The following is a 72,089-nucleotide window of genomic DNA, read 5'->3' as shown; positions in this document are numbered from 1 at the left end:
CTAGAAAAGTCCAATGGCGATCGATTTAAGTTCAATGGAAATCGTTGCAAGATTTATTTCGACGGAGCTCCAATTCAAGCAATTGAATCCGTGGACTACTTCTATGAAAATTAATTTATTTAGTTTTCATATTTTTATTTTATAGTTTTTCTTATTTTATGTTCATAATTTTTTATTTTTCTTTTTAATTTATTTATTTTTAATTTTATTTACTTTAATTTTTATTTTTTTATTTTGTGTACAAATAAGTTTTGTCAACATTAAAATTTTAATCTAGTCATGTTTTGAAAATAATTTCATTAAGTGTTAAGTGTTATTGAGAAATTAAAAAAATGCAAAAATCTCAGTTGAGATTTTCCATGTTTCAGGATTTGGAAATCTCAGTTGAGATTCCGAAAATCTCAGTTGAGATTTTCTGTCTTTTCCAATTTGAAATAACTGTAAGGGATTACAGCCATCTAATTTCAAAAATTCTGTCAGTTGAATCGAAGAGGTATCACTTTGGCATCTTTTCTTTTTAACAGACACAACCTTTCACTTATATATCTTATATATTCCTGTAGGATCAGACTTATTCAATTTTCATTTCATCTTTCTGAATTTCTTTCTCAAATTCTCAATCCTACAGACACCATTTTCTTCTCTCTCACAAACATGACCAAGTCCTTGAAAAATGTTCGAAAACACACTTCTGCTCAAAGCGGGAAAATTGATATCTCTTATCGTTATGGCACATGGTTTCCAATCTATAATCATGACGATGGGAAACGCTTTCTACAGTTTAGATATGCTCAATTCTTTGGCATGATGTATATGGACGAGTTTCTGAACGAGGAACTCGGGATAAGCGAAGATATAGATCGCTATCTGACTAATTTGGGATGGACCAAATTTGCTTCTATGAAATTTCCTATAATTGGGAATTGGGTTCTAGAGTTTTTATCCACCGTTCGATTCGTCAATAAGAGACGTGTTCGTCTCAGTTTTTGTTGTGAGGGGCAGGTATTCACTTTTGGATATCCAGAACTTCATAATTGGTTTGATTTTCCACCCCGAGACACAACTCAGCACCATCCTGGACGGGATATGACTTCTACAGATATATGGAGGATGTTAACATGATTTTGGCGATTCAATCCACGTCTTGCCTTCAACAAATCCATAAATTCTAACTCCATGCTGTATCTACACAAATTCCTCTATCATAGTCTTTTTGGTCGAGTCAGTAGCAATGTTGTGAAAGATACTGATCTCTATGTGTTAGGCGACGTTTTCCAAGGCAACTCAGTGAACTCCTCGAAGATTCTAATGGAGGGGTTAGTTGCCGCTTCCCGTTCAAAGAACCGGAAGATTGGGTTCGCCAATATCATTTGTGGAATCATTTTGGGAGCCAAGGGAACCATTTCTGTCCCTTGGACTGATACGGAACCTTTCCCTATTCTTGACTACGAGTTTTTGGAGAACAAGGGGCTTGTCAAACGAGTTTTTCGTTCTGGTCCAACATTCCTTTCTGCACTAGAGAGGCAAGTCTTCCTTCAAACGAAGATTAACAGGGCCAATGCACGTCGTTTTTCCAATTCTTAGGGATATAATTTGAGTTTCTGTTGATTATTGTATATATGAGTGTTTATTTATGATTTGAGTTTTTATGAGTAAGATGATTTTATGTAAATATATATATTAGGGTATTGTTTATATTTTCTTTATAATTAATGAAAGTGCGTTAATTCTTTCTTTTATTTCTTTTGTTTAAGGAACAACCCTTGGTTTTCCTTCGATTTAATGTTTCAGTTTTGTTTATCTCAGTTTTAGGGATTAATATTCACATTAATGTCACTTACTTATAAGAGGAATTGGTTTAGTCGTGTTAAAATTGTCACAAACAGTCCCATTTTTACCCAGATATTCCAGAATCTCAATTGAGATTCTGAAATCTCAGTTGAGACAGCAACAGGGCAACTTTCAGGAAAAATTCGACCCCCTTGCATACTTGCTGTCGCGACTTACAGTGACGGGATTTGGGCTGATTTTTGCATCTCTTCCTATTCCTACTCTATTTTACATACCTATTCCCTATCCTAATCAATACCTACTACTTACACCTATTTATATCACCTTTATTTACACCAATCACTCATCTTTTACTCTTCCCAACACAAAGATTCACTCACCTTCCCCATAAATCTTTACCCTATTCATCTTCTTCTTCCCTCAATCACCACCATTATCTTTTGCTCTTCCTTTCATTCTTTCATATTTTCTTCATCTCTTTCACCAAATTTCACAAACAAAAAAAAATGCCTAGACAAAAGACCGTTGCTAACAAAACTAAAGCCACTGAAGTCAATAGATTACGGGTTCAATATGGAGCACCGTTCGATATTGCAACGGAAGCCGAAGGATGCAAATTTCGACGTTTTTCTAATAGCCAAATAGAGTTCGTCGACATGCCTTTCCTTGACACCGACACGGTAAACATATTTTCTTTTACCGAACTTATTGATGAATATCTATCCGTTCTTGGTTGGAAAAGGTTTTCTAGTATGCGTTTTCCTAGTATTAAATCGCATATTATTGAATTTTTGGTTACTCTAACCTATGACAAGAAGAAAGGAGTTCTCTCTTTTCGGAATAATGGAGTTCGTTTTGACGTTGGGTATGCGACTATAAACCGATGGTTTGGACTTCCTACTCGGAATTTTTATTCCAAACCAAAGCCTTTTAATGCACACACGGTTTGGCACTCTTTAACCGGTTTAGATGTTTTTAATCCAAAGAATACATCTAGTAAGCTACTTAAGGATGATTGTATCTTTTTCTTTCATAAGTTTTTATCATTTTCCTTATTTGGTCGGGTTGAAAGTTCAAAGGTGCAAGTTCGTGATTTGTTTGTGTTGGATAGTATTTTTAAGGGTTTGACCATTGATAGTATTGAGATGATATTTACTAATTTAGTTCGAGCTTCCAAGTCTCGCAATAAGCAAGTGCCCATGGGTAATTTAATTACCGGCATTGTTTTGGGTGCTCGGGGTGAATTAGTGGATTATCAAAATATGCCTCATGTTGGTTTACCTTCCTTGGATCTCACGGCACTTCAAAGGGCCAATTTATTGAAGAAAATGGGACCGCCCGCCTTTATCTCTTATAAAGCTCGTACAAGACGTGTTTTTGCTACCATGGGTAGTGAAGCTTCGAGTTCTCAAGGTTTGGGTGCCCAAGATGATGATGAGGAAGATGAAGAGGAATTTGATGAAGAGGAGGAGGAGGAGGAGCATGTTGATGTTCATACCAACGAGCAAGCAAATGTAGAACCGAATGTTGAAGAACAAGTTGGATGGCAACGTGTTTTGCAACAAATGAACGAGCATAACCGTCACATGAATTTGCGGTTAGATGAAGTCGTTGCCAACAATACCGAAATGAGTTCGAGGATAAACACGGTGGATGCCAATATCACTACGTTGAGACGTGAGCACAAATCTACTCGTCGCCGGTTGCTATCTTTCTTCCGACGCCAAGGAGTTGAGACTACGCCTTCACCACCGAGTTCACTTTGATAGGTTTTATCCTTTCTATCTTTCACTCATTTTCGTTATTATGTTTTATTTGGTTTGGTACAATATTTCTAATTATGTTTGGTACAATTATTTTTCTTATTCTGTTTGAATGTTATCGTACTATATTTTTCATTCTAATTTCGCATGGTTTATTTCGTACTATTTTTCGTGTTTTATCGCTTTTTGCACCAATGAGGACATGGTCCAAATTAAGTGTGGGAGGAGATATTTCATATTCGTTTTAATTTTAAGTACGAATGAATGCAACGAATGAGAATGAATGCTATTTATTTAAAGTATAGATGCATATTGTTATTCAATTTTAAGTAAAATATAATATGCAACATTTTGCAAAAACAAGTGCAACATTTTTTTATAAAGCGCAACATTTTTCAAAAATAATAGCAATTTTTCATAAACGTAAAATTTTTCTTAACTATATATTTCATATGTTTCAAACACTTTAACTTTCAAACTAATGTTAAGCATATTTTAAGGTTATCATTATTGGTAGAAATAATATTTCTATACGGGCCATATTTTACAAATATTTTTACAAATCTCCGATACGATTTTATCAAAACGTCTCGAGTAAATGTATATAAGTAAAGATTTCTTTAGTTTCAAATCTCAACCTTATATCATGAATTCATGATAAATATAAATCTTATTTTCAATTTTTAAATAGGTTTATAGGCATAAAGCAAACTAACAACTTTAGCTTTTTAGCTCGATATTATTTTTCGTCTTACATTAAAAATCAATTGAAGTTTTTAAGGAAACTTTAGCCATAATACATGTTGAATTTCAAATCAATATAGGATGAATGTGCTATTTTTCTTTTCCCAATTTATAATTTTCATTTTTATAATTCGTGTTAATTAAATCAAGTAGTCGTATTCTTAACTTTTGGCCACGATTGAGACCAACCTTATCACAATCGAGGTATGAAAGGGAAGAACATTAAGTACCGTTTACTTTTGGCCACGATTGCGACCACCCTTATCACGGTCGAGGTATGAAAGGAACGTCAGAAATTAAAGCAAAATTAAACGTGTTTAAAGTTTTAAGTAACGATTGCGTCCACCCATGGCATGGTCGGTACCTCTTAAATGAACACAAAAGCAAATTAATTCATATAAAGTCACAGACGAGACCACCCTTATCACGGGCATGACTAAGCAAATATATTAAACCTAAGTCCTTAATACAGCTATATTTGTAATAGTTTAGGTTTGGGAAAGGAAATTTTGTGCTTTTAATTGCCTTGAGACGAAAGATTCGGAAACATGCGTGCTTACACCGTCCCAAATACTTCAATATAAAAATTGAGATACAAGACGAATAATATATCTCTTTTTCACTAGCTAGTTTGATACTTTGCGTATAAATTTACCATGAAAAGTTTATCTTTCGGTTTAACTAATTTAAAGAGGAAATTATGGATATATGTTCTATTTATAAAAAGATTGATTAAAGAATAAATTCAATGAAATTTTGCTCGGGACTAGCAAAAGCTTAAGTGTGGGAGTTTGTTAAGCCCAAAATATACCTAAAATATCATATATAAATACGTTAAATTTGCATTGAAATCGTGCTAAATATATTCATTTTCAATACTTTTACGTCTTTATTTACTTCTTTGATGCAAGGTACTTAATTATTTGGTTAAATCCAAATAGGAGCTAAAATGGAGCTAAAATGGAGGAAAAACCTAAAAAACGTACCAAGAATACGTATCAGTCAGAAGAACGCTCAAGGAGGATAAGAAGCAGTCGAAAGACGGGGAGACAAGTCTCTGTCGCGACTGAGATTTTCATAATCTCAGTCGCGACATACGAAAGCCGAACTCCGGAAAAATGAAGTCTTCAACTTGCCCCTGCACCCCTTGTCGCGACTGAGATTTTCAGAATCTCATATTGAGACAGCGAAGAATTCTGCACATATTTCACATGTTTTAATCCGAGAAACGCGTCTGTTCGTTTGGATAAAAGCGACCCTTCACCAACGGACACGAACCATCATTTACAACCCTTCAACAACTATAAATAAGTGATCCATTTCAGAAATTAATGTTGTTGGCTAAGTTAGAAAAGTTAGAAAAATCAGAGAGTTATTATGTTGAGTTTCTGATTCAGAAAAGAGTCAGAAAGTTAGATTTCATTTCTGTAAACAAACTTGATGTACACAAGTTGTTATTAGATTAGTTATAAACACAGTATTAGTTTAGTTTCAAAGGTTGATCAAAGAAAAGTTTTCATTCTAGTAGCGGACTAACCAAGTCTCTATTCCGAAGATTCAGCGAGAAGAATTAACGACTGAAGTGCAAAAGGGTCTGACAAACCTACGGAGTTTGAGGGAAAGATTGACAACCCAGATCTCAAAGTTTTCGTCACAATGCTTTCCATGTTTCTACTTCTCTGTTAACTTGTGAAGATTCACATTTCATTAATGATATATTTATTTTATTCAATACATTCTTTCTGTTGTTATTTTGATATTGTTCTGACAAAATGATTTTCAAAATGATAAATTGGTGTTTTTATTAAAACGTTTTATTCCATCTTATTCATATAAGAACTTTGTTGAACACTTGAAAGAATTAGTTTTTACGGATGATATGATCGCTGATCGCGGCTTATCGGATATAAAATACTAATTTGATTAAGGTAGAAATCTGCTCCGAACCAGAGAGATTTCTACGGTTCAAAGCCATTTAATTGAATAAATTCCTATATTATTACATGTCCATAATCTTACCAAAGTTAAAGTTGTTTTCTTTGCTTTATGAAAATAAGTTTTATACCTTCTATTTATTCCAATTACGGAAGTATCTGTCTTATAATCAAAATCTCAAGACGGAATTGTTCTCTAAATTCAATATAATATTCTTATCTAATCCTAATTTACCCGAACCAATTCAATCAATTAAACGATTTTCTTTTGTTAAACCTAAACACGTGAATAAAACTGAATTAAATAAGGTTTTAGTTAAAAAGCGTTCCATGTGGGTTCGATGTCTTTTATTACTACAAGCGTATACCGTGCACTTGCGGAAATCGCTCAACAATTTCCATATTGGTCTTCATCATAGTTACAGTACATCTCAATATAGCTGATACACTCTTACTCCAACTGTCAATATACAGTTACAACAACTAACTGTATCCCATCTTTACTCTTCTTCGTTCAATATAAAAACACATCCCTGTGTAAAATGTAAATCATCTTGTTAGATCAATTCTGTAAAGTTCTTGAGCAACTACTTGAATTCATTTCCATTATTCTCTGTAATTCTCTATAACTTCAGTATTCATCAAATACAATTCCCTTCTATTGCTTATATGGTATCAGAGCTTAGGCTATAACAATGACGAGAAGTGTTGAGCGATTTCTGCAAGTGCACGGTATATGCTTGTAGTAATAAAAGATATCGATCCCACATGGAACGTTTTTTAACAAAAACTTATTTTGAATTGGTTAAATATACTTTTAAGATTTATAATAAGGAAAATCGTTAAATCAGATTTCGTTTTGAAATTGCTAGAATGAGAATTAGATTAGAGTATGAAGATGTTAGAAAATACTTCTGATTTAAGAATGAATTTGCAAGACAGTAACGTTTAGTACTTTTTAGAAAAGTAAACAAATATATTCGTTTGCATTAAGCAAAGAAAACAACTTTAAACTTTGTATAAATTATAACAATGAAATAAATGACGGAACCTCTAATTTTTAGGCTTTGAACTGTAGTCAATCCTCCTACGGTCGGGTTAGATCGCTACCTTAACCAAATTAAAACTCTTTCGAGATAGAAATTTGTCTAAGTTGTTCAACAAAGTTTCCTTGTAAAGATTTTGAATTAAACTACATTTTAATGAAAACACCAGCAGTCCACTTCGGATTCTTTACCAAAGTGCTGCATAAAATCTATCGAATAGAACGGACTTTATTAGATGAAATATAAATTGATACAAGTTTACAGAGAATAGGGAGCATGGAAACATTCTGTGACTTGCAAGTGAACGGGTTGTCAATCCTTTCCTTGGGTTTCGTTAGACTTTGTCAGACTCAGGGCGAATCCTCTACTCAATCTTCTCGTTGAATCTTCGTAATAGAGACTGGTCTATCTACTACCAAAATGTAAACTAAATTTGAACAATGTCTAAACGCTAATGTGTTTGTTATTATTGAATAAACAATGTGTGTATATCATATTGCTTTGAACAGAAATGAAAACTAAATTCTGAATCACTTGACTCGGAATTTCTGCATAAATTCTATACTAATCTCTTTCTTCTATATATCTTCAACTCTCCATCAACTCTTTATTTATAGATGTTGAAGAGTCTTGATTGAAGTGTCGTGTCCATTGTGAAGGATCGTATCCGTTGTGAAAGGACGTCTTTATCCACCCGAACGAACGCGTTTCGTCGAAAACGAAAGTGTGCAATTGGCTTATACAGATTTTCTGCTCTTACCGAGAATATTTAATTCTCGACCGAGAATGGGGGAGCATCATTTTGGTATTCGAACGAAGGGAAGGAATTTCTGAAGAACGCGTGTCACGACCGAGAATTGTGGATTCTCGGTCACGGCTTCCATAAAATTCTCTACCGAGAATTTGTTTCCTCAACCGAGAATTTGACTTTTCTTCTGTTTCTGACCTCGTCTTTGTCCTCGCCTTGGTGTAATTTGATCTTCGTTGTTTTTAACTCCTTTTGTAGGGTTTTTATTCTATTTTTGAGCTCTTTTCTTTCCTATTTGGATTTTACCAAATATTTAGGTACCTTGTAAGAAAGAAACATATTCGGGAGTAAAAGCATTCTAAACAGATATAAATAGCACAAATTCGTAGCAATATTGATGTAATTATTGATGATATTTTAGGTATATTTTGGGCTTAACAAATCTCCACACTTAATCTTTTGCTAGTCCCGAACAAAATTTCACTGAATTTATTCTTTGATTAATCTCTTTATAAAAATAAAACATACATCTTGGTATTACCTTTTAAATTAGTTAAGCCGAAAAGACTAACTTCGCATGGCAAATTCATACACAAAATATCAAACTAACATAGTATAATAGGCGATATATCATTCGTCTTGTATTTTTAATTTTGAATTGAAGTATTCGGGACGATATAAGCACGCATGTTATTGAGTCTTTCGTCTCAAGGCATTTCAAAGCACAAAATTTCCTTTCCCAAACTTAAACTAATATATGAGATATATTAAATTTAAATAAGTACTTAGGTTAATTTGTTTGCTTAGTTACGCCCGAGATAAGGGTGGTCTCGATCGTAACTTTATACGTATTTTATTGCTTAGTGTTCGCTTAAGAGGTACCGACCATGCCATGGGTGGACGCAATCGTTACTTTAAACTTAAACACGCTTATATTATTATTTTTTTTTTTGCTTTTAAACGTTCCTTTCATACCTCGATTGTGATAAGGGTGGTCGCAACCGTGGCCAAAAGTAAACAGTACTTAATTTTCTTCCCTTTCATACCTCGATTGTGATAAGGTTGGTCTCAATCGTGGCCAAAAGTTAAGAATTCAACTAATTGATTAATTAATATGAAATTGTAAATTGAAATTGTAAATTGGGAAAAAGAAAGATAGCACATTCATCCTATATTGACTTAAAATTCAACATGTATTATAGCTAAAGTTTCCTTAAAAACTTCAATTGGTGTTAATGTAAGATGAAATCAAACCGAGCTAAAAAAATGTTAGTTCAATTTAATGCCTATAAACCTAATTGAAAATTTAAAATGAGATTTATTGTATCATGAATTGCATGATATAAAATAGAGATTGAAATAAAGAAGTTTTTACTTAAATACATTTACTCGAGACGTTTTTACTTAAAATCGTATCGGAGATTTGTGAAAAATTTGAAAATATTACCCATATAGAAATATTATTTCTAACGATAATGATAACCTAAAAATAAAAATCATATTAACTTGTGATTAATTTATAAACATATGAAAATGTAAAAAAATAGCGTGAAGATAAAATGTGTTGCAATATATATGTTGCATTAGCATAAAAATTATTCGTTGCATTTGTTATTTGTGCTAAAAAACGAAAATGATATATGTATATCTCCTCCCACACTTAAATTGGACCATGTCCTCATTGGTGCATAAATGGACATAACATAAAAGAAGCACGAAATAAAGCATACGAAAATAAAGATAGAAATTTAGCAAATGAAACATTCAACATAAAATTAAAAATTGTACCAAACATATGAAAAAGAAATATTGTACCAAACTTTAACAAGATTAAACTAAAAATAAAGAAAACAACCTATGCATGAGGCGGGGAATCCGGAGGTGTAGGTGAAGTCTCCACATTTCGGCGTCGGAAAAATGAAAGCATCCGAGACCGAGTAGACCTATGCTCACGCCTCAAAAGATTGAGGTTGTCATTCATCACCATGTTATTTTCTACCAAATCATCAATTCGTAAATTCATTTGACGATTGTTGGAATTGATTTGGTTCAAAATCCGCCTAAGGTCAACCGGATCATCATCTTGAGGTGCTTGGGGTTGTGGTTGAGCATGTGGCGCATCCTCCTCTCCTTCCGCCTCGCCTCCGCCTTCGGTACCTACAAATTGAGAACCTGAACCTCCTCCACCCATAGTGCCACGAAGATGGGCAATACGGGAAGCATATGAAATAAAGACGGGAGGACACGAAGTAAGCAATAAGTGAGCCCGCTCAAGAGCCGAGATGTCCAAGAGTGGAATATACCCACGGTAGGTGGACATGTCATAATCGGCCAATTCACCCCGTGCTCCTAACACAATAGCGGTGATAAAATTACAAAGAGGGATTTGAATGGTAGTAGCCCTCGAAGCACGGAATAAATTATCAAACAGAATACCAATGCTATCAACCCGCAGGCCCTTAAACAAACTATCCAAAATAAACAAATCCCGAACCTGAATCTTCGAACTCTCAACACGACCAAACAAAGAGAAACTTAAAAATTTATGAAAGAAGAACACACAATTGTCCTTAATCAACTTGCTTGAGGTGTTTTTCGAATTGAAATAGTCTTGATCCGAAAGAGTTTGACAAATAGCATCATTATCAAAATCCTTAGGCTTATCATAAAAATCAGAAGTAGGGAAACCAAACATGTTTCCCATTGCTTCATAATCAATGGTGTAAGTCACACCATTATTCCTAAAAGAAATAGAGGTTTTCTTCTTGTTCATAGTTAAGGTGACCAAAAACTCCACCACATACTCATTTATACGGGGAAAACGCATAGAAACGAATTCTTGCCACCCCAAAGCCTCAATAAAAGCATCAATTCTAGTGGAGAAATTCAATGCTCTTACCGAATCGAAGTCTAGGAAGATCATGTCCATAAATTGGCGATCGGCTTGTGAAAAGTGAGTGAAACGAGCAGCTTCCTCCTCCGAAGCAATATCGAAATAAGCCCCGCATCGAACCCGTAGGCGATTAGCTTCCATAATAGTGGGCTTGTGACCAACACGCTTAGTTCTAGGCATGTTAATGGTGTTTAGGGTTTTGAAAAGAAGAAAAGAAAAGATAAATTGAGAGAAAGAGCAAAGCTTGAAGATAAGTTGGGAGTTGGAATGGGAGGTGATTGAAGTGAAAAGAGTATAGAAATGGTAATGAATAAATTGGGAAGAGTAAAAGTTGTTTTATGGGGAAGAGTTTGGAGTAGGGGATTGGGTAAAAAGAGAGGTGATGTGAGGTTTGTGTAAGAGGTAGGTTTATATAGGGTGGAATAGGTAGATGTAGAAGTAGAATAGGAATAGGCCAAAAATTGTGTCAAAAATCCGGAACTGGTGGCTCTACAGGTCGCGTGTCGCGACCGAGTATTCGGATCCGCGGCCGCGGCATGGCTAATTCAGAGAATTTTTCTCTGAAATCCTGCGCGTTCCCTTGCTGAAGTTACCGAGAATTTATAATTCTCGGTCGCGGATCAGCCCTGGTGACTTGTTTTTGGGTATTTCGTTTATTTATTATGACCTGAATTGAATAAAAATGATACTTGCACTTAAGAACTTAAATGAAGTTATTAAATGTAAGGAAAACCAAAGGTTTGTCCTTTATTAATGGAAAATTAATTATTTGCTTAATAAATATAAATTCATGTAAGTTAAGAATATCAAAGGTTTTTAACAAGAATTAAATGAAACATTAATGCTTCATTTAAGAAAGTAAGTTAAATGAATCTATATATATTAATGAATCTAAACTTAGTCATGGATTTAATAAAGTCTCATTTGATAGATTGATGAACATATTATTAAAATGAAATGATGATAGTTTAACTAATATCAAAATAAGAATATGAAGCAAAATAGAAATATTTATTCAATCAAATATTTACAAATATATACAAGAATCACAAAATGAAAAATAAATCAAAACTACTCTATATACTCGTCCCTATCAAGAGGGATTCTTCTAGCCCTATAACGATCTATTTGCAACTGCACGAAAGCTTGACGTTCTGGTGCAGAGAGAAAATGAGGGCCTGCTCGAAATACACGTCTCACAAGTCCTTCGTACTCGAGAAACTCATAATCGAGAGTCGGAAAACTCTCATCCTCGCTCCAAGTAATATCGATAGTACCCTTGGTACCGAGAATTATCCCACAAATAATATTCCCGAATCCAATCTTTTTATCCGTGGATCGAGATGCAGCAACAAGACCTTCCATCAGAATTTTGGAAGAATCTACTGTATTGCCTTGGAACACATCCCCAAGGACATACAAATCAGTGTCACGGACCACACTACTGAATGTGCGACCAAACAGACTGTGACACAAAAATTTGTGCAAATACAGCATGGAACTGGAGTGAAAAGACTGATTATAGGCGAGTTTAGAATTGAATCGCCAGAATCCAGTGAGCATTCTCCAAATATCAGTGGATGTCATGTCTTTTCCAGGATGACATTTGATTGTATCCCTCGAGGGAAAACCAAACCAAGCATGCAACTCGGGATAGCCGAAAGTGAAGATTTCGCCGTCTCGACGAAAACTGAGACATACCCGTCGTTTATTAATGAAACGAACGGTACAAAAGAATTCGAGTATCCAGTCGCCTATTATAGGAAATCGCATTTTGGCGAATTTTGTCCACCCTAAGCGTTCCAAATAGCGGCTCATGTCATCGCTAATTCCAAGCTGAGCGTTAAGAAAGTCATCCATATACAACATGCCAGTGAAGAATTTGTAACGGAGCCTCCAGTAACGCCTACCTTCATCGTGGTTGAAGATAGGAAATGGCGCCCCATATCGTTTGGATAAGTCTGGGCATTTGTTGCTTGAAGCAGCATTGTTCTTTGAAGGTTTCTATTTAGTAGGCATGGTGTAGAACTAAAGAAACAAGGTTTCTGTAACTTAGGGAAAATGGTGTTTGAAGAAAATCAAAAATTTGATCTGACAAAGATGAAAAGATTTGGAACAGAACCAAGTTCCTCAAGGACTTATTTATAAGATTTTAGGATGAAATGAGGTGTTGTTTTGATGTGAAAAGGCATAAAATTATACCTTTCTGAATTGAAGAAACTTAATTTTTCCTTTATGAAAGGGTTTGTCTGTAGGTTGAAGATGATTCAGGCCTGACATTCCAGAAATAACGCGTGTCGCGACCGAGAATTCCAAATTCTCGGTCGCGACACGCTGATTTCCTTACGGAAATCAGGCGTCGAAACCTATAACCCGATTCACAGTAGAGAATTTAATATTCTCGGTAAGTTCAGAAAAACCTAACCTATTTGGACAATTGTGAAAAAGAGGATTCTTGGCTAAGAATTCCAAATTCTCGGCAGAGAATTGCCTGAAACTTCAATTTCGGTCTAAATTGCCTAAAATCAAATCTAAAATTATGAAATAAACATATTTTATGCATCTAAATCATAATATAAAATCATCTAATCATAAAAATGGCATGTGTAAAAATAAAATAAAATAAATAAATAAAAATGAACAAAAATCTAAAAGAAATAAAACAAAATAAACTGTGTTAGAAAAGCTAAACGATTTAAACGTCAGATAATAATGTTACGAACTTAATTCCTATTTTTGAAATATTTTCGTAATAAATTTTGCATCGATTACCATTAACTTTGAAACGAACTCCGTTAGGTCCTTCAAGTTCTAAAGAACCATAATCGAATGTTTTGACGACTAAATACGGTCCTATCCATCTGGACTTAAGTTTTCCTGGAAATAAACGAAGTCGTAAATTAAATAACAGCACATTATCCCCAACATTAAAGTGTTTGACTTTAATCTTGGCATCGTGCCATTTTTTCACTTTTTCTTTATAAATCTTTGCATTTTTCATAAGATAGATGGCGTAACTCATCTAATTCATTTAAATCAAGCAAACGTTTCTTACCTGCTTGTCGTAAATCAAAGTTAAGTTTCCTAATAGCCCAATAGGCTTTATGTTCTAATTCGACTGGCAAATGACATGCCTTCCCATACACTAAGTGGTATGGAGTCATTCCTATTGGTGTTTTAAATGCAGTACGGTATGCCTATAACGCATTATTGAGTTTACAAGACCAATCTTTTCTTGAAGATGAAACTGTTTTCTCTAGAATCCATTTGAGTTCTCTATTAGATATCTCCGCCTGACCATTTGACTGAGGATGGTATGGCATAGACACGCGGTGGCGTACTCCATATTTTTTCATAAGCGTATCAAAACTTCGGTTTATAAAATGGGTACCACCATCACTAACGATGACTCTTGGACAACCAAATCTACAAAATACATCGTCAAGAAAATTAACAACTACTTTAGAATCGTTTGTCAGGGTTGCAATTGATTCAACCCACTTTGAAACATAATCTACGGCGACTAATATGTAAGTTTTACCAAAAGAAGGGGGAAAAGGTCCCATGAAATCTATTCCCCACATGTCGAAGACTTCAACTTCTAACATGGTTGTAAGGGGCATATCATCTTTTCTTCCTAAATTTCCTGTTCTTTGGCACTTATCACAACGAGTAATAAATGAACGGACGTCTTTAAACATCGTAGGCCAAAAGAAACCACATTCAAATATTCTAGCTACCGTCTTACTAACTCCATTATGTCCTCCATAAGAGCTAGAATGGCATTCTGACATTATGGATTCATATTCATTTTCTCCAACGCATCTCCTAATTATCCCGTCACCACAAGTTTTGAACAAAAATGGATCTTCCCAAAAATACTGTTTAATGTCAAAGAAAAATTTCTTCTTTTGTTGGAAAGATAATCCTTCCGGAGCAATATTGGCTGCAAGATAATTAGCAATATCTGCATACCATGGCGACGTGACACTTTTTATTTGATAGAGATGTTCATCAGGGAAATCATCTCGTATACCGATAGTTTCACCTATAGGACCGTTTTCATCTTCAAGTCTCGATAGATGATCGACAACAAGGTTTTGTACTCCCTTTTTGTCTTTAATTTCTATATCAAATTCTTGTAACAATAAAACCCATCTAATGAGACGTGGTTTTGCATCTTTTTTAGCAAATAAATACCTTAAAGCTGCATGGTCGGTATAGATAATAACTTTCGAACCTAACAAGTATGACCTAAACTTATCGCATGCAAAGACTACAGCTAACATTTCTTTCTCTGTTGTGGTGTAGTTCAATTGTGCACCAGACAGTGTGTGACTTGCATAATAAATGACATGAAGTTTCTTATCCTTCCTTTGACCTAAAACACATCCGACAGCTAAATCACTTGCATCACACATAATTTCAAAGGGTAAATCCCAATCGAGTTTAGCAATAATAGGTGTACTGACTAAAGCTGTTTTCAATGTTTCGAAAGCTTTAACGCAATCTTCATTAAAATCAAAAGTTGAATCTTTCATGAGTAAATTAGTGAGTGGTTTGGAAATTATAGAAAAATTCTTAATAAATCTTCTGTAAAAACCGGCATGTCCTAAAAATGACCTTACTCCCTTAACAGTAGTTGGAGGGGGTAATTTTTCTATTGCAAAAGTTTTTGCTCTATCCACTTCTAATCCTTTTTCATATATTTTGTGACCTAAAACAATTCCTTCGTCAACCATGAAATGACATTTTTCCCAGTTTAATACTAAATTTGTTTCTTCACACCTAGACAAAACTTTATCCAAGTTTTTTAGGCATGAATCGAAAGAATCTCCATAAACTGAAAAATCATCCATAAAAACTTCCATGATATCTTCAATGAAATCATTAAAAATTGCAGTCATACAACGTTGAAATGTTGCAGGTGCGTTACATAGACCAAAGGGCATTCTCCTATATGCAAATGTTTCGTAAGGACATGTGAATGTCGTTTTATCTTGGTCATCCGGGTAAATATATATTTGAAAGAATCCGGAGTAACCATCTAGAAAATAGTAGAAAGCATGACCAGCTATCCTTTCGATCATTTGATAAATGAAAGGAAGAGGAAAATGATCTTTCCTAGTTGCTTTATTAAGGTTCATATAATCTATACAAACTCTCCAACCAGTGGTGGTTCGTGTAGGTATTAATTCACCTTCTTCATTCCTTACAACTGTTATGCCTCCCTTTTTAGGTACACAATGGATTGGACTAACCCATTCACTATCCGAAATAGGATAAATGATTCCATTGTCTAGAAGTTTAGTAATCTCATTTTTTACTACTTCTTTCATATTCGGATTTAGGCGTCTTTGCCTATCCGCTTTAGGTGGCTTATCTTCTTCTAAGTGAATTCTATGCATTACAATGCTCGGGTTAATACCTTTTAAGTCTGAAATTTGCCAACCCATACTTCCTATCCTATTTCTAACAACTTCTTTCAATTTCTCTTCTTGAACCTGTGTTAACTTGTTAGAGATAATTATAGGTAGAGAATCGCCTTCGCCTAAGAAAGCGTACCTCAAATGACTTGGTAATTCTTTAAGTTCTAATTTAGGTGGAACTATAATCGAAGGCGGAACTGGTCCATCTTCACGAATCAAAGGTTCTGGGTCCTTATCTTCTAGTTCCTCACTCATTATAGGTTCTATTATTTCTTCTTTTTGAACAATGTCATTTACACATTCTTCAATTAAATCAAGTTTCATACAAGCGAAATCTTCCATAGGATATTTCATAGCTCGGTTCATATCGAACTCAATCTTATCATCTCCTATTCATAAAACTACTTTCCCTTCCGACACATCAACTAGAGCATGTCCCGTGTTCATGAACGGTCACCAAAGATTAGCAGACAATTAACGTCATAAGCAAAATCTAAAATAACAAAATCGGTAGGAAAAATAAATTTGTCAACTTTAACTAAAACATCCTCAATTATACCATATGGTCTTTTAGTGGTTTGATCCACTAATTGCAAAACCATATTGGTACGTTTGATATCTTCTTCTAAGCCTAACTTATTAAAAATAGATAATGGCATCAAGTTTATGCTTGCTCCTAAATCACAAAGACAACTTGGGAATTCAATATCTCCCAATTTACACGGAATGGTAAAACATCCGGGATCTTTGAGTTTGGTGGGCAAAGTACTTGACACAATTGAACTGCAATCTTCAGTTAGTGAAATGGATGAAATTCCTTCCCAACTGATTTTCTTCGAAATTAAATCTTTGAGGAATTTGCGTAATCGCATCCATAAACGTCAAATTAATATGCAAATTTTTAAGTTTGTCTAAAAATGTTAAAAGTTGTTTGTCATAGTCCTTATTGCGGACTTTGTGTGGAAAAGGTGGTTTGGGTACAAAAGTTTTTGTACTAGAGTCAATTGGTGCATCTTTTTGATTTAATGTATCTTCTTTGGGCTTTGGTAAATCAGTTCCAGGTAAAGTCGAATTTCTGGGCATTTTCGGACCTAAGTAATTTTTCCCTGAACGAAGAGTGATAGCCTTTACATGCTCTTTCAGATTTTCTTCCGTATGGCTTGGAAGACTTCCCTCTTTGCGGGATGGAATTGATTTAGCGAGTTGTCCAATTTGAACCTCCAAATTATGGATGCTAGATGGTTGGTTTTTAATAAGCTGATCGAATTTATTCTCGATCCGTTTAAAACCATCGTCGTGATTACTTATTTTTCCGCTCATAGCATCAATAAATTTGTCGATTTTAGAAGATAAAGTGCTAATCGTATCTCGTGATTGATTTTGATAATTAGCAGTACGATTTTGATTAGCATTAGCATTATTATTATTATCTCTCCAGTTAAAGTTAGGATGATTTCTCCATCCAGGATTATATGTGTTGGAATAAGGGTTATTGGTTTGGTTTTGCCCTTGGACAAAATTTACCTGTTCAATTTCGCTCATACCTTCATAATCCACATCCGTTTGGATTGGCTTACCATTAGGATCACACGGTGCCTTAAACCTATCAATTTTGTGCGATAAGGCAGAAAACTGGGCTTGCAACATCGCAACTGGATCAAGATTCACTATACCTTTAACCGATGACGTTGTTGAGGATGATGGTTTTGCTACTGGTATGTGTCCACGTTCCGCGGGCCACATACTGTTGTTGATTGCCATTTCCTCCAAAAGTTCTCTTGCTTGGGTAGATGTTTTCTTCATGAATAACCCTCCAGACATAGCATCTAATGAACCTCTAGTTGTAGGATTTAGTCCATTATAAAATGTTTGCATTAAAAGTTCAACGGGCAATTGGTGGTGTGGGCATAAACGTTGAAGTTCTTTAAAACGTTCCCAAGCCTCATAAAGAGTTTCATTATCATTTTGAGAAAAATATGTTAACTCTTTTATGACTCTTGCTGTTTTTGCTAAAGGAAATTTTTTTGATAAAAATGCTTGGGCTAATTGCTCCCAAGTCTCAAATGATGCGGCTGGCATAGAAGTTAACCACTCTTTGGCACGATCCTTCAAAGTAAAAGGAAAAATGCGAAGTTTGATTGCTTCTGCAGTCACGTCAGTAATTTTAAAAGAGCCACAAATTTCTAAGAAATATGTCAAATGGGTATTAGGATTTTCGTTAGGTAACCCGTAAAATGTTACGTTATTTTGCAACATATTAAGCAATGTTGGCTTAATTTCAAAATGGTGTGCATTAATTTGGGGTCTAACTATACTATTTGTTACGCCGGCCACTCTTGGCCTAGCGTAATCCATGAGTGTAGCCATAATTTCTGGCTCGGTAACTCTGGTTTTTATTGGGGTCTTGTTTTTGTTTTTGGTTTTGTTTTTGTTGTCTCTCTTGTTCTTTTTAAGAGTCCTTTCAATTTCTGGGTCAATAGGATCTGGTGACGTGCCTAAACTTCGAGAACTGCGCATGAACCTGCAATTTCGCACGAACCGAAACTACCTACAAAACAGAATTTGAAAAATAAATATGTTAGTAATTTGAAATAAATAAAATATAAAAGTTTGAATAAGTATAAATAAACCTAGATTCGAAATAAAATACGAAAAATCTAAATTTTTGTCAAAAATTTTGGCGTTCCCCGGCAACGGCGCCAAAAACTTGTTGAGCGATTTTCGCAAGTGCACGGTATACGCTTGTAGTAATAAAAGATATCGATCCCACAGGGAACGTTTTTTAACAAAAACTTATTTTGAATTGGTTAAATATACTTTTAAGATTTATAATAAGGAAAATCGTTAAATCGGATTTGGTTTTGAAATTGCTAGAATGAGAATTAGATTAGAGTATGAAGATGTTAGAAAATACTTCTGATTTAAGAATGAATTTGCAAGACAGGAACGTTTAGTACTTTTTAGAAAAGTAAACAAATATATTCGTTTGCATTAAGCAAAGAAAACAACTTTAAACTTTGTATAAATTATAACGATGAAATAAATGACGGAACCTCTAATTTTTAGGCTTTGAACTGTAGTCAATCCTCCTACGGTCAGGTTAGATTGCTACCTTAACCAAATTAAAACTCTTTCGAGATAGAAATTTGTCTAAGTTGTTCAACAAAGTTTCCTTGTAAAGATTTTGAATTAAACTACGTTTTAATGAAAACACCAGCAGTCCACTTCGGATTCTTTACCAAAGTGCTGCATAAAAATCTATCGAATAGAACGGACTTTATTAGATGAAATATAAATTGATACAAGTTTACAGAGAACAGGGAGCATGGAAACATTCTACGACTTGCAAGTGAACGGGTTGTCAATCCTTTCCTTGGGTTTCCTTAGAGTTTGTCAGACTCAGGGCGGATCCTCTACTCAATCTTCTCGTTGAATCTTCGTAATAGAGACTGGTCTATCTACTACCAAAATGTAAACTAAATTTGAACAATGTCTAAACGCTAATGTGTTTGTTATTATTGAATAAACAATGTGTGTACATCATATTGCTTTGAACAGAAATGAAAACTAAATTCTGAATCACTTGACTCGGAATTTCTGCATAAATTCTATACTAATCTCTTTCTTCTATATATCTTCAACTCTCCATCAACTCTTTATTTATAGATGTTGAAGAGTCTTGATTGAAGTGTCGTGTCCGTTGTGAAGGATCGTATCCGTTGTGAAAGGACGTCTTTATCCACCCGAACGAACGCGTTTCGTCGAAAACGAAAGTGTGCAATTGGCTTATACAGATTTTCTGCTCTTACCGAGAATATTTAATTCTCGGTCGAGAATGGGGGAGCATCATTTTGGTCTTCGAACGAAGCGAAGGAATTTCTGAAGAACGCGTGTCGCGACCGAGAATTGTGGATTCTCGGTCGCGGCTTCCATAAAATTCCCTACCGAGAATTTGTTTCCTCAACCGAGAATTTGACTTTTCTTCTGTTTCTGACCTCGTCTTTGTCCTCGCCTTGGTGTAATTTGATCTTCGTCGTTTTTAACTCCTTTTGTAGGCTTTTTATTCTGTTTTTGATCTCTTTTCGTTCCTATTTGGATTTTACTAAATATTTAGGTACCTTGTAAGAAAGAAACATATTCGAGAGTAAAAGCATTCTAAACAGATATAAACAGCACAAATTCGTAGCAATATTGATGTAATTATTGATGATATTTTAGGTATATTTTGGGCTTAACAAGAAGAACGAGAAGAAATCAAGATAATCATGTTGATAGTCCATTCTTTGATGACGAAGAAGAAGAAGATACTGGTCGTATGCAAAATCACGGGTTTTCACAATCTGCTTCTGAAAATCCTGGTTTAGTGCTAATCAACATTCAACTTACAGGTACTAATTACTTGTCATGGAGCAACGCAATGATTCGTGTTTTGACAGCCAAAGGAAAGCTTGGCTTTATCCTTGATGATGAAGAAGTTCCAGAAGTTGGTTCGGTTGAATATAAACGCTGGCAAAAAACCGATTGTTTGGTATCTTCTTGGATAGTCAATACCATATCCAAAGAAGTTTCCGAAGGATTTTTGTACATTGTTTCCGCAAGAGATTTATGGAAGGAGTTAGAAAGAAGGTTTGGTGATAGTAACGGCCCAATGCTGTACAAGTTGAAGAGGGAAATCAGTTTCTTTCAACAAGGTAATTTCTCTGTGATGATTTACTTTAACAAGTTAAAGAGATACTGGGATGAATTGTTGATGTTAAGGCCTATACCTAAATGTCAATGTAATGCTGCAAGAAACTGTGTGTGCAATGCCTTTAAAAGGATTGCAGATATGACTGAAGAAGACTGTTTGATACAGTTCTTGATGGGTTTGAATGATCAATATGATCATGTGAGGAGTCAAATCCTATTAATGGATCCTTTACCAAATATAAACAAAGCATACTCTATGATTCTCAGAATTGAGAAGCAAAATGAGATTTCTTGTGATCAGAATGTTGAACTGGCCAATTTTAGCAAAGTACAATCTTCAAAGAAAGATAAAGGTAAAGGAAAGAAGGACTCAGATGAGAAGTTTTGTGACCACTGCAATAATTCAGGACACACTAGGGATTCTTGTTTTAAACTTATTGGGTATCTAGAGTGGTGGAAAGACCCAAAAGTTAAAGGAAAGAAGGGGAACACTGGTAATGCATGAGCAAATGCAGTCCAAACTTTTGGAAATTATGATCAGAGTGGGTCAGATGACGATCTTAATGCAGGGGAGATGAAAAAGATGATGCAAGAGATGTATAGAATGATGAAAGGCAAAGCAGCTTCAAGTTCAAATATCCAGTATTGTCAAGATTCTCCACTGCAAGAATTCAATGCTTTTGCTTTTGCTATTTTTCATAAGGTAATCAACAATTTCAATCTACTGATATGAATTATTGGATTGTTGATAGTGGGGCTACCACTCATATGTGTTCAGAGAAAAAATGGTTTTCTACTCTAAACACATTACAAAATTCCCAATAACGGAACTGCAAAGTTAGTTGATTCAAAGGGTATTGTTAGTTTGCATTCTAAACTACAACTTGAAGATGTATTATACATACCAGGTTTTAAATATAACCTGTTGTCAGTTGGCCAATTGTTAAAGCAGGCCAAAGTAGAGATATTGTTTTCTGCAAATTGCTGTCATTTGCAAGATATCACTACACATGAATTGTTAGTTGTGGCATGGTTAATAGATGGACTATATTTGTTAGATGGAACTTCCTTCTCAAATCAAGTACTAGACATATTTCAAAAGTGTAATGTAGCAGAATTTACACATTCTAGTCATTCTGATCCTGATATTTGGCACTTGCGCTTGGGTCATGCATCTTTTGATGCTCTCAGTCACATAGGGCCTATTGATCTTAAACATAATTCAGCAAGATGTGAAACATGTCCTTCTGCCAAAATGCATAGGTTCTCTTTCAGTCACAGTGAAATAAAGACATATAGTGTTTTTCAGCTAATTCATACATATGTATGGGGCCCATATAAGACACCAACTTTGACTGGCGCTAGGTATTTCCTAACTCTAGTTGATGATCACAGTAGAGTCACCTGGATAGTGATGATGAAGTGCAAAACTGAGGTTTTTAAGGCATTAGAAGCGTTCATCAAGATGGCAGAAGTTCAGTTCCAGTCTCATGTTCAATGTATCAGAAGTGACAATGGAGGTGAATTCATCAACAAGGAATGTAATGAACTGTTCCAGAAGATGGGCATTCAACATCAGACAACATGTTCTTACACTCCACAGCAAAATGGAGTTGTAGAACGAAAACACAGGCATTTGCTGGAAATTGCAAGAGCTATTATGTTACATGCAGGCATACCAGTTCAATTTTGGGGAGAAGCCTTACTCATGTCTGCTTCTATAATCAATGTTCTTCCCAGCACAATTCTTAATTGGCAGGCACCCTTTACAAGATTATATGGTAAAGTTATTGATTACTCATTTTACCATGTATTTGGTTGCTTGTGTTTTTATAAGATTTTTCCTGTGGAAGACAAACTGAGCACCAGAGCGCATAAAGGAATTTTTTTTGGATTTACCCCTGGAAAGAAAGGATATAGGTTATATGATATTGAAAAGAATAGCATAATAACATCTAGAGATTTTTTATTTCAAGAAGATGTTTTTCCTTTTATAACCCATATCAATGCAGATCATAACATTGTAGTTAATGTAGAAAGTTCAGCTGATGCAGGCATCTTAGGTGATATAACTCCTGCAAACTTGCCAACGAAAGAAACCACCTCCCAGGACACTTTTGTCATACCATCTACTACAACCTTAATTCAGCCAATCTCTCCAAGAAAATCCACCAGAACAAGTCAACCACCTACCTGGTTAAAAGATTTTGCTTTTACCAGTTCTCTTTCCCAAATACTTCCAATTACAGTCTTTACTTCCTCTCATAAGGCATTCTTGACACAACTAGCCCAGTATAAAGAACCCAAAAATTATCAAGAGGCTGCAACTACACCTGACTGGGTTAGAGCTATGAATGAGGAATTGGATGCTCTTGAAAGAAACAATGCCTGGGAGATAGTGGATCTCCCTACTGGAAAAAGACCTTTTCCATCCAAGTGGGTTTTCAGAATCAAGTACAAACAGAATGGGCAGGTTGACAGATTTAAATCACGTTTGGTAGCTAAGGGGTTTAATCAAATTTATGGAGTGGATTTCAATGAGTCTTTCAGCCCTGTAGCAAGAGTTGTTACTGTTAGAGTTTTTCTTTATCTTGGAGCATGTAGAGGATGGCCAATTCATCAAATCGATGTAAATAATGCTTATTTACATGGATTAGTTGAAGAAGATTTGTATTTACAGCCACCACAGGGGTATACAAAGGCTCCAAAAGGTAAAGTGTGCAAACTTATCAAGTCACTTTATGGTCTAAAGCAGGCAGGTAGAGCTTGGCACAAGGAACTCACTAACACACTTTTGAACTATGGATTAAATAGATCAGTCAATGATCATTGTTTGTTTATAAAGCAAGAGAAAGATTATTTTCTGGCATTGCTCATATATGTAGATGATATTCTAATCACTAGTTCATTTATACATCATATTGAAGCAATCAAAACACATCTACATAAATTGTTTACAATTAAAGATCTTGGAGAAGTCAAGTATTTTCTGGGAATTGAGATAGCCAGGTCATCAGAAAGGATTATTGTTGTCTCAGGTGAAGTATATTACTGATATGCTTGCAGATACAGGCTTGTCAAGTGCATCGGCCGTTCCTAGTCCTTTACCTTCTGGTATTGTTCTTACTGATTCAGGAGACTTATTGGAATCACATGATGTTTACAGGAAATTAGTTGGTAAATTACTATATCTTGGATTCTCAAGGCCAGATATAGCATATCCAGTCCAACAGTTAAGTCAATTCATGAATGCTCCATGTGAGCATCACCTGAAAGCAACTTTGCATATCCTCAAATACTTAAAAGGAACTTTGAATTTATGGATTATCATATCCCACAGAGAATAACGGTGTCCTTACAGCCTTCTGCGATTCTGATTGGGGAGGATGCTAGAAAACCAGAAAATCTCTTACAGGATATTGTGTATTCATTGGTAAATCACTTATCTCATGGAAAACCAAGAAGTAGGCAATTGTTAGTAAATCTTCTGCAGAAGCTGAGTATAGAAGCACAACCTCTACTTGTTGTGAGTTAAAGTGGATCTCTTACCTGTTAGCAGATTTCAAATTTTAAGTTACTTATCCAATTACTTTATCATGTGATAGTCAATCTGCCATAGCAATTGCAAAAAACCCAGTCTTTCATGACAAGATTAAACACGTTGAGATTGACTGTCATTATGCCAGAAATTGTGTTGAAGAAGGATTTATTACTCTTACACATGTAAACACACATCATCAGCTAGCAGACATCTTTACTAAGCAGCTCAGCCACAATCACATGTTGCCTTCATTATCCAAGATGGGACTTGTTCTGTTATCCCAAGTATCATCTTGAGAGGGGGGTGTTAACATTACACTCATATTTCCATATTGTTCTTCATCATAGTTACAGTACATCTCAATATAGCTGATACACTCTTACTCCAGCTGTCAATATACAGTTACAACAACTAACTGTATCCCATCGTTACTCTTCTTCGTTCAATATAAAAACACATCCCTGTGTAAAATGTAAATCATCTTGTTAGATCAATTATGTAAAGTTCTTGAGCAACTACTTGAATTCATTTCCATTATTCTCTGTAATTCTCTGTAACTTCAGTATTCATCAAATACAATTCCCTTCTATTGCTTATAAGTTTTACTAAACAAGTTCACACAATCTGCTAGTCAAATCAGCTAGTCAAACCAGTTAACTAAAAAAGTAATTAACTAATAGCTAATATAATCAACTAACAACTAATTGCCAAACAGATCCTATGAACTATATTGTGCAAGCAATTCATGAGTTAACTGCAACCTTGGAGGCTGCTCATTTCCAATTTGAGAGCCGAAAGAGTAATAAGGAAGCCCATGGGCTAGCAAAGTGGGATTTACTCCCTCAAGTTTGAATGGAGGCCTTCCCTCTTGGTTTTTCTTTAACCTGTGTTGTTAACAATTCTATATCTGTTTAATGCAAGTGAATTTTATGATAAAAAAAAATTAATGAATGTTTACATAATATCTCAAAATAAAGGGAAAGAATCAAAATTAATAGTGTCAAATATTAAATTTTAACTAGCCCCAAAATCGAATAGTATTGAATAAAATAAAATGTAGACATGGGTTGATTTAATTTGGAATCAAATGGAAACTAGAAGAAATATAATAGGAAAGTGGAATAGTATATTTGTTTGGTTTAATCTAAAATTTAAAATTGAAATCTTTTTTTTTTTTTGAAAAAAAAATTGAAATCTCTTGAAAAAAATGAGATAGACACCATGGTTACTTTGTCTTTTTTTTTTTTTTTTTTTACTATTAAATGATGACTTTGTTTTTTTTATTGGATTAATTTTTTATCACATTATCCAATGGTAAAAAAACAAAGTAATAGTTACTTTGTTAAAAACAAAGTAACCATAGTTTTTATCTGAATTTATTATTAATATGGATAAAGATTATAATAATAAAATATAATTCATATGATATTTTTATATTTTTATTATTTTCATTTTGTTGTATATATTTAATTATAAAAATAAAATATCACTTTAGCACTGGCACTTCCATCATGTGCGAAAAGAACTTTTCGCTGGAATGTTGCTTGATCGGCCGAATTGAGAGAATAAGCATGAAATTCGTCTAAATAGTTATCGATGCGCATTAAATCAAATGTTGAATCTGATCCAAAAGCTCGATATACGTTGTTGGTCCCTGTGTACAATCTGATGCCAAAATCAGTATGAATATCATGTAAATATTATAAAAGAATCTAGAATATGTCCTAAAATGAGAGAAATGTGTTTTTTTTTTCCTTTTATAAAGGTCCCAAAAGGTGAGAGTACCTTGTTGTCTCTAAATGAGGTGGTGGTTGTAAGTCGGTGTGGAGAGTGAGAGACTTCAGGATCCAAATAATTATATTAAAAAATAATAATTGAGCCAGTTATGATTTATAAAAAAATTCATAGTTTAAATTTTTATCATTTTTATTTTTAAATTTAAAGTATAATAGAATATAATTATTGAAATTTGTTATCTTAATATTTTTTAAAATTTTATTTGGTGACCGATAATCATTGTATCATTTTTGTTGATAAATATTAAATTTCCAATATAAAACATGCCAGGTTTATACTATGTATGTGTAGTTAAGTTTATAATATTTTTTTATTATTATTGTTATATAAATTTTAAGTTAGATTAATGTTTTAGTTATATATAAATTTGTGAAAATTGAAATATCAAGATTTGGAGACCAACCTTAATTTTATTTTTTATTTTAATAATGTATCTTATTAATAATTTGTTTTCTTCCAGACTATATGTTTATAATTTTATTTTTAAATAATTTATTATATTTATGAATTATGTTTTTATGTTATATGTGATTATATTAATTTAAGATTTTTCTGTGTTTGAACAAATCTAATTAATGTTTTGTTTATATTTTTTAATTTCTTTCTTCTTTAATAATGTAAGGGCATTCTGCGCAAATTTTTTAAAAAAAAAACAAATGTCATATGAATTATATTGTCTTATTATAATCATTATCCATATTAATAATAATGAAGAGAATCATTATTTTAAGATAATATATTCAATTTTAATTTTAGATTAAACCCAATAAAATTACTATTCGGATTGCCTATTATTTTTCTTCTGATTTCCATGTCAATTCCAAATTAAATTAAGAGTTTCTACATTTGTTATATTCAAAATTCGGTTTTCAGCTAATTAACTTTTAATGTTTGATTTCATAAAAAGAAAAAAAAAACTTTTAATATTTGACACTATCAATTTTGATTCTTCCCTTTTATTTTGAGATATTATGTAAACATTAATGAATGAAATTTAATTTATCTTTTCTAAAATAAATTATTTTACAAAATACTTTCAATTTTGATTTTTTCCTTTTATTTTGAGATATTATGTAAACATTCATGAATGAAATTTAATTTCCAAAATAAATTATTTTAGGAAATACTATCAATTTTGATTCTTTCCTTTTATTATACATGGTAGAGAATAGAGTATAGATGTTAGGGTTTGATTAATTAGGAAACACTAAGGTCGGCTTATTTGGGAATATGAAATTTCTTATAACCAAAAAATAAAAATAAAGTGTGCTTTTTTTTTAATGTTAGATATTTTAAAAGTAATTTTATTATTTATATTATAAATGCTATAAATATAGCTTTAATATTAGCAAGTTCAACTAACTTTTTGTTATAATTATAATTTATATATTCATGATTTTTTTTATTTCGATTATATTTATGTGATGCTCATTCATTAGTATCGGATCTAAAATATGTATGCACATATGGAAAAAAAGGTTCAAAAAATAGTTTGTATATACATATTTTTATTTGATGTAGAACATGAATTTTTTTTTTTTAAACTTTTTATTTTCAAAGGATGTACATACTTTTTTACTTTATTGTCTTTGTTTTGTTACTAATGAATGATAACTTACGTATTGATAAAATAAAAATAATAAGATTTATGATTGTGTAAAGTGTTTTGATAATAAAAGTTGAAAATTTGCCAAATTTTCAACCATAGCAAGTGACCAAACTTTTTAATATTGGAATTATAATTTTACCATTTGCAAATTGCAACGTAATGGACCTGATGGGAAGGAATGTAGTGAAAAGGTATTAGAGGTAAAATTGGTATGAATCTGAAATTTCTGGGTAGGAACGTATTGAAAAGGTAGAATTAGGCTGGTAATTACTTATCAAAAAAAGAAAAAAACTTAATAGAGTTTGATTAGGAAATAGAGTACTAGTTCCTAATTGGATTAGCGATAATGACTGCTTATAAATAGAAGGCGAAGGTAGAATATCTCAACTCTCCCTCCTCCGATAAACAAAACTAAACACAGAGAAATTAAGCCCTATTTTCTCCCAATTAATTAAGAATGTGGAAAGTTGCAGCTCCTTCGGAGTATCTAGCGATCACTGGATCAAATATCAAAGACATCAAGCTAGCCAAGAAGGCTTTTGTTTGGCCATTACAAAAGTGCACTCGCTTCGATATTTCTCCGGTTAACTACACTTTCGAAGTTCAAGCTATGAGCGCCGAGAAACTCCCTTTTATTCTTCCTGCTGTCTTCACAATCGGTCCTCGCGTCGACGATCCGGATAGTCTAATTCTTTACGCCCGCTTGATTTCTCACCATGATAAGCAGTCCAACCATGTCATTGAGCTTGTCCAGGGCGTTATTGAAGGCGAAACCCGTGTCTTGGCTGCTGCTATGACTATGGAAGCTATCTTTAAGGGTACCAAAGAGTTCAAGCAAGAAGTCTTTGGAAAAGTTCAGTTGGAGCTCAATCAATTTGGATTGATCATCTACAATGCTAATGTTAAACAACTTGTTGATGTTCGAGGCCATGAATATTTCTCTTATTTGGGCCAGAAAACTCAGATGGAAGCTGCCAATCAAGCCAAGGTACATAATTTTCTCATTATCTGCTTGGCTGTTTGGAGTTTTCTTGTTCATTTAATCTAGTTCAATTTCTATGATCATCAATTCCGAATTCCGCCTTTTTAAGCAATGATTACGAGAGTTTGTATTTTAATTTGTTTTTAACCTCGAGTCGAGTGTAATGCACATTCGCATCAGAATCAGAACACAAGGTTTTGTATAATCTGACAATTGATGTTGATTATTTATACATGTTGAATTTAGATTGATGTTGCTGAAGCAAGGATGAAGGGTGAAATCGGATCCAAATTTCGGGAAGGACAAACAACACAAAACGCAGCGAAAATTGATGTAGAAACAAAGATTGCATCAACACAAAGGCACGGAGAGGGTAGGAAGGAGGAGATAAGAGTGAATACTGATGTGAAAATATTTCAGAATGAAAAAGAGGCAGATGTAGCAAAGGCCAATGCTGAACTGGCAACAAAAAAGGCTGGGTGGGCTCAGGATTCTCAACTAGCTGAGGTTGAGTCTGCCAAGGCTGTTGCTATAAGAGAAGCTGAGTTGCAATGTGAGGTTGAAAGGAAGAATGCTTTGGCTCAGACTGAGAAACTCAAGTCCGAACTGCTCAGTAAGGCCACTGTGGATTATGAGACCAAGGTACATACATACATATTTATTTTCCTTTGCAATTGCCAATTCTACCTTTGGCACTACTTATATATGAGTTTGAGAATGCATAATGCATATATAGGTGCAAGAGGCAAACTGGGGGCTTTACAAGAAACAAAGAGAAGCGGATGCTGAGAAAGCCCTAGCAGAAGCAGCCTTCTTCGCTCGTCAACAAGCTGCAGAAGGAGAGCTGTACGCAAAGAAGAAAGAAGCAGAAGCAGAGAAAGCCAGAGCAGAAGCAGCCTTCTTTGCTCGTCAACGAGCTGCAGAAGGGGAGCTGTATGCCAAGAAGAAAGAAGCAGAAGCAATTCAAGCCTTGGCTCAAGCACAAGGATATTACTTAAGCACTTTGCTAAAGCAATTCGATGGAAATTATGCTGCATTGAGAGATTACATAATGCTTGAGAAGAATATGTTCCAAGATATTGCCAAGATAAATGCTGAGGCACTGAATGGGTTGCAGCCCAAAATTAGCATATGGAACAATGGCGGCGGCATGGAGACTGCTAAAGGTGGTCTTGGAGGTATGAAGGATATTGCAGGTGTGTACAGCATGTTGCCTCCTTTGTTCAAAACTGTACATGAGCAGACTGGTATGGTGCCACCAGCTTGGCTTGGCACTTTGACTGATGCTTCTGCTGATTCTGATTAATTAGCCTTTTCTTCTTCTTTAATTTAATTTCGTTATCATTTATCCATAACTACATTTGTTTTCTTTAGTACAGCTGCAAATGAACTTTTTCAAATATTTTTGAGTTTGATTATCTGGTTTGTGAGTTTGGGACTGGAATAAAAGGAATTGGATTTTGATAGAATTTTCAAAGAATGTTTTGTTTCATAAATACAGTATATTGAAAGGAATGTTCTTCGGATTCTAGTTTTATAATTTATGTTGGTAGTTAACTTCTTTTAGATGTAATTGTGCAGAATGTCCTCCATTGTTCAGTTAATTAGCTAAAAGAAGAAAGTACGCTACGGTAACTGAATGCTTACTGGCATAATTATGCATGTTTGTGGAGCCTGCCTCAACCTCAGCTAGTAGTCACAAAGTTAATTACTTTCCTTGGTTGCAGGAATATAGATAATTATAGTATAAACATGATGGTTCTGTAGCACAGTTCGCTGATCTGGTCACTCTCAACGTTAGATTAGATTAAGACTTATTAACATTCTAAGGTTTAAATCTAATAAACTGAAATCTAACTGTGAGTGGTCAAAATTCATTTGGTGAAGGTTCAAGGTTCATGTGACTACTTGTAAGAGTTTTACTTGTCCAGGATATAAGTTCTCCTGATGATTTGAAATTCAACTTTCAAACCAAAATGTTGTTGAATTTTGAACACAAGCCATATAAATTTATCAAAGTTCACATTAGTTTATTTTCTTTCTTTTTGTTCACAAATGATTTTTTCCTTTATTTACATTCTACATTTTTCTTATAAATGCCAATGACCATATATTGGCATATGTTTTGAGTATCCAAATAATTGACACTCAATTACTAATTTGAGTGATATTCAACTGTGAGGTTTTCGGTGTATTAGAGTTAAGGGTTTTGTAGTGCGATTTTCTTCTTTCTTTTGTACCACTTTTGTTTTTCTAATGGAATAATTTCCAATCTCCTTCATACGTGGAATAGGTACACTGTCGAACCACGTAAATTTTTATGTCATTTATTTATTATTTTCTTTTATTTTCTTGTCAATTTATTTACCCAAATAAATATTTGGTTCTGCTGCACAGTTTTTCTCTAACAATGCACTTAGCGTACTACTATTTTTTTTTGGTTAAACACAAACCAAACTTGTTAAACACACACGTCAACAACAACATCTAGAACTGCTGGGAACGATACAACAGGTTTATTCTCCAATGAAAGCAAGAGACTTAGCATTTCTCGTAGCAAGGACAACCAAAACATTCAAAAAGCTGTGACAACAATTGTTTACTATAAAATACCGAAGCTTAAGAAGTAGAATAGCCTAAGCTACTATACTGAGCATGAAAACTGTTAAAATTCAACTTCACTCAAGTGTTATAGGAATGTTCAATTTTGACAAAATTGTTTAAATTAATTTAGATAACTTTAATAGCATATTTTTCCTCTAATTTATGTTTTATTGTTTCTTTAGTCCATGAAGTATCCACATCCCTGTTCACCGATATTTCAAAATCTACATTTTCAAAATGGAAGATATAATTCTCATTTGGTTTATGTGTTGTTTGCCGTTGGAAAATTAGGGTAAGAAAAAGCTAATGTAGTTCCCTAGTCACTGTGGTTCCCTAACTCCTCTAGTTCCCTAATTAGACATTTAAAATCTCATTTTTAATATAAAAAACAAATAATAAAAGAAAATGGAGTAAACAAACACCCTCATAGCCATTATTTTTGCCTCTCGGGTATAATTTTTCAAACTTTTTTGAGGTGTCGTGGATGAAAACAATACGACCCAAGATCCGAGCATACTCAAATCTGTTGGTCCCTTATAACGTGACAAGTTAGTTCCAATGGGGGATAGAAACTATTTAAAAATTTGTCCGTTGAGGCTGACTTCTTTTCTTATGAAAAGGTTTACACAGCGTCACTAAGTAGATTCAAGACACAAGCTTAGTCAACTTGTGACTAAGTCTGCTTCTTTACTTGAGTAAGGAAATAACACTTAGAGTCTATTGCTGAACTCAGCTTCTTAGTAAACTTAACTCAGCGTGAGTTCTTTACTTAGTCAGTTTTATAGCAAGCAATATATATTAAAGGAGTTTAAGGGTTAGAAAGATGTTACTCAACAGACTTATCCTGGTTCGGCCTCTCCGCCTACGTCCAGTCCCCGGAACTCATTCCGAGCTTTTTGAATTCTCTACTGAGCTCTTTAAAGGTAGAGCACGAAACCTTTTACAGATAGAAACTGAGTATAACAAGAGTACCTTCCTCTATACCTCTACAATAATATAGAAATTGGTGTAAGGTATTTGCTTTGCTTTTCTCACAGAAACTTCAAGTATGAATTTGGTCAGCGTTTCGACTAATTGAAAATCTGCATCGATTGAAGCAAATGGATGGCCTTTATATAGTGACACTTGAGGCACCTGGTCATTTCGAATTTCGAAATAACCGTTGGAGGAAAACGGCTTCCTGTCGTTGTCACTCTAGGCGTGCTCAGCGTCGTTGGCCAATAGGATTCTTGCATCTTCTGTCTTCGTCAGTCCTCGGCAGAATGTTTCGACATTTAAGGAAAAGTCCACGAGACAGCTTCCTGCGCCTTCTGAACTTTTCCCAAAGTAGAAATACTTTGTCTAAAAGTTGAACATTGTCTGTCGCTGTCCAGACTGCATTGTCGTCCAACTCAGCAGCTTCCTCTTGAAGCTTTTGCTCCGAAGGCTTCTCGATCCTTCTTTCGTTGAGTCGTCGTTTTACTTGATACGGCTACGTTTTGAACTCTTGGGCCGAATGGTCTTGATGTGTTGACTTGGGCTTGACTTCCACTTTATGGACCTTTGGGCTTTTTAATCTTAATGTCTTGTAAACAATTAAACTCAACATTGAACAAACACATTAGTTGAATAAATCAAAGCATTTAAATTTAATGTGTTAGAATATTTTTATCATTACTTAAATACTTTTGTCAAATCAAAATCATGTGGAAAGGTGTTTCAACAAAATCAAGTTTCAACCTGTGCACAACTCATATGGAGTGGATGTAATAGTCTTGAAAGATATTAGATTTAGGAGCTGGTTATAAGCAAGATGTATTCTCAATAGAAAATGGGTAAATTAGCTTTAGTGATCATTGACCTGACCATTTCAATAAGAGTTATATTCCTCCTTTTAGCAACATCGTTTTGTTGCGGAGTATATGGAACGGACAACGAGTGTTTTATTACCTTCTCAACAATATAAAGTTTTGAATTCTTCAGAAAGATATTCTAACTATGGTCAGTTCTTAAAGTTTTAATTTTTTTTGTCCAATTGATTTTCAACAAGTTTCATAAACTTTATGAAACATCTTTGGACTTCAGATTTATGAGACATCAAATAGACGTAATCATACCTAGTATATTCATCTAGGAAAGTGATGAAATAGTAGGCCATGTTTTTAGCCCCCGCGTCCATTGAACCACATACATCTAAATGAATTAATTTCAATGGGTATTCCACTCTATTCTTTCTCCAAACGGTTTTTTTATGCATTTTTCGCTTAAGACATGCAAGAGGGGCAATTCAATCTTATTCAAGCTATCCAGTAAATCTTCCTTAGCTAACCAACTCATTTGATCTTGCCCAATGTGATTTACCGTAGAACCAACAATTTAACATTTATCATTCACATAAGAAGAATAATAAGTATAATGGAAAAAATATTTGTTTTTATAATTGTTCAATTTAACATCCAAAATAATTAAACCATTCGAAACAAAACCAGATCCAAATAGATCGAAAATAATCTTCCTATTGTTGAGTAGCTCTCTCACTTTGCATTTTTGAATTATTAAATTTCTTTAAGAGCATCCCAACTCTTTGTTCATAAATATAATAATAACTTTAATAATAAAAAAACAAATAAAGAGAACTATTAGAAACATTATTGGTATTTTGATGCCTTAATAGTTTTTTTTTTAATAATTTCTTAAGTAAGTTAAGAATAAATTGTTTACTTTTAGAGAATGGATTAAAATCATTATTGTGAAAATTAGACTGGTTGATTTCATCAGTTTGACTCCGAACCGTTTAGATTTTCATTCTGATTGATGTCGGTTTTGTATATATAACCGAGTTGGTTGAATGGTTTAATTCGGTTAGTTTTTTATCCTTGTTTAATTAAAATAAATAAATATGTGGAAGAGAAGATTCACACTTATTCACCAATACCACCATATAAATTTTACCACAAAATTAGCTTTTCACAACATATGTTTATATGTTACATTAATATTTAAATATTAAAAATTAAAAATATCATTTATTATTTACTTTTTATATATTTTGATAAATAATTTTTTTTAAAGGGTTCAATAAATATTATTAAAAATTAATTTATTTTTGCAATAAAAATAAAGTTTACTTAGTATTTAAATGGTTTAATGTAAATTAAAAGTCTAGTAAATTTCATAATGTAAATTAAAATATTGAAAAAAAATAAATTTTGTAATATTTTAATTTACAAAAAATTTTAAAAGTCTAGTAAATTTTATAATGTAAATTAAAATATATAGATATATATTATTTATGACATCATCCGGTTTGATTAATACGAATCAATCGGCTGAACTCATTGGATTAAACCCAAAAGAGGGTAGTTTAAGAGAATTATTTTCAATCTAATAATAGTTGAAAAATAATTCCTTTAGTGGTGGGATCTGTCCTAATAGTACAAAAGAAACAAAACAATTTTTTTTTTTTATCTTTTGTACCATTACAGAAGTCCCACCGTGATAGTGGTATCATTATGACGGTGTTCCTACTGTAATATGGTTGTTTTTAACTAACAAAATCATTACCGGGTTAATATTTTTTTAATGGCTGCTTTTTTTGTTTAACCCGAACCCGAACCCATAGTCCAATTTTCAATCCGCTCAACTTCAAAGTTCACATTGATTAAATTAGCTCTTTCTGGAAATTTTGATTGTGATAAGTTATGGCTCTGTCTGGTAAAGAGTTTTTTGGAGTAAAATTAGAGGTTTGAGCCACTTCAGAGGTTTTGAGTAGTCATATATCTCTAATAGTGGTGTTTGGTGAAGAGATGTTTGAAAAAGCTTATTGGGTCCAAAAAAACTCATTTTGAAAAAACTCATTTTATGAGTTTTTTCAACTAGCTTATTGCTCCATCTCTTTTTATGGACATTTTTACCCCTAATTAATATTATTTAATCTCAAATAAATGTTTTACCATATTCTTATTTGTCCTTTTACACAAACAGTTGTTAGCAATCAACTAAGAGAGTGTTTGTTTCAGCTTTTCGGAGGAAATAAAACATTTGGTTAGCTTTATATAACTGCAGGAAATATAGCATTTGATTAGGTTTATATAACCGCAATGTTTAGCATTTTCTCTGGAAGCTACAACATTATGTAGTGTTTCACGAAAAGCTCATATTTGAAGCTTTTCATAAATATATGTTTGTAGTTATCTGTTATTGAAAAATATTATCATTCTTATTTACACAAAATATGTTTATTATTTAATATTATTTATATTTCTATAACATAATTATCGGAAGAACAAGGTTTTGTTGCGTTCAATAAATTTTTTATTTTTTATATAGATTATTTTTATTAATTTGTGTAACACATTTTTTATTTTATAATAGGAGAAGTGCAAAAATACCCCTACCATTTATAGCTATGAGCAATTTTACCCTTAACATCTAAAATGATTTAATTATACCCCTAATATTGACAGCCAAAAAATAATTTTACCCCAACATTGACAAGTTGGGTCAATTTGATAAATAATTTATTAAATTGTCTTCTTGGTCATGAATATTGTCGTCTACACTCCACATCTGCACCATTTTATCATCGTTAGTAGCAGATCACAAACATATAATTAAACGTGAATTTTTTTTTTAAGAAAATAAAAAAATATATTGTCTTTTGTACGAGTTGGACAAAAGAAATTCAACTATTTCGTCGAATTTATAAATATTAATTTTCAATTTTATTATTAAAATTTCTTTTTTAGAACTACTGATACATGCAATCGGTGTAGAACATGAAATAAAATATTTATGTTTTCTAATAATATCTGAAATCGACCCAACTTGTCAATGTTAGGGGTAAAATTGTCCTTAGCTACTAACGTTATAATACAATTTTAGACGTTAAAAGTAAAATTATTGCTAGTTGTAAACGTTATGAGCATTTTTTTTCACATTTTTCCTTTCATAATTTCATCGTTGATTAATTTAAAACATGTCCATTTTAGACATTTTAAATCTAAATAGCAACAGTTCAATATAATTTTACCAAACAGTAGTAATTAAACAGCTAATAACAAACAGCTAACCGCGTACTGCAACCGCAAACAGCTAACTGCAACTGCAACCAAACAGGCCTTTTACCAAATAAGAGCTAATTTCCAAACAGGCCTATGCCTAATATTTTTTTATGAAATTTTATCAAAAAAAAAAAAATCTATGAAACAAATCCATAGGGGGATACATTCGTAAAAGCACTTCTGAATGTAAATCGGTGGGGGGACTGGTGGAGAAGCGGGAGAGAAAGACATTCGTACAAGAAAGGGAAACATCGTATGGTATGATTACCATAAATTTCGCAAGAATTTTGAAAATCGATGTGTATCTGCTGTCTTTGTATATTTCCAGGTAAAATTTTCGTTTACATGTATCAATAATTTCATATGCTTGCTTCTGTTAATGGTAAATTAATTTCGAGTTGATTTGGGTACATATTCAGTTTAACCTTTCTCAAATTCTTCTACTGCTCTTCTTTGGAAGTCAATTTTTTTATCTGGATTTTTGCTTATTTATTCGTTCTAGGCATTATATTTATGAAATTCTTGTATAATTTATTTGAAGGTGTGATGTTGTTTTCTGGATCAATGGATGAACAATTTGTTTAATTTTATCTGGTTTAAAAATGATTTTACTTGAATTCTTACTAATTGTTTGGTAATCTCAATTTTCTGAGTGTGGATGTGCAATATGGGTGTGAATTTTTGAGAACTGGTAGAGCAATCCTTTTCAATTTTTAGCCAGAGGCTGATTCCTTTAAGAGGGAGAAAGCACTTGTCTTGCATCTTCTAACTAGTATAATTTCTAGCTATTTGTTCAGGTGTAATAATTTATCTGTCATTTTATCTATGTATTTAGGTGAAAATTTATATGTTTGAGCAAGCATATTGTTAATTTTTATGTTGGATTTATCAGATATTTTATGATATACCTTGGTTAAAGCAAGAGAGGTATCTGGTTTTTGATGGATAATTTACCAGACCAACTGGTTTGGGAGATCTTCAGTAGAGTCGATAAAACTGTTGATAGAAATTCTGCTTCATTAGCATGTAAGCGTCTCCATGAAGTAGATAGTGAGCAGAGACAATCTCTCCGCTTTGGTTGTGGATTAGATCCTGCAAATGAAGCTTTAACTTCTCTCTGCAAGAGATTTCCTAACTTGGTCAAAGTAGAAATAACTTATTCGGGTTGGATGTCCAAGCTAGGAAAGCAGTTAAACGACCAAGGCCTCCAGATTCTCGCTAATAACTGCCCATATATGGAGGATCTCACTTTAAGCTATTGCACATTCTTAACAGATGTGGGTCTTTCTCACTTAGCTTCTTGTGCCAAGCTTTCAGCATTGAATTTGAATTTCACGCCGAGAATCACAGGTTGTGGCATCTTGTCTGTTGTTGTGGGTTGCAAAAAACTCATCGTTCTCCACCTTAACCGATGTCTCAATGTTACTAGTGGTGAATGGTTGGAATACCTCGGCAAGTTAGAGACGCTTGAAGACCTTTCGATTAAGAATTGTAGAGTGATAGGGGAGGGAGATTTGATTAAGTTAGGATGTAGCTGGAGAAAACTAAAAAAGCTGCAGTTTGAAGTGGATGCGAATTACCGATATATGAAGGTTTATGATCGGCTAGCCGTAGATCGATGGCAGAAGCAATTGGTCCACTGTGAATCTATGTTGGAACTCAGCCTCATGAATTGCATCATCAGCCCAGGTAGGGGACTTGCTTGTGTCCTGGGTAAGTGCAGGAACTTGGAGAGGATTCACTTGGACATGTGTGTTGGGGTACGAGACTGTGACATTATAAGCCTAGCCCAAAAATCGAGAAATCTTCGGTCAATTTCTGTCCGAGTTCCTTCGGATTACTCCTTGCCGCTTATGCTGAACAACCCTTTGAGATTGACAGATGAGAGTCTGAAAGCAGTTGCTCAAAACTGTCCAATGCTTGAGTCAGTCCGGTTATCTTTCTCTGATGGGGAATTTCCATCCTTTTCGTCATTTACATTGAATGGAATTCTTACTTTGATCGAGATGTGTCCGATTAGGGAGCTTGTTCTTGACCATGTGTATTCGTTCAACGATGTTGGGATGGAAGCCCTATGTAGAGCTGAGCACCTTGAAAGTTTGGAGGTAGTGAGATGTCAAGAAATAAGTGATGAGGGGCTGCAACTGGTAGGACAGTTTCCTCGGTTGTGCATATTACGGATGAGAAAGTGTCTAGGAGTAACAGATGAAGGGTTAAAACCTCTTGTTGGTTCGTATAAATTGGAAGATATGACTGTTGAAGATTGTCCTCAAATTTCAGAAAGGGGAGTTCAAGGAGCTGCAAAATTTGTATCGTTTCGACAAGACTTGTCATGGATGTATTGACCTCTCTTACTTATTCTTTGTAAATGCTTCTGCTACTTGTTGTATCATTCTTTTCTTGCTCCGTTGATTGTAACCTATTATGGGGTTTCTTCTGTTTTTTGAATTTTTCGCATTTTCTCATTTTTCATGGTTTTCGTATATTCTGCCTTTCTCCCTTATTTTACGTTTTCCCGTTTTCTGCATTTTCTCCGTCTTTTGTATTTCTTCCGTTTTTCGTATTTCTCTGTTTTCTGTGTTTTTCTCGTTTTTCATTTTTAATACATATTAAATATTTGGATAGTTAATAGCATGGTTTTAAAAACCGGACCGGACCGGCCGGTCGGACCGGGTTAGCCGGGAACCGGCCAGGCATCCGGTCCGGTTATGCTATATAGGGGTCACTGCAAGTGACCCCCTTCGAACCGGGTGAAATCGGAGACCCGGGATCAACCCGGTGACCCGGTTTCACCCCGGTTTTTAATCAATTTTTTCGAAATTGATCCAAATGCTGCTGATTTTATTTTGTGCGGGGTATTAGTGATAAAAAATTAAAACCTTCAAGGGCCAATTTCTAACTTCCCCACCTATTTCATTTTAGCAGACCGATTTTTCTTCATTTCCTCGACTCGTTCGTTCTCTTCCCTGGAACCCTAGCTGCTGCGATTTTGGGGGTTTCAGAATTCATCAACTGCTGTTGCGTCTGCCTCCGTCAAAGGCCGGCGATTTCTAAACCGACCACCACGCGACATCAGCTCTCCTCTCCTTCCTTTCTGAACCGACCACCACGACGATTTCCAGGTTTGTAAATGCTTCTTTTTTTCTGTTCCTGTTGAATTAAATTCTTTGAGTTTTTGCTGTGAAGGCTTATGTTTAATACTTGATTTGTTTTGAAGGATTGATATTGTTATGCTCTTTATTGGTTTATGTCATTGATTTATGTTCTTTATTGTTTTGAAGGATTGATATTATTATGTTCTTTATTCGTTTATGTCATTGATTTATGTTCTGATTTATGTTCTTTATTGTTTTGAAGGATTGATATTATGTTTTGATTTGTTTTTAAATATGTCATTGATTTATGTTCTTTATTGGGTTGTTTTGTTTAATGATTGATTATTGTAATACTTGCGTTTTGTTGCTTTTTGCTTTTTGTTTCTGCAATGCTTGTTGCTTTTTGTTTCTGCAATGTGCATGCTCGTGTGGGCTTGATTTTTGTTTTTGTTTAGTTTGTCAATGTTATCAATTTATTAGAATTTTATTTTATATATATAAAAAATATATATTATTTATGATGTCGTCCGGTTCAACCGGTCCAGACCAATCGATTGAACCCCTTGACCTTTGAACCCTTTGTCCCACCGGTGTAATGTCCGGGTAACTAATTTTTTTTTCAAATGAACAAGAATTGTATCTGAGGCTAATATTGAGAAATAGCTATTTTATTCTATTCCATGAACAAACAAAACTAAGGCGTACATGGATGGAATAAAATGAAATAAAATAAGTATTATTAAAATATGGTCTAATGTTCCTTGAGCATCTTTAATTTGTCCAAATTGGTCATTTTATCCTACAAACTCATCGAATATCCTATTTACTTCTTTAACTCCATAAAAATTGTATTTTTCAGCCCCTTAGTCATTTTACCCATTCTCAACTCATTGAATGTTCTATTTACCCCCTTAACTCCATAAAAGTGGTATTTCTTATCTCTTATTATGATCCTATTTAACCTCTTAACTCCATAAAAGTGATATTTCTTATCTCTTTATAGTGCAAAATTAATAGGACTTATTCAAATGAGTTTAAAAATATATTTTTTTAATATCAACTTTTTTATTTTGTTTTAATTTGATAATTATCAGGGCCGGTCCTGGGCTATGAAACGAGGGGCGCCCGCCTAGGGCCCATAACGATAAGGGGCCCAAAAAAATATTTTTATAGTGTATTTGTAAAATATTTTATAGTGTATATATAAATACAGATATGAATATATAATATTAAAAGTAATTGGTTCAGTTGGTAGGAGGAGTTATCTATTGATTTCATTTTAGCCCGAGGTTGAGGGTTCGATCCCCCTTCTTCACATTTTTTAATTACTTTCAAATATTTTTTTCCTCTACCACCTTATTTTATCACTATCAAATATATATTTTTTCCATTTATTGAGATTGAGAGTTCAAATCTCTTTCTACCAATTTTTTAATTACTTTCAAATTTTTTTTCCTCTACCATCTTATTTTATCGTAATTAAATATATTTTTTTCTATTTATTTTCTGTAATGAATTATTACTATAATTTTCAGGTTTCCTTAAATCTAAATTATCAATTTATATATTGTATAAAAAAATAGCTATTTAATTTTTTCTCATCACTATTATTATCTAATTTCAATTTTTTTCTTAAATTTAAATGTCAATTCATTCCCAAAAAAAAAAAAGTCAATATGTATATTCAATATGAAAAATAATATACGTATTTACTTCTTGTAATTTTACATGACACATATACTTGTTATTTTAGTACACAAATAATTCTAGTTAGTATACTCGTTACTACTGCACTACTAATTTAGCTTCCATATAGAAAATATTGCAATCTTAAACATAACGTTTACGAGTTGATGCAATTTCAAATCTAGTTGATTAAAAATGAGTTTTTTCTATTAACGTTAAAAATGAATTATTTCCATATTGAGTGACCAGAACGGTGGAGGTTGGAGTGAGGATAGAACAAGAAATTACACATAAAAGATCTCATTTTCGTCAATTAAGCTTGAAAATGTACCAATTGATAAACGTTAGGATAAAAATTATAATATTTTATTTATGAATGCTAATTGCTCCCTTCTAATAATCATATGACTAAATTAGTACCTTATTCCTTGTGATAAAAAAAATCATTCAGCCTCCAACTTAAAAATGTATATATGGGGGGCCCAAATTTATTATCTCGCCCCGTGCCTCTAAAAGGTCAGGAACGGCCCTGATAATTATATTGATTCTTCATGTGTTTATTACAATAATTAGATGATCAAAATTTAACTAGCCAAAAAAAGTTGAAAAGAGAAGGAATGAATAAAAGATACAAATAACAAGAACATTAATATAAACAAGTTAAAAACATTATATGTAGGGATAAGATACCAAAATAGGCCTATGGTTTTTAGGGAATATCAATTTAGGTTCCACGCACAAAATAGCACCAATATAGGTTTAACGTTTAAAAAATGGTATCAATTTAGCCATCGATAATGGATTGTAAGGGGTGAGAAATACCACTTTTATGAAGTTAAAGGGGTAAATATGATATTCTATGAGTTGGGGGGTAAATGGACAAGTTGAGAGGGGATAAGAAATACCACTTTTGTGGAATTAAGGGTGTAAATAGGACATTTGATTAGTTGAGTGTGTAAAATGACCAATTTAGACAAGTTAAGGGGGCCGGGAGAGCATTAGGCTTTCAAATATAGAATAGTATTCATTAGAAATGATTATTCTTTTGTTTGGCTAAAGGAATGAGATTATATGGAATAACTAATTTGTTGTTAAAAAAAACAACTTTACGTAATTTTCTATTTATTTTCACATTTTAATATATTATTTATGCAAAAAACGGAAAAATGCAAAAAAAACGTACAAACGTGAAAAACAAAAAAAAATGACAGTTAATATAATTTTACCATAGTTTTTCACGTTTCACTTTTTTAAGTTTTTAATTTTTTCACGTTTCACACTTTTATCATTTCAACCATTTTCATTTTTTTTTTACTTTTTTCATGTTTTATAATTTGTTGTTTTTCTATTTTTCACATTTTTTCGTATTTTTACCTTCTTTTTTTGCGTGAAACGTTATGAGAATATTGATTTTGTAATTAAAGAAAATATAAGTGATAAAATAGCTATTTTTAGGTCTAATTTAGGAATCTGTATTCTATCAATTATGGAATACAAATTCCATTAAATAGTTATTCCACGGAAAAATAATGAATCAAATGGTGGAATAATTTTTTTTTAGAAATAGCTATTCTATTTCATAAACCAAACATCTCTTAATATGTCGTTTGGTTCGTGGAATAGAATAGAATGTAATAGAATAGATATTCCATATGAATAAAATATGATGGAATAGAGGTATTTCTTAGGAATATCTATTCCTATATTTGGTTAATGGAATGCGATAAAAATGAATAGATAGGTTTATAGCCCAAATGATAATATTGCCCTAAAGTAAAAATTTTGTTATTTAAAAAAAAAATTATTGTTATTAACTATTCAAATATCTAACATATATTAAAAGCGAAAACCGGAAAACAGAAAAACGTGAAAAAACATAAGATGGGGAAACTTTAGAAATCGCAAAGTACGGGAAAAACGCAGAGTACAAGAAAAACATAAAAATATATGGAAAATAAGAAAAATACATAGGATATGAGAAAATGCAAGCAAATGAGAAAAATGAATAATACAGAAAAAACGAAAAAAATAATAAAAACAAAAAGAAAAAAACATAGAAAACGAGAAAAACATAGAACATGGAAAAAACACGACAAATATAAAAATACATAAATTATGTCCTTACAATCTAAACAATACTTAGTATATATGTATTTCAAAATCGGCAATTAAGGGCAATATCATATCACTAAAATTAAAATTGAAGCCATGGAGTCGCAAGGATCGAAGTAGAGGGCAATATCATACCAAAAATTGAAGTAGTTGGCTTAATTCATAAATTTTATCGAGTGCCTAGATTAATTTTGTCCAAGTTAAATTAGAGTTTTCAATTTGATAATAAACTAAGTTTAAGCTTTTTTTATCTTCTTATTTTGAAATATACATAAAAGCGTCCTAACTGGTATGATTTTCGGTCACGCAACTGTTCTGTTTTCGAGTTGGAACCAAACTCAGTTATGTTCAGCGCCTGCTAGTTCGTCTTCTCTTATTACCCATCCAGCTACTACGCGGTTTCCGCTTTCGTCTGCTTTATTGAAATGTAATATTGATGCTGTGATTTCTCAACTCAAGGCACTTCTAGTTTTAGTCATAATTAGAGATAATTCTAGTAATCTAGTCGATGCATCAGCTGAGCTTTTATCGTATTCTTTAGACCCCCTCATTGCTGAGTATCTAAGTACGTGGGAAGTATTAAGTTGGTTGAAATAGCACAATTTCAAAGATATTATCTTGGAATCGGATACACAAACATTTGCTAATGCTTTTCATAGTACAAATGAAATAGGTCTGTGTTTGGTTTTATAATCTCTAATTGTCAATCTCTTTGTACGGATATCATTAACTGTCGTATTAGTTTTATAGGCGATCAATAAATCGTGTAGAGCATACTCTAGTGAGAGCTGTCGGTTCTGAGTCTGGTTGTAGAGTTTGGGATGATATTCTCCTTCATTTTCTTGATAATGTTTTGCTTGATGATTTTTAACGGAGTTTCCATTTTCCTAGAATCTATGTACACATGATTTTGGTGCTCTTGAAATAAATGTATTTCTTAGACATTTTATTAAATTTGCCAAATTGAAAAGTCTAATTTAATTTAGTAATAATAACACATAGAAGGAAGAGAATTGCAGATTTTGATATTAAAATCGTTGATGAAACACAAAGTTTCCATTCTAACAGTAATAAAGGCAAATAACATGAAATATCCTTGTAATATTGTAATTTGTAATCCAACCTATAGACAATATAAACTCTATTATCCCCCTCAAGTTGTAAGAATGAGATTGACCAATCCCATCATCTCCACTGATTCTGTAAAAAACTCTTGCTGGTAAGGGCTTCATGAGTACATCAGTCAACTGCTAATTAGTTTTGACAAACAACAATAGAATAAGTCAACTTTGAACTTTCTCTTCTAAAAAATGACGATCAATTTCAATATATTTGCTGCACTCATGGAATATAGATTATGTGCAAGGTACACTGTAGATTTGTTATCACAATATAAAGGAATATAAAGGACTTTCCATATCCTGTGGAAACCCGATCATCTGAAGTAAATAGGTTAACCATTGAATTTCTCTGTTGAAATAATAAACTTATAATTAATAGAGTCTTTAATGTGGTTCGGTTTATTATCCAAGAGTCATTTCTGTATTGTATTTATAGAGTGTCCAAGAGTCATTTCTGTATCTGTGTCTGTATTTGCATTTATAGAGAGTTAATGTTGTTTACCAAGAGTCATGTTTGTAATCTATAAATACCTATCAATACAAAGTAGTAAGGCAAGAGAATTTTCTTCCATCAATTATACTCTTCCTCTGTTACCTGTGAAAGTTTATTTATTTGATCCAACAAATTGGTATCAGCGCCAGCAAAAATTCTCTACAATGATGAATGGAATGATCCCATACAAAATATCCACAATTATCAAAGGAAAACTATGATAATTGGTGCATTAGAATGAAGGCTTTGTTGGGTTCCCAAAATGTATGAGAAATGGTAGAAACTGGATATGAGCAGCCAGAGAATGAGGAGGAATTGACGAATGCTCAAAAAGTGAAAAGGAAGAAAGACCAGCAAGCACTCTCTCTTATCCACATGTGTCTGGATGAGAATATGTTCGTGAAAATTTCGACTGCAACAACAGTGAAGGAGGCATGGGAGATTCTCGAAAATTCCTATAAGGGGAAAGATAAAGTAGTCAAGGTGCGTTTGCAAACCTTGAGAAGTGAGTATGAGAAACTCAAGATGAAAGAGTCAGAGAAAATTGATGAGTTCTTTAATAGAACTTTGGTAATTGTCAATCAGTTGAAGAGATATGAAGAAAAAATGGAGGATGTTCTTGTGATAGAAAAAATCCTTCGTTCTTTGACTCAGAAATTTGATTACGTGATGACTGCCATTGAAGAATCAAAGGATCTGGAGACTATGTCTGTAGATCAACTCTTGGGTTCATTACAAGCGCATGAGGAGAGATTAAAAAACAGAGAAGAACCCGAGGCTCAGGTGTTGCAAGCAAAACTTGATTTGAACGATAAAGAAGAAAAGAAACAATTTGTAGGTGGATATGGAAGAGGAAGAGGAAGATCACGAGGTAGAGGCCGTGGCTGGAATCGTGGATATAATGCAAGAGGTAGAGGTGGCAGAAATTTCCACAATAATGAAGCCACAAATAATCAGCAATGGAATGCAAGAGGACGTGGTTGAGGCAACAATTTCCAAGGCCGTGGAAATAATTGGCATGGTCGTGATAAATCTCGTGTGCAATGTTACAATTGTCAAGAATTTGGGCATTATGCTGCTGAGTGTAAATCTGAACCTTTTAAAGACGAACAGGCCAATTTTGCCGAGGCAGACGATGAAGAATCAACTTTGTTACTGACATGTAGCGAAGATGAAGCAAGGAGCAAGGAGTCTTGGTATCTAGACTCGGGAGCAAGCAATCATATGACGGGAAATAAAGAACTTTTTTTATAAGCTTGATGAATCTAAGAAAGGAAGTATTTCTTTCGGTGACAAAACAAAAGTTCCAGTTGTGGGAAACGGTGACATTCTTATCAAACTGAAGAATGGAGATCATCAATTTATTTCTCATGTTTATTATGTTCCAACTTTGAAATCCAATATTTTGAGTATTGGACAACTTTTGGAGAAATGTTATGAGGTGGAGATGAACAGGAATGGACTGGTTATGAAAGATGGAAAGAAAAAAATGATTGCAAAAGTTCCTATGTCTGCAAACAAGATGTTCAAATTAAAAATCAGCAGTGATCGTCCTATGTGTTTGAAAGCCTCATCAGATTCTGCATGGCTGTGGCATCTCAGAATGGGTCATTTGAATTTTGGTGGACTGGAGCAAATGTGCAAGCAACAAATGGTGCATGGATTACCTTCTATAAATCATCCTAATCAGATTTGTGAAGGATGGATGTACGGGAAGCAATCCAGAAGGAGTTTTCCAAAGGAGTCTTTGTCAAGCACATCAAAGCCACTTGAATTGGTGCATGCAGATATTTGTGGTCCCATTAATCCGAGTTCACATGGAGGAAGCCGATATTTCTTATTATTTATTGATGATTATACTCGGAAAACATGGGTTTATTTTTTGAAGGCAAAATCTGAAGCATTTGAAGTGTTTAAAAAATTTAAAGCACTAGTTGAGAATGAAACCAGCTTGAAGATTCAATCATTGCGAACTGATCGAGGAGGAGAATTCACATCTGAGAAATTCAATCAGTTCTGTGATTATAATGGTGTTCGTCGATTGCTTACTGTTCCAAGATCTCCTCAACAAAATGGTGTCGTGGAACGGAAAAATAGAACCATTCTTAACATGGCCCGAAGCATGATGAAGTGCAAAGGTATGCCAAAAGAATTTTGGGCAGAAGCAGTAACATGTGCAGTCTATTTAAATAATAGAAGTCCGTCAAAGAAGCTTTTGCGAAAGACCCCTAATGAAGCATGGTGTGGAAAGAAACCAAATATTTCTCATGTAAAAGTATTTGGTTGTCTTGGTTATGTTCATATTGCTGACGAATTGAGAAGCAAATTGGATGATAAAAGTGAGAAGATGGTGTTTATTGGCTATGCAAAAAATTTCAAAGGTTATAAATTTTATAATCCTCTGAATGGAAAAGTTGTGATAAGAAGAGATGCAGAATGTCAAGAAGAAAGCTCTTGGAATTGGAAGATTCCAGAAGATGAAAATTATGATTTTCTTCCTGTATATGATGATGATTTTGCAGGTCAAAATGAAGATGTAATTATCACACCACCGAATTCACCTTCCACATCTCAGACAAATGTGACAGACTCATCCCCAGGAAGTTCATCAGAAAGGCAGCCTCGAATGAGAAGCTTAAGTGAGATTTATGCAGAAACTGAAGAAGTAGATAACGCTACTTTATTCTGTTTGTTTGCTGATACAGAACCTGTACAATTTGAAGAAGCTGTTCAGGAAAAGAAATGGAGACAAGCAATGAATGAAGAAATAAAGCGATAAGTCAAGTATCGTATCCACAGCGATTGAGATCAAAATGATATGAGAAAATCGTTGCTGAACAGAGTGTGTGTGTAAAGGTATCTTCTTAGTAGGATTGATTGTTTAAGTGTGGATAGTTAAGACAAAAGCGTGCTAAAGTTATGAAGGATATCACAAATAGAAGACAGTTTAAAGGACAGAACAGGCTAGGCACTGCCGAACAGGTTGTGCAAGACCATACAACACTCCAATGAATTTGTGACATTACCAATGAAGTCAAAGTATCAGCTTTAATGCCCACTTAAGTCAACTTTCGTGTGTTCTTAAGTTCCTAAGATTTACTAGAGCCAATAGCGTCCTAAAGGAACTTTCTCTCTCGCATTAAGATCAAAGCTGCATTTCCGTTAAGAAAACCTTTGACACAACCATCTAACATGTCTGCTTCTAGGTTGCGAGATTGATAGAGATATCAGTGAAGATGCAAGTAGTGTCCTAACATTCATCTATCACATGCATATGTGCCGAAGCACAGAAATGAAGATCATCATCAACACATCATTGGCAAAATACTAAACATTCATTGAAAGAGTTATAAAACTTACATCACCGGCCTGGACTGGCCGTGCCCATTCAAAATGGATTACTCACTCATATCGAGCAGTGAGCAATCAGAAGTACTTGATACATTCAGAAACTCCATTTGAGCTCTAATCTAACGCCTAAAGAGTGACTTTTCTGTTCTAAACAAAATAAATTATCTGATGATGAACATGCCCTATCTTTCCTTTGCTACATCTATTTAAAGGAGAAAGACGGGCCAAAACTGGTACCCCAAAGTACCCTTACAAAAGTAATACAGAAATAATAGACACTCTATAACTAAACAAAAGAGAAAATGATTATGGATCCTTTTGACCCTTGAACACTCAAGGGTCGAAACATCTTGTCCTCATGTTACTTTAGGAAATGCCACCGAAACACTTTTCCACCTGCTGCCTCTGCCACGCCCACCTCTGATCTGTCGCTGTCTGTCATCAGAATATCCGGCGTTTGACCGCTGGATCATAGAAAGGTTCTACTCCTCTTAGGCAGTTGCAAAACAAGCTGTTTCCAGCGAGTTTGGCTTTAATCTTTGCTTATCTAAAAAAAACATTAATCGGCCCTTTTATTCTTGCAATATAACATAAAAACACCCCAATTCTTGTATAAGTATTGTGATTAAACTTAGTCAATTTCATGCCTAACAAATACCCCCAAATTGAATCTTTGCTTGTCCTCAAGCAACCAAATGTAAGGAAAAGAATTCAACAGAGAAAAGTTAGGAATGAAATAGTACAGAGAAAGATAATGAGAAAAGAAATTGTTTTGTTCAGCGGGGTAGTTGACAGATGCAATCCATGATCTCATTGAAAAGTTAAAGCTTGTATTAAACTGAGTGCCTTTAATCGAGAAATTCCTTAAAGCTTAAAATTAGACTTCTACTTTCACAAGGAGCAACCACTTCGCCAAACATGCCTCACTTAGGGACTGGAATATTTCACTCACTCTCGTATGGCATTTATTTACCATAGGGAAAAGAATGCAATTTCACTCCTTAGCTCAGTCACCACACCCTTAGGGTGTGAGTTTGCCTTTTGGTCCTGAATCTATGGGTCAAAATTCTTCCAAACATAGTCCAAAGGGCTTGACAACGGTTGAAATGTTAGGCTTAGGTTCTGGTTTGACAGTGAGAGGCTATTTAAGTGTATAAATTCTGTCTTTATGCAAATTATTTAACCTACTCAGCATTCAACATCTTATCATTTCTTTCCTTACCCGACCCACACAGCTTGATTCTCATAACAAACTACCCTTTCTATTTATATTAATCATTAAAGATCTTTTCAACCAAACACATCATTCCCAGGTTCCTTTCTAACTTATCTTTAGCATTATCTGCTCAATTGCCTTTGTTTTTCTGATCTGTGTGTTTTTTTTAAAAGCACATGATTTCAAATTAAGCAGTTGGTTTTGAAGCACAAGACAGAATTCAGGTTATTTAGGACTATCAGTGAATGGAAAGGTTTCTTTGCGTGGTTTATAGAAAGAACAGGTTATGGCTCAAGTTGGTTATCCTAAAATGTGAGTGCAAAGCACAGGTGGCTCTTTGTGTAGCGGAAGGGGAATCTAATTGCCTTTTTCCTCCTATGATTGTTAAAATGAATCTCCATTTCAACTGGGCAAACCAAGGAAAATTCTCCCTAAAGATAGTGAGTGCTGGCCCACTCAGAAAAGATTAATGCATAATTTAGATGCATTTGTAGGCTCGAGTTCTCACTATTTTTGGGGAAATGCATTTAGGCAAGTGTTACTAATTGTGAAAGAAGATTTAAAAAATTCAAAATTTTTGGAACTTCCAGACTCGGGGAGACAAAATTCAACAACTAAAACTAGATAAATCCTTCATAAAATGCACAGTCTGTACAGTGATTCCTGCGAACACAAAACAATCGAATAGAGAATGAATAATCATGGAGATGAGAAACATGGAGAAAAGATTTAATAAACAAGGAGACTAGACATCAACAAACGGATTTACACAGGATATGTACATCAAAGATTATCAAGGGGATATTTGCTATGCATCAAATCAATTAAATTAACAACCTAACAATTATCATGTTATTTCTGCATATATTGTGATGTGTAACTCCCCACCCCCAAATTAAAACGGAACATTGTCCTCAATGTTATCAGGATGGCAGCAAATGATAGATAATAATAGCAGAATAACATAGGCAGAGTGCATAATTTGAAAAAGTAAGGGTATTAGATGTTACCAAATGCTAGGACAGCGACAAAGGTGACAGATCAGGCGGGCTGGGAAAGAGATGAGATAAGCTCTCTATCCGCAGCGGCAGGAATGCCCTCCCCTTTCGAGGAAGCATCAGCATTAGCATTAGCGTTAGCAGTAGCAGGTGTTTCAGGCATTTTTCTTACCGGGCTCTTGACAGAAAAATCGGATGGACTCTCCTTGCCATGCTCCTCAATGCAGATGGTTTTGAGCATGTCTATCGATACCTGTTGTGACTCATACTTTTGCTCGAGTGCAAATATCATCTCACGGTTGGCTTGGTTTTGAGCAAACAGGGAATTGAACCTGTCAAGGATGTCCTCACTCGAAAGCTTTGCACATTTCCTATAGAAATCCAGATCTTTTGGTCGCTCCACTTGTTCGGAGTCCGATGATACCGACACAGTTGGTTCATTTTTTCTCTTCCGGCTCTCAACTTTCCTTGATGCAACAAAGTCCGACATCCAAACCCACTTTCCATTCACCATCTTACCAAACAACATTTTCTGCGGACTCTTGAGATCAATCTGGTCTGGGTGGTTCACAATAGTGAGCCGAGAGTGGTCCTCAGGCTTAAAAACTCCGATAGATTCAGCAATTCTAGTGACAATGCTCCCGCAACAGATGAGCGATGAGTTCTTCTTACAAAAAGCACTGATGTACTCCCCAAACCAGAAACCTAAATTCATTCTTGGCCCAATCGACATACTCCACAAGGCTGTAAGGTCTGCATGCGGCATAGTGGCTTGATTTTCTCGAGCAAAGATTATGCCGGATACCAGCTTGTGCAAGTAGCGAACAGCATAGTCATCAATATTTGACGCATTGGAGACGCTCTCGTCATAATTTTGCTGACCTGTAAGAGAATTCTAGAAGGCAGTAGGGTCAAAGACATCAGGGGTCTTGGTGAATGCTTCCTTGTAGCTCTCGGACACCAGGTCATCATCGTCCACAGCGCCTAACATTTGGTTAAACAAGTTGAGCGAAGTCCTCTGAGTGTGACCCATAAGCCTGAAACTAAACTTCCCTTCTTCTTCAGGATCGGTGATCTCAGCATCGTGCTTGAAAGTAGCCAGGAACTCTAGCGTCAGTTCTTTGTATGTCGGCTCCTTCATCTCAAAGAAGCAGCCGAAATGGCCTGCCTCCATGAGCGTGCGCACACGTTCATCAAGCTTTAGCCGCTTCAGGGTGTCCCAACAAACTGTTCTTATGGGCTCGAAATCAAGTTTAGCCGGATCTTCGTAGTATTTTTGCACCTCAGGATCTTTGAACTGAGAGAGCTTTTTCACAAGCTTTTCATCCGGAACGAAAGCGACCGTGCTTAGTTCCGTCATCTTTCCTTTTGCTTTTTCCTTCTTGGTCGAGCAGTCGACTTTTACGTGTTTTCCCGATCCTCTAGTTCTCATCAGTAAATCAAACTAAATAGGTGCCTTCGCAACCGTGTATGAGAGAAACAAAAATCTTGTTAAAGGTGAGAGATAATAGTGTGTAAAAAAACGAATTAGGGTACCCAGCAGTCTGCGTCCTTTAAGTAGAAAAGAGGAGACAGACCTCTTGAGCTACCGCCCTAAAGACTGTCTCCTAATCTGCCACCTGGACTAAGTCATATTGAGAGATGATTACTCCAGGTGAAAAGACGCGAGGGTACCATAACTCTTGCATTTACGGCACACTATCGACTTTGTATTTTACCGAGGGGACGAATAGGCTGAAACTACCGCCTAATGACAGTGGATTTGACGTGTCCCTTATCCTAACATAATTTTGACTTTATTCCCCCCCCCCACCCAAAAAAAAACTTTTACGACTAGCTCCACATCCCTCCAGATGTTACACAAGCAAAACTTAAAACTTCACTCTTATTGACAAGGGTAGAAGTTTTATATCTTTCCTTGTGAATATCTTGAATTCATGGTTAAAGTAAAAATGAGACAGTGTAATTGTTATCAGGATAATGACTTAACACATGATGAAAAATAAAAAAATTGTTGGAGGGGTACTTCCCTGCTGCAATTGGTGTTTGCAGCGAACACCCTGTGTTTCTGATTAATGGTGAGGAGGGTCCTGGAAGTGAACAGTGTCAATCTTCCTCCTGTGGTCATTCTCAAGGTACAGTTTGAGACGCTGCCCGTTCACTTTGAAAGGAGCATCACCACTTTTGAAAATCTCCACAGCTCCATGCTCGAACACCTTGTTTACAGTGAATGGTCCTGACCATCGTGACTTTAACTTTCCTGGAAAAAGTCTCAGCCTTGAATTGTACAAAAGGACATTTTGTCCTTCGTGAAAGAATTTTTCCTGGATCTTTTTGTGGTGCCACTGCTTGGTCTTCTCTTTGTAGTTTATTGCATTCTCGTACGAGAACAGCCTGAACTCTTCCATGTCACAGAGTTGAAGTTTTTGCTGATCTCCAACAGCCTGTTGCTCAAAATTTAAAAATGTTAATGCCCAAAAGGCACTGTGTTCCATTTCTACCGGCAGGTGACAAGATTTTCCGTATAACAATCTAAACGGAGACATTCCAATTGGTGTTTTATAGGCTGTCCTATATGCCCAAAGAGCATCGTCAAGCTTGTTTGCCCAGTCTCTCCTAGAACTACCAACAGTTTTCTCTAAAATTCTTTTGATTTCACGATTGGAATTCTCCACCTGTCCACTTGTTTGTGGATGGTACGGTTGTTAGACAAGGTGCCGAACGGCCTCGCCCGGGCGGACCGGGGGGTGGACACCTCATGGCGACGTAAGCGGTGATTGGCGCCGAAAGCAACCAATTGTGGAATCAAGCTGCTCGGTAGGACCAGAGCTTGGAGTATGGAAGAGTCACCACCCACGAATGGGAAAATGAACACCGATCCCTTGCGGGAGACCGGTGAGGGTTCGGGAAACTTAGGTACGAGCCGAGAAGGCTAGCTCCTTTCCGGAGAAAGGCTACTAGGCACCCCGACATCGCCCGGTTATGAACCACCGGCCTCCTACTCAGCGTGTTAGGCGATAACAGACTAATCACATATTTCTTTAAGTTTAAAATTCATTTGAAACCTTTTCTTTCTCGCTTTGAAAACCGTTTTGAGCATGTCATTAAAAGCCATCTTAGTAAAGAATCACCCATTTTGCATAAATTTAAAATACATAGGAGAGAGAGGGGGAGAAGAATTTGATTTATTCACAGTGCGATTTTATGCTTTAGACTATACACTAACTCTAAGCTAATCTCATTCTCCAAAAACAAGTTTATTTACATGGTTCGTACCTTAATCGCCGTTGGAACGATTTAGGCACGTTTCAAAACCCCATTAATGACGTTCACTCGAATCGTCGTTGGAACGACTCGAGCGTTTGAAAACGTTGAGCAAACATTTTTAATCTAAAAGTGTGATTAAGCATACAAGTCAATTTATTTTGTACAAAAACCATTTAGTTAGGAAAACAATTCAAAACTTCATTATTCACAAAAGCAATTTTAATTACAAGGTTCGCTTAATCCGTCGTTGGAACGAATTAAGGTTTTAACACGTGATATTTTAGGAAACGGTTTAAAAACAACAAGAAAACATTATTTACACTTTGGGAATATCTAAAAAAGCTTTAATTTAAATAAGCAACTTGAACTCTCTTTTTGTGTTTTATTTTCCATTTTTCACTCAATTAACCTTTATTTGAATATAACTACAACAATTAATGAGTTAAACCAAAATTCACCCAACCCAAATACTTTTAAAACATATATATATAGGAAATTCAAAATCGTGACACTTTTAGAAACCGTTTGAAATAGAAAATGAAATTAAAACACTTTATTTATCTTTTTGAAAACATTAAAAAATCTTGAGTTAAGAAATCAAATTAAACCATCTCTTTTACAATCTAACCCCCTCCTTGAAGTTTATTAACTAAAAACATGGTTACTTCTTCCAATATACAACACCCCGAAAGGACCCCTCCTAATATAGTTAGGTATATATATATATATATTCAAATAATTAGAAAACATATACTTTTATAGGAAAATAACTATTATACTATACATCATAATAAGTGGATTATTATTAAAAAATAGTTAGAAAGACAAAAGGTATAAAGACTATATATATTTAATGTCCAAATATACTCATATATACATATATGACCTCTAATTTAACCCAAATATATCTATAAACACAAATAATATACTAATGACCCAAAAACTCCCCAAAATAGCCCATAAAATTACCAAATATCAAAACAGTCCCTACTCTTACCGAAACTCAAAAAAGAATCCCAAAACAAATAGCCAAAAATAATACTCTATATAATACCCCAAAATAATTACCTAGGTTATCTAAATAAACCAAAATGATACCATATTATATACCCTCAAACAATTAGCCCAAAATAGTACCCCATAAATACATGTATATATATATATAAATTAAAATTATTTAAAGCACATAAATATAAATATGTCTATAAATTAAATACTATATATAATGAATAATTTACTAATGACGTATATGGACACAATCCCTAAATTAGAATAAAATACCCCATAATATAATATCCCAACATACCCGTATATAGATATCCACATCCCCTAATACACCTATATATATAATAAATTAATTTTAAAACTATTAAAAATAACTAAATAAATATATATATATATATATATATATATATATATATATATCTATACCCATGGCCCCAAATGTGAAACCAAAAGCAAAAGTTCAAAAATGGTATTTTAAAAAAGTTCCAGCAGATTTTGTGACGGAAAATCCGTCACTGATCTGCTTTTAGTGACAGAAAAATAGAAAATCTCAGAAACAGTCCCTTTGAAATTCCAGATTTATCAAAACTTATTAGATCTACTCTATTTCATCATTTTAGCCCCCAAACTACCCCAAATCGGGTCATGATTTGTAACGGAGGATTCTAAAACAACGTTTTATTGAAAATAACGGTTCAAAACACTTGTAAACACACGGATCTACGACGTTTGGATCCCGAACTACCCTTAAATCGGGTCACGGTTCGTATTGGGATCCAAACGAAGTTTTTATTTCAAAACCAAAACTAAATACTTGTTCAAATGCAAAACAAAAAATTAACTTAACAAATCTAAACCATAAAAGTGTAAAAAAAACAAATGAATAAATAGATCTAAACAATAAAATTGCAATAAAGATTAAACGGGTCTAGTTCCTCAGATTATTACCTCTCAATCGGTAATGGGGATGCCAAATCAAGTCGATTGATAGTGTTTTGAGTCGGATTTCTTTGTGTTTTTGCTTTGTTCGGATCTCATGAAATTTTCCCAGAGGTTCGGGTCTTATCTTTTTCCCCCTCTATGCCTTGGGACTCCATCCCATTTATAGGCATATGGAGCCCCAAACATAATTTATTTTTGGCTCCAAGCCAACTTGGAGCCAAAGATAAGCTAAATGAGCTTAGGAAATTTCATGAAAATTTCCTAACCATCATTAGCTCTATTATTTATTATTATTTTATTTTTACTTTTATTTTTTAATGATTATTATTGTTTTATTTTTATTTTTTAAAAAAAAATAAATTAAACAAAGCACTTGGCTTTGGCCAAGAGCAGCGAAATTGCACTTGGCCAAGGCCAAGTGCTATTGGGCTAGGTCTGGCGGCCCAGCCCCGTCACGGGCCGTCCAACGGCCCGTGACGGAAAAAAGCGGCCCCCGACATATATATATATAATAAAAAAAATATTTAAACAAACAAAATACACCTAATGTTAACTAAAACCAATAACGATTTTCATCGAAAATGATTTTTGTCAAAATTGATTTTATAAAATTAACTTTTACAAAATCGATCCCTTTACAAAACTATCTATATTTTTGGATTGCTCGAATACCAAAACAAAACCCTTATCGACCCGAGATTTTATTAATAATAAAATTAATAAGAAAAGGGCATGAAATATCCCGAACTCGGTGAGACGGTTTAAGATTTCATTCGCGGAACTAATTCGCCCGTCATCTCGATTCGATTTCCGAAGTCGATCAAACCGGTCTCCACGGTTCCTTTGAACAACGTTTTTTTATTTATTATTTTTATTGACTCATATTTTAATCGACTGATTCGGATCCCTTTTTATAATTTTTCTTCACCGGTCCTCCGACCCCGGTGTCTACAACGGTGTGGCAATTCCGTGAGAGACTCCAAGCTTGCCCATCAGCTTTTCAAATTTGGCATTGCAAAAATGGGTTCCTTGATCATTAATGATCGCTCGTGGGACACCGAATCTGGCAAACAGCCTTTTCAGGAACTTCACAACCACACGAGCATCATTGGTGGGACTAGCCATTGCTTCAATCCACTTGCTCACATAATCTACAGCCACTAAGATATATTTATTCCCAAAAGATGTAGGGAATGGACCCATAAAATCGATGCCCCATATATCAAAAATTTCACAAACAACTATGTTGTTGAGGGGCATGACATTTCTAGCCGAGATATTGCCTGTTCGTTGGCACTCATTGCAAGTGCTAACAAATAAATGGGCATCTTTAAAAAGTGTTGGCCAGAAAAAACCTGATTGAAGAACCTTGGGTGCAGTTCTGCTAGCGCTGTGGTGCCCTCCAGCTTCTCGGTCATGACAATGGCTCAGAACATTCTGTTGCTCCTCTTGAGATATACATCTTCGAATAATTTGATCAGCGCACAACCTGAAAAGATAGGGGTCTTCCCAAAAATAATATTTAATTTCAGAAAAAAAACTTCCTCCTCTGATTAGTGGAAAGGTTGTGCGGCTTGAGCAAGCTCGCAAGGTAATTAGCAATATCGGCAAACCACGGCGCAAGCTGTGCGGCATATAGATGCTCGTCTGGAAATCTTTCCAGAATCTCTGGTTGTTCCTGGCTGCCTTGGTGAGAAATCCTTGACAAATGATCAGCCACGACATTTTCAGTTCCCTTTTTATCCTTAATCTCGAGATCAAACTCTTGAAGCAACAATAGCCTGCGGATTAACCTCGACTTAGCATCCTTTTTCGCGAACAAGTAGCGTAGCGCATCGTGGTCTGTGTGCACAACTACTTTGGATAACACCAAGTAAGGTCGAAATTTGTCGAAGGCATACACAACTGCAAGAAGCTCCTTCTCTGTAGTGGTGTAATTCTGTTGGGCCTCGTTTAGCGTCTTGCTTGCATAGTAAATTGGCCTAAACTTTTTCTCTATCCTTTGTCCAAGAACGGCTCCCACACAAGTATCGCTTGCGTCGCACATCATCTCAAAAGGTTGCTCCCAGTCGGGTCCTGCCAGTATGGGCGAGTTGATCAGCTTGCTCTTTAAAAGTTCAAACGCCTTCAAACAGCTTGCGTCAAAAGAAAATTCTGCTTCCTTATGAAGTAATGTTGACAAGGGTAGCGTAATCTTTGAAAAATCTTTAATAAACCTGCGGTAAAACCCTGCGTGTCCCAAAAAACTTCACACATCTTTTACATTGGCCGGAACAGCCAGCTTTTCTATTACTTCCACCTTCGCTTTATCCACTTCCATCCTTTTTTCTAAAATTTTATGCCCGAGAACAATTCCGCCCGTAACCATGAAGTGGCATTTCTCCCAATTCAAGACCAAATGGGTCTTCTTGCAGCGCACAAGCACGGCTTCGAGGTTGTTTAGACAGCTATCAAAAGAGTTTCCATAAATAGAGAAGTCGTCCATGAATATTTCTACGGTCCGCTCCACCATGTCATGAAAAATGGACATCATACACCTTTGGAAAGTAGCTGGAGCGTTGCACAGCTCGAACGGTATTCTTCTGTAAGCATAAGTCCCATACGGACATGTGAACGTTGTCTTCTCTTGATCCTCACTATGAATTGTGATCTGGTTGTATCCTGAATAACCGTCGAGAAAACAATAGAAGGCATATCCTGCTAACCGCTCTAACATCTGATCAATGAAGGGCAAAGGGAAATGATCCTTCCTCGTGGCTTCGTTGAGCTTTCTGTAATCAACACAAACTCGTCATCCAGTTATTGTTCTTGTGGGCACCAACTCGTCTTTCTCGTTGAGAACTATGGTTGTTCCTCCCTTCTTTGGCACAACGTGAACAGGGCTGGTCCACACACTATCAGCGATTGGGTAAATAATGCCAGCATCAAGAAGCTTGATCACTTCTTTTCGCACAACCTCCTTCATGTGGGGATTTAGTCTGCGTTGCGGCTGGACAGATGGTTTGTGCTCCTTTTCCATCAAGATTCTGTGAACACAGACTGCTGGTCTGATCCCTTTAATGTCATCAATTTTCCATGCGATTGCATCCTTGTTTCTTCGCAAGACCGCCATGAGTTGCACCTTTTGATCAGGAGTTAACTTCGAGGATATGATGACTAGACTTCCACTGGGTGGTTCAAGGAAAGCATACTCGAGGTGTGCAGGAAATGGTTTCAATTCTGGTTTAGACACCGGCACAGTTGGTATCTCCGGTGGATATTGATGAGTAGGAATAGTAGGATCGAAAGGAGGTGTCGGTAGGTTGGATTCAATGGAACAGCCTGTTCCTTCACATATGTTCACCTCTTCTCCCAATAAAGTTTCTAAAGTGTTCTATTCCTGCAAAATAGAAAGACTTTGAAAATCATCCAAGAAACAGCATGTGTCATCATTATTATTTGCACGTCTCATTGCCTCGTTCATCTTAAAGATGACTTCTTCCCCATTAATCCTTAAAAATAATTGTCCCTCGCCTACGTCTATTAATACCTTCCCTGTGGCTAAAAATGGTCTACCTAGGATGATATGAACATGCAAGTCTTCATCAATGTCCATTATAATGAAATCAACGGGCAAAATAAATTTCCCTACTTTGACTAGCACGTCTTCCACAACCCCCCTAGGATAGCACACTGAACGATCAGCTAATTGAATAGACATGCGAGTAGGTTGGGGTTCCCCTAATCCAAGTTTTGCATATACAGAGTATGGCATAAGGTTTATGCTAGCTCCTAGGTCACATAGTGCATTTTCAATGTTTAGCTTTCCAATTGAACAAGGAATAGAAAAACTCCCTGGATCTTTTAGCTTCTTGGGTAGCTGCTGCTTGTTTTGGAGTATTGATGAACAATCTCTGTTGAGTTGTATCATAGAAATGTTTTCCAGCTTCTTTTTGTTAGACAGGATGTCTTTGAGGAATTTGGCGTATGTCGGCATTTGTGCCAGCGCTTCTACGAAAGGAATGTTGATGTGCAACTTCCTTAAGGTGTCCCACACTTTAGAATTCTGTTCTTCCAGCTTTTTGTTGATCAGACGCGTTGGATATGGCACAGGTGGAACATACGGCGATGGTGGATTATACATTCTTTCACTTTCCTCCTGATCCGGCTTACTGGTACAGGTTGTCTTCCTGGTTTCATCTTCACTGGGAACAGCCTGTTCCTGCTCCCCTTCAGCTTCTTTGGGCGTTCCTGTTCATTCAACATCTACATCAGTCGAAATAATGGGTTGAGTTTGCTTACCTGACCTCAGGGTGATTGCCATGACATCGCCCTTTGGATTTGGCTCTATGTTGCTCGGCATTATTCCCTTTCCTTTTGATGTAGATGCAGCTAACTGGTGAACCTGTGTTTCCAGACTTTTTATTGATGCTTGTGTCTATTTCATGAACTGCATCATCATTGTTTTCATATCTGGCTCTACATCTTCCTTTGGTGGCACAGGTTGTTTGTAATGCTGCTGAGGTTGCCTTTGGTAGTGTCCTCCCTGCTGTTGTTGATATCTCGGTTGTTCCTGCTGGTTTGGCTGGCCTGTCCATCCAAAGTTCGGATGGTTTCTTATGGTAGGATTATACGTGTTGGAATACGGGTTAGGTGGATTTCTCTGATTATACCCTGCGTAATCACATTCTGCCTGTGCGCCCTTTCCCTGCTTAACTTCGGGACAGTTGATACTGAAATGAAGACCTCCACAAAAATTGCAAATGTCATTGAATGGTGGTTCGTTGTGAATCGAAGATACATTTATCTTGCCCAGCTGTCTAGCAAGCTGTTCTACCTGACTTGTCAATTTTGACACAACATCATCATTTCCCATCTTCTTCCCTTCACTTCTAGCTGAGTGCCAGTTGTAACTTGTGCTTACTACCTTCTCAATAAGGTCATACAAAGCCTGTGGCTCAAGATCTTCTGGGTTGCCGTTGGCTATGGATTCAATCTGGATTTTGTAGATGTTTGTCACACCATTATAGAAATTCTGCACTTGCATCCACATAGGGATACCATGATTAGGTACCCTTCTCAATAGCTCTTTGTATCTTTCTCAGGCTTCTGCTAGCGACTCATCCTCTTCTTGTACAAACCGCGACACTTCATTTCTCAGTTTTATGGCTTGTCGAGGAGGGAAATATTTCATCAGTAAAGCTCGTGCCGTTTCTTCCCAACTTGTGATTGTCCCTGGCTGTAAATTTCTTAGCCAGTTTTTCGCTTTATCCCTTAGGGAAAAAGGAAACAGCTTTAGTCTATTTACGTCGTCAGAAACACCTCTGTTTGATCTGAATGTGTTGCACAACGTGATGAATTCTTGAATATGCCCATTTGGATCTTCAGATTGAAACCCATTAAATTGTACTGAGGCCTGGATCATCTGTATCATGGATCCCTTTACCTCGAACATGTTATTCCCCTCGTTGGGCAACACGATACAAGATGACTGTCTCTCTGTGGTTGGCCTCGAATAATTTCTGATTCGCATAACAGGAGGGTTGTTATTTTCTCCTTCTCCTTCAGGACCCGGCTGAACAGCGTGCTCCGGTCCTCTTCCAGCCATTCTTCTTTCTCTTTGTCTTTCTCTCTGTCTCGCACTTCGAGCTCCCGCTCTGTTTCGTCTACACGTTCTCTCTAATTCGAGATCGATAGGAAAAACAGGAGGTCCAGCTCTACGCATAAACAGGTTGAGAACTTCTTTGTTTCCTGCACGCCTTAGCAAACAGATTAAAAACACCCTGTTTCACAGAAATTTCAGATAAATTTTGTTGCTTTCAATCCCCGGCAACGACGCCAAAAACTTGTTTTCCTCAGATGTGACTCTAGCAAGTGTACTAGATACAAGTAATAAAGTGATAAGTCAAGTATCGTATCCACAGGGATTGAGATCAAAATGATATGAGAAAATCGTTGCTGAACAGAGTGTGTGTGTGTAAAGGTATCTTCTTAGTAGGATTGATTGTTTGAGTGTGGACAGTTAAGACAAAAGCGTGCTAAAGTTATGAAGGATATGACAAATAGAAGACAGTTTAAAGGATAGAACAGGCTAGGCACTGCCGAACAGGTTGTGCAAGACCATACAACACTCCACTGAATTTGTGACATTACCAATGAAGTCAAAGTATCAGCTTTAATGCCCACTTAAGTCAACTTTCGTGTGTTCTTAAGTTCCTAAGATTTACTAGAGCCAATAGCGTCCTAAAGGAACTTTCTCTCTCGCATTAAGATCAAAGCTGCATTTCCGTTAAGAAAACCTTTGACACAACCATCTAACATGTCTGCTTCTAGGTTGCGAGATTGATAGAGATATCAGAGAAGATGCAAGTAGTGTCCTAACATTCATCTATCACATGCATATATGCTGAAGCACAGAAATGAAGATCCTCATCAACACATCATTGGCAAAATACTAAACATTCATTGAAAGAGTTATAAAACTTACATCACCGGCCCGGACTGGCCGTGCCCATTCAAAATGGATTACTCACTCATATCGAGCAGTGAGCAATCAGAAGTACTTGATACATTCAGAAACTCCATTGGAGCTCTAATCTAACGCCTAAAGAGTGACTTTTCTGTTCTAAACAAAATAAATTATCCGAATGATGAGCATGCCCTATCTTTCCTTTGCTACATCTATTTAAAGGAGAAAGATCGGGCCAAAACTGGTACCCCAAAGTACCCTTACAAAAGTAATACAGAAATAATAGACACTTTATAACTAAACAAAATAGAAAATGATTATGGATCCTTTTGACCCTTGAACACTCAAGGGTCGAAACATCTTGTCCTCATGTTACTTTAGGAAATGCCACCGAAACACTTTTCCACCTGCTGCCTCTGCCACGCCCACCTCTGATTTGTCGCTATCCGTCATCAGAATATCCGGCGTTTGACCGCTGGATCATAGAAAGGCTCTACTCCTCTTTGGCAGTTGCGAAACAAGCTGTTTCCAACGAGTTTGGCTTTAATCTTTGCTTATCTAAAAAAAACATTAATCAGCCCTTTTATTCTTGCAATATAACATAAAAACACCTCAATTCTTGTATAAGTATTGTGATTAAACTTAGTCAATTTCATGCCTAACACTGTGGCATCTCAGAATGGGTCATTTGAATTTTGGTGGACTGGAGCAAATGTGCAAGCAACAAATGGTGAATGGATTACCTTCTATAAATCATCCCAATCAGATTTGTGAAGGATGGATGTACGGGAAGCAATCCAGAAGGAGTTTTCCAAAGGAGTCTTTGTCAAGCACATCAAAGCCACTTGAATTGGTGCATGCAGATATTTGTGGTCCCATTAATCCGAGTTCACATGGAGGAAGCCGGTATTTCTTATTATTTATTGATGTTTATACTCGGAAAACATGGGTTTATTTTTTTGAAGGCAAAATCTGAAGCATTTGAAGTGTTTAAAAAATTTAAAGCACTAGTTGAGAATGAAAGCAGTTTGAAGATTCAATCATTGCGAACTAGTCGAGGAGGAGAATTCACATCTGAGAAATTCAATTAGTTCTGTGATTATAATGGTGTTCGTCGATTGCTTACTGTTCCAAGATCTCCTTAACAAAATGGTGTCGTGGAACGGAAAAATAGAACCATTCTTAACATGACCCGAAGCATGATGAAGTGCAAAGGTATGCCAAAAGAATTTTGGGCAGAAGCAGTAACATGTGCAGTCTATTTAAATAATAGAAGTCCGTCAAAGAAGCTTTTGCGAAAGACCCCTAATGAAGCATGGTGTGGAAAGAAACCAAATATTTCTCATGTAAAAGTATTTGGTTGTCTTGGTTATGTTCATGTTGCTGACGAATTGAGAAGCAAATTGGATGATAAAAGTGAGAAGATGGTGTTTATTGGCTATGCAAAAAATTCCAAAGGTTATAAATTTTATAATCCTCTGAATGGAAAAGTTGTGATAAGCAGAGATGCAGAATTTCAAGAAGAAAGCTCTTGGAATTGGAAGATTCCAGAAGATGAAAATTATTATTTTCTTCCTGTATATGATGATGATTTTGCAGGTCAAAATGAAGATGTAATTATCACACCATCGAATTCACCTTCCACATCTCGGACAAATGTGACAGACTCATCCCCAGGAAGTTCATCAGAAATGCAGCCTCGAATGAGAAGCTTGAGTGAGATTTATGCAGAAACTGAAGAAGTAGATAACGCTACTTTATTCTGTTTGTTTGCTGATACAGAACCTGTACAATTTGAAGAAGCTGTTCAGGAAAAGAAATGGAGACAAGCAATGAATGAAGAAATAAATTCCATAAAGAAGAATGACACTTGGGAATTGACAACATTGCCAAAGGGAAAAAAAGCTGTAGCAGTGAAGTGGATTTTCAAAATAAAGAAAAATGCCAAAGGGAAAGTGGAGAAGTATAAAGCTCGCCTTGTTGCAAAAGGTTTTTCTCAAAAGGCCGGAATTGATTATGAAGAAGTTTTTGCTCCGGTGGCTCGAATTGAGACAATTCGATTAGTTATTTCTTTGGCAGCTCAACAAGGATGGAAAATTCACCAAATGGATGTCAAATCAGCATTCTTAAATGGAACTCTTGAAGAAGAAGTTTATGTCAATCAACCATTGGGTTATACTGTGAAAGGGCAAGAAGATAAGGTGTTGAAGTTAAAAAAGGCTTTGTATGGCCTTAAGCAAGCTCCAAGGGCTTGGTATTCTTGCATCAATGACTATTTCCAGAAGAATGGCTTCACAAGATGTCCATATGAGCATGCTTTGTATATCAAGGAGAATGAGGATGGAAAAATAATGTATGTATGCTTGTATGTTGATGATTTAATTTTCACAGGATCTGATCAAAAGATGATTGAAGAATTTAAGAAGTTGATGACAAATAATTATGAGATGACGGATTTGGGGCTGATGTCATATTATTTGGGCATTGAAGTTAAGCAAAGTGATGAAGGTGTTTTTTTGTCTCAGAAGTCATATGCAGAAGCTATTTTAAAACAATTCAAGATGGATAAATGCAATTCAGCTTCTACGCCAGTGGATTGTCGAAATAAGTTGTCAAAGCATGATTATGAAGAAAAGGTGAATCCAACTTTGTTTAGAAGGTTGGTTGGAAGGCTGAGATTTTTGACATGTACAAGGCCAGATATCTTATATGGAGTTGGACTCATTAGTCGTTACATGGAGGTTCCAACTTTGACTCATATGGAGGCAGCAAAACGAATACTTCGATACATCAAATGTACACTGGATTATGGTTTATTTTACTCTTCCCAGAACAATTTCAGATTGTATGGATTCAGTGATAGTGATTGGGGAGGAGATGTTGATGATAGAAAAAGCACAACTGGTTTTGTGTTTTTTTATGGGAACTGCTGTTTTTGCTTGGAGTTCTAAGAAACAAGCAATTGTTACACTTTCAACATGTGAAGCAGAGTATGTTGCAGCAGCTTCTTGTGTTTGTCATGCAATATGGTTGAGACGGATGTTAAAAAGTTTGAAGTTTGCTCTAGATGGAGCAACTGATGTTTATGTTGATAATAAGTCAGCTATTGCGTTGGCTAAAAATCCAATCTTTCATGATAGAAGCAAACACATTGACACCAAATATCACTTTATTAGAGAATGCATTGGAAGGAAAGAAATTCAACTCAAGCATGTACCATCTAAAGATCAAGTTGCTGATATTTTTACTAAAGCTTTGAAGTTGGAAGATTTCAGCAGATTGAGAGTTGTTCTTGGTGTTACTAAGGGATAAATTATAAGTTTAAGGGGGTGTGTTGAAATAATAAACTTATAATTAATAGAGTCTTTAATGTGGTTCAGTTTAATATCTAATAGTCATTTCTGTATCTGTATTTATAGAGTGTCCAAGAGTCATTTCTGTATCTGTGTCTGTATTTGCATTTATAGAGAGTTAATGTTGTTTACCAAGAGTCATATTTGTAATCTATAAATACCTATCAATACAAAGTAGTAAGGCAAGAGAATTTTCTTCCATCAATTATACTCTTCCTTTGTTATATTTGATCCAACATTCTCAAACAGTAATCGTCATTGCTCCATATCCTGCTTCAGTGGAGCTTCGAGAAACAACATTTTGTTTCTTATTTTTCGAAGAAACAATGATTCGCCGAGAAAAATGGCATACCTATGATAGATCTCCTAGTATCTTGACAACATCTTAATTGAGTCTCGGAAGCAGAAGAACGTTTTCTATTCTTGAAGTTTGGTAGATAGCCATGCTTCTTGAAGCATGATCCATAATATGTCCCTCTTTATCACAAGAAGAACACAATCAATCCTTGCTTGCCATTAAATTTCTTCCCCTGAACCTGTGCATTATTTGTTCTTGTTCTTCTTGTAATATTAATATTAGAGTCATTAGAAAAACCTTGAACCTGATAAATCTTTAACTGCCTTTCTTGTTAAACCACAAGATTGAAGATACCATCAATTGTATGCAAAGGCTCCATCGTAAGGATTTGAGACTTGACAATGCCAAAATTAGAATTTAATCCTCTCAAGAATTTGATAACAAAATCTTGATTTTGAAAACCTCGTTGTTAGGGCTGTAATCGAGCCGAGCCAGTTTTGGCCTGTTCAAGTTCGGCTCGCTATAAAATTAACGAGTTCGAACTCGAGCCCGAGCCGAGCTTTGGCTTGCTCAATCTTGCTCAGCTAACTACAAAATAAACGAGCTTGAGCGAGCTTCGAACTTGTTTCGAGCCCAAAATCGTTAATTATATTTTTGAAGTTTGCTCGCAAATAGCTTTTTAATTGTGTAAATAAACAAGCTCACAAGCAAAGTTCGTGAAAAAATAAATAAGATGTTTACAAATAGTTCACCTATTAATCATTTATTATGTTTGTTAATTAACTCATAATAGTAAATGAAATAATATTGAGTTTAGATATTTGTGAAAACTAACACAAAACTATATAATTTTTTACAAAACTAAAATTTGTTCATTAATGTTCTAACCGAACCTGCTCACGATTTCGAGCCGAGCTTTAGCCTGCTCAAGCTCGGCTCATTTACGAACCGAGTTAGTAAATTGTGCTCACACGCGCTCATTTACAAATCGAGCCGAGCTTTTATCGAACCGAAGACCAAACCATTCATGAACAGCTCGGCTCATTTACAGTAAGTACTTTAATTTCTTGACAATCATCAGTATTAGTAGGAGTACAAACACATAAAGGTATAACTCTGAAATTTACAAAATCTTCCCAAACGATTTGTAATTTTGTGAAATATTTAGTAATAGCAAGATCTCCTTGAATGATAGATGAAACTTCATCTTGCAATTCTGCAATATGTAAAATATCGCCTTGAGAGAATCTATACATCAAGTTCTTCCATACTTGAGCAGCATTCTCAAACCAGATAATAGACTGTATTATTGACGGAGACAAAGAATGCTTTAACCAAGAAAACTTCATCTGATTGCAGCGATGCTAGACCAGTTGATTATGAACATGTATGACAACAAGAAGCAAGAAGCAATGAACCATGAACAAAACAGTATTTGTACTTAGGCAACAAAGAACTTTTTATTCAGCGACTCCAAAAATTGTAGTACTGGTTAGTTAAAGATTGAAGTTTAGATTTTTGGAATTCCATCATTTTTTAATTTCTAGAAAATCCTTAAATTCTATAATTTTTAAAATTCTAGAAACTTGTGGAATTCTAAATTTTTAGAATATCATATTCCACCCTTTCTAAAATTCCAGAAATCCAAAAAATGAATAAAGAAAAAAAGAAAAGAAGAAGAAGAAAAAGAAAGTGTTTTTTTTTTTCATTTCAAATCTAAATTTTAATTCTTTCAAAAAAATCTAAATTTTAATAATAAAAAATAATTAAATAAAAATTTTAAAAAGTTAATTTTATCGATTAGTAAAAAGGTATCCTTTTGGATGTAATAGTAGAAAATTAACAATTTCATTAATCCATTTAAACAGTACATCAAATTAATAATTTTTCGTTTTACTATTTTTACGTTTTTCGCATTTTCACATTATTTCTATTTTTCCACTTTTCCATGTTTTCGTATTTTTTTCTTTTTACTATATTTACGTTTTTACTGTTTTTCATGTTTTTGTTAGTTTTTTCATTCAGTTTTTCATATTTTTTTTCGTTTTCTCATTTCTTTAACATTATTTATATTTTTACAACATAATTAGCGGAAAAAAAAGGTTTTGTTGCGTTCAATAAATTTTTTATTTTTTATATAGATTATTTTTATTAATTTGTGTAACACATTTTTTATTTTATAATAGGATAAGGTGCAAAAATACCCCTAACATTTATAGCTAGGAGCAATTTTACCTTTAAAGTCTAAAATGATGCAATCATATCCCTAATATTGGGAACCAAAAACAATTTTACCCCTAAATTGGATCAATTTGAGAAATAATTTATCAAAATATCGTTTTGGTCATGAATATTTTCATCTACACTTCACATGTGCAACATTTTATCATCGTTAGTAACAGATCACAAACATATAATTAGACGTGAATTTTTTTTAAGAAAAAAAAAAAATATTGTCTTTTTTACGAGTTGGACAAAAAAATTCAACTATTTCGTCGAATTTATAAATATTAATTTTCAATTTTATTATTACATCACAAAAAAATATGAAATCTCTTTTTTAGAACTACTAGTATGTACAATTGGTGTACAATGTGAAATAAAATATCTATATTTCTAATAATATCTGAAATTGACCCAACTTGCCAATGTTAGGGGTAAAATTGTTCTTAATTACCAGCGTTATGAGTAAAATTGTACAATTTTAGACGTTAAGAGTAAAATTATTCCTAGTTATAAACGTTATTGACATTTTTTCACATTTTTCTTTTTATAATTTCATCGTTGATTAATTTAAAACATGTCTATGTTAGACATTTTAAAACCGAACAACAACAGTTCAATATAATTTTACCAAACACTAGTAATTAAACAGCTAATAACAAACAGTTAACAGCTTACTGCAACTGCAAACAGCTACAACAACCGCAAACATCTAACAGCAACTGCAACTGCTATTAGCTAACAGCTGAACGAAACTGAGTTTTGTTAAATTAATTATGAATTTCTATGTTCATAATTATAATTTAAATTTATTTTTTTAATATAAAAATATTAGTTGGATATGTTACACTCCGCTTGAGTTAATCTTGGATATTAATTATATATACTTATAAGTGCCAATTCCATTCTTTTTCCAATTTCTTCCACATTTACCCTTTAAAATTGATTCCATTTATACCCTTCCTATTTTGATTTCTTAACAAATTTAGTGCTTAATGCTGCCCATATAACCAGCAGCAAAACGGCACCGTTTGCACTACTTACATTCTAAACATACATCCTTCTTCTTCCCTTACTTTTTTTTTTAATAAATTCTTCCTTTACTTTTCACATCATGCAAATAAGTGTTATTTTTATTTTTATTTTTCCTGTTTTTTTGGCTGTGTTCTTTCCTTTCTGTCCTACTTTTAATTTTCTTCTATCATCTCTTCTACAATTTGAGTGGATTTTAAATAAACAAATCAGTTTTAGAGTCTGCTCCCATTGGTTCTCATCTCTATCACTTCCTCGCTTCTTCCTTTTCCCTCATTTCCGATTTACCGCGGCTTGCTTTTCCATTTATTTCATTTATTTTTTTCACCGGTACAAATCCAATTATCAGATAAATTAGAATTTGAATGAGATAGGAGAGAAATAGATATTCCTAATTTAAATTGCACTGGAAAAATAAAAGAGAGTGTCGATTTTGATACAACAATAAAAAATACATTTTTTTTTTATTTCAAAGAAGATAAGAAGTGATGAAAATTAATAAATTTACAACAAACTGTTAAAATTCAGCTACTACAGTTGGACCAAAAATTATTATTATCCGATTTATTAGAATTTTTATACTTTATAACTGAAATTATTATTATCTGACTTATTAGAATTTTTATACTTTATAAGTTTTCTCAGTTGAGCCACATTCCCACCGTTAAAACCAAATTATTTGTAGAATTTTATTCTTTTAATTTTTGGATTACGAGATTTTTTTTAACTTTGATATTGATTTGGTTAAAGTAGGTTTCAGTGGGGAAAACTTTTATATTTTTAATTATTATATTATCAATTGTAACTAGATAAATAATTTTGTTTTCTCCCCAAAAGGAGCATTTGATTTTTGTGAGAAAAAATATAACTTAAAATCTTACTTTGTTCTGGTTTTTAGACCAATATATTTGAACGTATTTAAGTTAAAATTACGAAATAATAATCCAGCACTGTTAGAAAAATCATGTTGCACGTTATTTGATTGATAAAAAAATAATTTTTTGAAAAATAAGATACTTCTTGTTTATAGCATGTTCCATTATTTCATTTGAAGTAAACAAGCTAATTTTGTGGGTTTTATTGATTAAATAACTTGCGAAAAGTGTAAATTTACTTTTTTGGTAATTTTAATTTAGACATAAAATTTGTGAAGTTTTTTCTCCCGAAGCGAAGCAAGGGTATTTTTCTAGTTTAGTATAAAATCCGGTTAGATTCGAACACAACCTAGTACAGTGGAATGGATCATTTACTAGCGATCAACGGAGCATATTCAATTGTTCAGAAAATGTAGGGGCTAGGATTAATTGTTTAGAAGTTGGTAATATAGCAGCACAAATTAAATATGGTTCATAAATAAGATAAGAATGAACCACAAACTCAAGAAATTTGATTTAATTTGAATCCAATCTAGTGTGATAATACTAGTACAATAAATATAATGAAGAATATACTCAAACATTTTAAAACAAAACAAAAGTATTGATACAGCATAGATTATACAAAAAAAAAAAATAAATAAATAAATAATTATAAAGTCCTCATGTTTTTACATAATAAACTAGTTAGTCCATTATATTATTATAAGGTCTTTAAGTTTTGTTTTAATCAACTGTTTAGTCTTTCCATTTGTTTTTTAGATGAACGTACAAAATTGCCCTTAGTTATATACATAAAAAAAACTTATCTTTTAGTTCAAATTTAACTAAATAGTTTTAATGATATTTTTGAAATATGTACACCAAAATTGATATAAACTTGTATATACTAATCATAAAAAATATATTATTTATTCTCTTAAAAAATTATTATTTTTTAATATAATATTTTAATACTAACATTAATATTATTATGAATTTTCGATGACTTAAAAAAATCAGATTCTATTTGTTGATTCATAAAATTTATTAGAGATAAATAAAGATTTCTTTTTATAATTTTGTATAATATTACTTCTATTTTAATAATTTTTAAAATATTTTTCATTTTTTTAGTCAATAAATTTTACTTTACTAAATTAATGTTCTATCATTATATAAAACTTAATAAATTAATTACTTAATATAGGAGAGATTATGATTATGCAGAAAAAAGAGAAAAAAAAACATAAAATAGGAAAAATATAATATGTTTATCATTAAAACATAGATTAAAGGGTAATTTTGGTATTTTAATTTTTTTTAGTATAGTTTGACCATTGACTCAAACATAAGGACTAAGGAGTTGATGAAAATAAAAATTGAGGGATTATATTATTATTTGTAAAAACAGAATGAATGACTAGTGTATTAGATAAAAAAAACAGAGACCTTATAATTATTTATCCAAAAAAAAAACGATTTTATTCTGTTTAACGGTGATTATCATTTCATCATTGATATGTAAGTATAATTTTTTAAATGGGAAAAACTTTATTTTATTCAAGATGAAAGTATATGGTAAAACCAATATACATGTGGAAACAATTTTGTTAGTAAAATTATAGCTCACACGTCATGCAATTAAGTTCGCACGCTGTGTAAACCGTAAGATTTACCCATGCAATAGTTCAAATGTCTCCACATGAAGTGTTAAATAGTCACACACCGTGTGATTTAGGTTCTGTTCTTTATTACTGAAAAAAACTGAACTGAACTGAATTGAACTGAACTGAATGATACTGAATACTGAACTGAACTGAATTTAACTGAATGCTACTGAACTTAACTGAATGATACCGAACTTAACCGAATTTAATCGAACGTAACAATAATGATGATATTAGACTTTAAAATAATTTAATGATAATATTGGACATTTTTTTTTTGGTAAGAAGGGAAGAAAGAAAAAAAAACAAACAA

At 34.2% G+C, this 72,089-nt stretch overlaps 2 protein-coding genes and 1 non-coding gene across 8 annotated transcripts; all 3 read left to right on the top strand.

Moving 5' to 3' along the window:
* Positions 1-18,239: 18,239 nt before the first annotated feature.
* Positions 18,240-18,346, top strand: LOC136224998 (small nucleolar RNA R71). Its single transcript, XR_010686739.1, has one exon. It is a non-coding gene; the product is annotated as a small nucleolar RNA R71 (small nucleolar RNA).
* Positions 18,347-28,357: 10,011 nt separating this feature from the next.
* Positions 28,358-30,339, top strand: LOC136223352 (flotillin-like protein 3). Its single transcript, XM_066011303.1, has 3 exons — positions 28,358-28,972; positions 29,213-29,608; positions 29,703-30,339. Exons 1-3 carry the CDS (start codon positions 28,442-28,444, stop codon positions 30,270-30,272), a joined length of 1,497 nt encoding a protein of 498 aa, XP_065867375.1. The 5' UTR covers positions 28,358-28,441; the 3' UTR covers positions 30,273-30,339.
* Positions 30,340-36,786: 6,447 nt separating this feature from the next.
* On the top strand, positions 36,787-67,485 carry LOC136224348 (F-box/LRR-repeat protein 14). Of its 6 annotated transcripts, none has more exons than XM_066012671.1 (4): positions 36,787-36,940; positions 37,505-38,950; positions 39,538-39,734; positions 67,357-67,485. In XM_066012671.1, exons 2-4 carry the CDS (start codon positions 37,554-37,556, stop codon positions 67,440-67,442), a joined length of 1,680 nt encoding a protein of 559 aa, XP_065868743.1. In that variant the 5' UTR covers positions 36,787-36,940; positions 37,505-37,553; the 3' UTR covers positions 67,443-67,485. The 6 variants fall into 6 exon arrangements, with proteins under 6 accessions (XP_065868743.1, XP_065868742.1, XP_065868746.1 ...); XM_066012670.1 differs by having other exon boundaries at positions 39,535-39,734; XM_066012674.1 differs by lacking the exon at positions 67,357-67,485 and having other exon boundaries at positions 37,505-38,976; positions 39,538-40,018.
* Positions 67,486-72,089: the final 4,604 nt, after the last annotated feature.

Source organism: Euphorbia lathyris, chromosome 3 (genome assembly GCF_963576675.1).
Source record: "Euphorbia lathyris chromosome 3, ddEupLath1.1, whole genome shotgun sequence".
Classification (NCBI taxonomy): domain Eukaryota; kingdom Viridiplantae; phylum Streptophyta; class Magnoliopsida; order Malpighiales; family Euphorbiaceae; genus Euphorbia; species Euphorbia lathyris.
Note: the sequence above shows the minus strand (reverse complement) of the source record. Positions and strands in the feature narration are given on the sequence as shown.

Coding starts and splice junctions, on each gene's coding strand:
- LOC136223352 (XM_066011303.1), top strand. CDS start 28,442: ATGTGGAAAGTTGCAGCTCCTTCGGAGTATCTAGCGATCACTGGATCA. Junction 28,973..29,212: donor AAGCTGCCAATCAAGCCAAG/GTACATAATTTT, acceptor TGTTGAATTTAG/ATTGATGTTGCTGAAGCAAG. Junction 29,609..29,702: donor CTGTGGATTATGAGACCAAG/GTACATACATAC, acceptor ATGCATATATAG/GTGCAAGAGGCAAACTGGGG.
- LOC136224348 (XM_066012670.1), top strand. CDS start 37,554: ATGGATAATTTACCAGACCAACTGGTTTGGGAGATCTTCAGTAGAGTC. Junction 38,951..39,534: donor CGACAAGACTTGTCATGGAT/GTATTGACCTCT, acceptor ATTTCATTTTAG/CAGACCGATTTTTCTTCATT. Junction 39,735..67,356: donor ACCACCACGACGATTTCCAG/GTTTGTAAATGC, acceptor ATCTGATTGCAG/CGATGCTAGACCAGTTGATT.